At 43.9% G+C, this 71921-nt stretch overlaps 2 protein-coding genes across 4 annotated transcripts; one reads left to right on the forward strand and one right to left on the reverse strand.

The window, feature by feature from the left end:
* Window positions 1-775: 775 nt before the first annotated feature.
* Window positions 776-34240, forward strand: LOC130131817 (collagen alpha-2(V) chain-like). Its single transcript, XM_056301592.1, has 53 exons — window positions 776-910; window positions 1608-1624; window positions 1728-1760; window positions 1894-1926; window positions 3183-3236; window positions 4040-4132; window positions 4341-4392; window positions 5308-5382; window positions 6606-6659; window positions 7463-7516; window positions 7703-7756; window positions 9079-9132; window positions 9394-9447; window positions 10057-10101; window positions 10210-10263; window positions 10440-10484; window positions 10584-10637; window positions 11223-11321; window positions 12312-12356; window positions 13114-13212; window positions 13531-13584; window positions 13938-14045; window positions 14874-14927; window positions 15137-15235; window positions 15758-15811; window positions 16036-16134; window positions 16423-16476; window positions 16563-16616; window positions 16991-17044; window positions 17558-17611; window positions 17923-17967; window positions 18464-18562; window positions 19604-19711; window positions 20844-20897; window positions 21753-21806; window positions 22886-22939; window positions 23037-23090; window positions 23435-23542; window positions 23814-23867; window positions 24188-24241; window positions 24352-24513; window positions 25062-25169; window positions 26106-26213; window positions 28156-28209; window positions 28573-28680; window positions 28900-28953; window positions 29090-29197; window positions 29286-29339; window positions 30300-30407; window positions 31669-31999; window positions 32191-32381; window positions 33043-33279; window positions 34094-34240. Exons 1-53 carry the CDS (start codon window positions 776-778, stop codon window positions 34238-34240), a joined length of 4341 nt encoding a protein of 1446 aa, XP_056157567.1.
* A 13940-nt stretch (window positions 34241-48180) lies between these two features.
* LOC130131362 (calcitonin gene-related peptide type 1 receptor-like) lies at window positions 48181-70613 on the reverse strand. Of its 3 annotated transcripts, XM_056301027.1 has the most exons (13): window positions 70294-70613; window positions 64669-64761; window positions 63842-63998; window positions 61401-61517; window positions 61069-61181; window positions 60765-60856; window positions 59556-59682; window positions 58043-58196; window positions 57666-57726; window positions 56807-56873; window positions 55780-55998; window positions 52149-52190; window positions 48181-49590 (listed from the first exon to the last, which is right to left on the reverse strand). In XM_056301027.1, exons 2-13 carry the CDS (start codon window positions 64717-64719, stop codon window positions 49369-49371), a joined length of 1422 nt encoding a protein of 473 aa, XP_056157002.1. In that variant the 5' UTR covers window positions 64720-64761; window positions 70294-70613; the 3' UTR covers window positions 48181-49368. The 3 variants fall into 3 exon arrangements, with proteins under 3 accessions (XP_056157002.1, XP_056157003.1, XP_056157004.1); XM_056301028.1 differs by lacking the exons at window positions 64669-64761; window positions 70294-70613 and having other exon boundaries at window positions 61401-61575; window positions 63842-63948; XM_056301029.1 differs by lacking the exons at window positions 48181-49590; window positions 52149-52190 and having other exon boundaries at window positions 55864-56599.
* Window positions 70614-71921: the final 1308 nt, after the last annotated feature.

The following is a 71921-nucleotide window of genomic DNA, read 5'->3' on the forward strand; positions in this document are numbered from 1 at the left end:
AGCTAGAAAGAACGCACCAGAGGCCCCTTTTGTCAGGAAAAGCTTCCAACACTTTGCTGACAGGCCAGGAAGCGCGTGGAGCTGAGGAATCCACGATGACGACGTCTTTAGCAGCTAAACTCCTGTCCTTTGGTCCCACTTCTGTCTCTCTTGCAGCAACGGCGGGTACTGCTGGACCCGTCGCTTCCAAAACAGACCAGAGACGTGTTGGACTTTCTCCATCAGTGTTTCACATACATATCCAAAAGTCCAGGTGGCAAAGCCGGTTTCCCCTTTAATAGCAGGTGATTTGGCGAGAGAGGTTCCAAATCATCTGTGTCGTCAGCCAGCTTGGTGATTGGACGATCATTGAGAATGGCTTCTATTTAACAGTCCATCATCATCCAACATTTGCTGGTGCAAGACTGAATTGAAAACGCACTCTTCCATGTAGCCTGACAGTCAACAGATCGGAACAAATCAGTCAATACAAGGTTTATTGTTCATCCACTAAAGCAACCGTTCCATTATCCAAGCCGCTTATAAGCGGTTTATCCCAATGCTGGAGCCTATCCCAGCAGTCATTGGGCCACAGGCGGGGAGACACCCTGGACAGGCGGCCAGTCCATCACAGGGCCCACACATTCACGCCTAGGGACAATTTGGTACGGCACTAATGCATTGGAATCACGCCTTGATGTGTGCACATAGACTCAGATGGCCATCTAGAATGGTGGTAGCACTACACATACATTAAGTTGAACGTTGTTCCGTGATTCAAGCAGCGAGAAGCTCCATGGCGTCCTTCTCAACGTCGCTGCTCTTCGGCGTCTTATGCAGCAGAAGAGCAGGCGAGATGCATCTGGCAAAGCGCTCCAAACACTGGCTCCAGTCTGACTCCCTCGTCACCGTCGTAATCATCAAACGTGATGTAACTCATCTCCAAAACCTCAGTTTTTGAGTTTAATTGTAGAGGCTAAGCTGACGCTTTAAGCCACGGAGATGCTGCACCATGACTGACCTAATTGACGCGTTGATTACTCAGTCCATTTATTTTTCCTTTAACTGCTTAATGTCCATTAAACTCAAACATACTCACAAAATTAAACAGTAAGATGCAGAACCACGAGTAACTGCTGCAGCAACATGCTGCTTCAGTGCTCCGAAATGGTTTACTTTCCGAGCAGAACACCCAACCAGCAAAGATTGGTTCCTGTTTATAGAAGTGAGCACTAATTAGCTCCCACACATAGCAATGTGGTACAGCGAGCAAATCAACTAGAGGCTCTCGGTTCAAACATCCTTGTTGAAAAGTAACTCAAGTGTCCTTGAGCAAGGCAGTGAATCCTTTAAGGCTTACGCTGACCTCTGACCTCTGTATAGGGTAAACCATGTCTGTCCACTCTCCCTGTCTTTCTGCAACACCTTGGCGTCGCTCCTCAGGAATATACTGAGCTAACAAGACCGAGGCTGAAGCATATGTGACTCTTATTGACTTTTATGTGTTCAGTTGTAAAATCACCATCGAGAATATACTGATGAAAATACTCCCTGCTGTGAGTAAGCATACTATGTGAGGCAGAAATAAAACTGTAATTAATATTCTCCTTTTTTTCTTTTTCCTCAAGAATTTATGGGGTTTAAGGTAAGCTTTGAATAATTTTAACAGTGGCATTGAAACAATTACGATCACTGTCAGTATTTCTATTTCATGATATAAATACCTCGACTCTAATTTTGATTTTCAGGGAGAGAAAGGAGAACCCGGTGATATTCCATATGTAAGTGAAGTAAATCCGCTCAGCATTTCTCAGGCAACACATCAAAATCCAAATAAGTATGTCGAGTTGATTTCAACTTCTCCTTTTATTTTGACAAATGTGCTTTAACAACTGAACCTCATCTTTCTGACAGGTGGTGGGCCTCCCTGGACGTGCAGGACCCGAGGTGAGTTTACTGCACATTCAAAATGGCTGCTTCCCTCTTTTTTTTAATTAAGGATAAGCTCTAAGTAGATGGATAAAAGTTTAAAAAAAAGGTGACTAAAGAATAAACAGGATGGAAGAAAGAATGTTTTGTGGTTAATAATTTATTATTGTAATTCGTTTGAATTGAGGTGATTGTTGCCTCCCCTGTACACCACTAGAGGGCACCAACACACCACGGTCATATTTCTGAGGATGCGTTATTTAAAAGCATTTATACAGCATTTGTCACTGGCATATTTGTGAAAATGGACCATTACTAAATTAAAGCTTTTTGGGTGAAACATATTTGTCAATGCTGCACCAAGCGAAGTATTGACAAATGATTTTTACCCAAAAATAATTTATTTTAGTGATGGTCAATTTTTCACAAATGCTGCCAGTGATAAACGCTGCTCTGGTGCAGTGTTCCAATGGAAAATCGGAGAACTACAACTTACGACGGATTCTGTGCTGTATTCAGTGTAGGACTCCAACAGGTATACAACCGTGTTAGTGCATTAATGTAAGTAAGTCTGTCAACATCTTGTCTTTAAGGGAGATTATGAGGGAAAATAGCCTTTGCCATTCAACTAATTGCTTAAAGTACTTCTAAAGGAGAGTAACAGTGAAAGAAAAAAAGGGTCAGGGAATTTCAAATTAAGTCAAATTTAAGAGTCAGTTTGTTGTGTTTTAGTGTAGTCAAGATGTTATCGTTTGAATTTGTTGAGTAGACTGTTTTCACCTTTCTGGTCTCCCAGCCGGTGTAATCCAACAACTCTAAAAAATGTTTAAAACAAATCAGTGATGAGATTAATGAGAAAATGTTAATTTCTGTGTATGAGCCAAAGCAGAAATTAAGTATGGATAATTTGTTTGGATGAACTCCTGATGTGCGCACTTACCAAGACACCTTAAAGGAAGGTATTATATATCATATTATGTTGTTATCATAAAACTAATTAAAATAATTATGTAAATCATATCTGTGAGGGTAAAAAAAGCTAATGTTTTGCTAAATTTAAAGTTAATTTTTTGATGAATGTTTTGGTAAATTTATATTTTAGTGTAGTTCCCCAGTATTCAGTATTCAGGATGGATGACTCGGCTGTCCAGAAAAGTGAATTCGGTCCAATTTCCGGACAGGTTTTCTGTTGCAACCCAAAAAAAATCTCAGAAAAAAAGCAATCCCACTTGAAATTATGACTAATGATTGGTTTGTTTGTGTTTATAATCCAGGGCCCTCCAGGGGCACAGGGACCCAGAGGACTCCCTGGCTTCAAAGGCAGACGGGTACGTCTGAGCTGAGCCATCACTCATGTGCCAATCAGTCTCATTAACATGACACATGACAGCCACTTGCCAATCAGTCTCATTAACATGACACATGACAGTCATGAAAACAATGCAGTCTGGTACACATCCACAAGAGAACACACAAAGAAGATGAGTGGCAGTGCACAGATATCCTCATTTTGTTTCAAAGACCAGTCTGAGAAGACGGATGCAGACTAAACACATTCACAGATTAACTGCACAAGACAGGTTTAAATTTTTTATTTCATTCTCTTCAATAAATGTTCAAAAACACCAGCCGTAATTTTTGTAAAACTAAACAGACTGATACACATTTATAAACCCATCGGAGATTTCAGTTAAGAGGGTACCACATAAGGCCGAGTCCTTACTGCAGCGGTCTGGGTTCAAATCCGGCCTGGGACCTTTGCTGCATGTCATCCCCTTTCTCTCTTTCCTGCCTTTCCTTTCCCTACCATCACTATCAAATAAAGGAAAAAAATAATCTTAAAGAGGAATCTCTTTATTAACACTGTAATGGTGCTCTTTTTCATATTCATGCCATTTTTTTATTCACGCTATTAAGTACTTTTTTGTTTTTTAGCTTCCAACACCTTTATTATTTGTTAATCTAATAACCCAATTTTTCCTCCCCTGACCTTATCTTATGATTTGACTGTATTACACTGCATCCTATCTTACGGTAATTGACTTTACTAATTCCCATTTTGTTAACGGTGTGATATTGAAGGAGAACGTATTGTCCGTCTCTCATGATGTGGTTTTACACCAACCTTCAGGGTGCCCAGGGGCCTTCAGGATTTGACGGAGAGCCCGGAGTTCCTGGGAATCCCGGAGAACCAGGGCCCCCCGGCCATCCTTCCCACCCTGGGGTAAGTGAAGATGGCGGTGTATTAACGATGAAGGCAGATGTGCCAGGAACTGATCCACAGTCTAACACAGCACCACACACTTTGGGAATCCACACATTCATGATGCGCCCTGTGCGAGCTGGGATTAAAACATGAAGTTGTCTTCATATTCCTGCCGAAAAGGGAAAAATTGAGAGTTGACCCCTACATGTTTGCATGGACATGTAAGCAGAGGCTATCAGTCAGAACAGAGTCAAGATGAGGATGATGTGTCACAAAAGGTGACAAAGCAGTCATGAACACAAGGCAGACCAGAGCCTCCAGACTCTGTCTCCAGTAGGAGGCACGGTGGTGCAGTGGTTAGCGCTGTTGCCTCACAGCAAGAAGGTCCTAGGTTCGAACCCCGGGGTAGCCCAACCTTGGGGGTCATCCCAGATCGTCCTCTATGTAGAGTTTGAATGTTCTCCCTGTGTCTGTGGTGGGCTTTCTCCGGTTGCTCCGGTTTCCCCCACCATAAAAAAGACATGCATGTTAGGGTTAATACTCCTGTCTGTACCCCTGACTGAGGTGTGGTGAGACCAACTGGAGCTGGTTCCCGGGCGCTGCACGGCGACTGCCCACTGCTCCTAGCTACACAGCTAGGGTGGGTTAAATGCCGAACGTAATTTCCCTACAGGGATCAATAAAGTATCTCAAAATAATAATAATAATTAAAAAAAAATCAAAATCAGAGAGGCCAGGACCCATGAGAACAGAGAATGCAGTGCAGACATCATCAAGTCATCATTGTCATCATCGTCGTCGTCATTGCCTCTGACGAAGAAACCGAGGATTTAAAATAAAGTTATGCATGAACAAAGGCACATCCAGAATCCTACTTGCACACTTGTATGTCCACATTGAATAGACAGTTTGAAGTGAAACAGCACCCAGTGGGACAACTTGCTGACAGGATGCAGGTGGCATCAGGCTGGCGTTGCAGAAGTTACTATGTTGTCCAAAACAAAAGCAGCACAACTCACTGGAGAAAATTATGTCTTATTATTTCCACAGCATCATTGTAATTATTCATATTCTACTTTACTCCACCTTTGCTGCCAGAAAATTTTTATGGCAGAGACTGAATTAGCTCCCTTGTCTGATTTCTCACCTTTTATTTAGTTAACGTTCATTTTGAATCCCTTTCCTCTCTAAAGGGCCAGCTGGTGTCACAGATGGCTGCAGGGTTCAGTGAGAAGTCTGGACTGGCTGGAATGGTTTCTGGGACCAGGGTGAGGAAACAATAATATTCTGCAGTATCAAACTTGAAATGTGTTTAGGCCTGTACAACTTTAGGATACAAACTGTAATGTATGAATCAAAGTGAACTCTTCAAACATTCCAGGGTGAAGCAGGACCACGAGGAAGTCCAGGACAGGCCGGACCCCAAGTAAGTTCTGGTTTCTGCAATAAAGAGTCAAAGCCCCTGGTGTAAGGCACCATATGACCTTCAGATAATGCAGGGTATACTGGCTTTGGGTCACATAAATCACCAAACCTTGTCAGAACACCCGCCTCTCCATTCATCCACCACACACCTATTCTTACAAAGTAGTCCAAAGAAGAAAGATGAAGAATATTTATGTTTTTCTCTTTTAAAGGATAGCAGGCTTCATGTTGCTATAATCAGAATGGCTGTGTTTTATTGGCTTCGTAAGTTTGCACATGAAAAGAGTTTAGTTTGGTGGCTCAAAACTGATGTGACAGGGAAACAAAGCAGAACATCCAAGTTTAGATGATAAGCAAAAGTATTTAGGAAAGACAGAAACACAGGTTCATAATTATGAACCCTAAGTGTTTATACTCCTGTCAGTGCCCCTGAGCAAGGCAATGGGAAAAGAACTGGAGTTGGTCCTGGGGTGCAGCATGAAGACAGAGCCCACTGCTCCTAGCTACACAGATCACAGCTAGGATGGGTTAATTTGCAGTAACTGAATTTCCCCAAGGGGATTAATAAAGGAAACTTAGTAACGTAATTAATTTAATCAACAAAAAGAGGATTTCTGCTATTCACACAAAATGAGGACACCATCAACTGCAACGACTACATGTGGCTCAAATAGATCATATCATGTATCATATCATATGTCAAGCATATCATATATCATGTATCCTATGTCAAGCATATCATATCATGTATCATATCATATGTCAAGCATATCATATATCATGTATCATATATGTCAAGCATATCATATATCACGTATCAATCATTTGTCAAGCATATCATATATCACATATCAATCATTGTCTCAAATCATATATCACATCATCTCATATCATATGCTGTGATATGAGATGATGTGATAGGATTGATGTGTTATGTCATATCATATTTCTTCAACAGTATATGAATTTATAATACTTTCAAAAAATTTCCGATCCCCTCTGACCCCCTAAAATAAAGTGCAACCAAAATCACATTTTTAAATGTCACCTCCTTGTTGTCTTGTAGGGACCAAGTGGGGCTCAGGGAACTCCAGGAGAAGCAGGAGACCCAGGACCAATGGTAGGCCCCTGTGTGTTGGTGCATCTCATATTTTAGACGCTTAACCATCGCTCTTTTCCAGAAAGACTTGAGAGTAAACGTGGTTTTTACTGACTTGCTCAATGACTCTTTAACAAGATGCATGGATGGTGATGGATATGTTGAATTATGGGGAAGTTTGCAGGTTTGGAAGCGCCGGGCCGACCTGCAACCTTACAAATGCTTCGTTAAGATCTCTTGAATTACTCAACTCATTAAAAAGGGGGCGTCCGGGTGGCGTAGCAGTGTATTCCGTTGCCTACCAACACGGGGATCGCCGGTTTGAATCCCCATGTTACCTCCGTCTTGGTTGGGCATCCCTACAGACACAATTGGCCGTGTCTGCGAGTGGGAAGCCGGACGTGGATATGTGTCCTGGTCGCTGCACTAGCGCCTCCTCTGGTCGGTCGGGGCGCCTGTCTGGAGGGGGGGACCAGCGGGAGTAGCGTGATCCTCCCATGCGCTACGTCCCCCTGGTGAAACTCCTCACTGTCAGGTGAAACGAAGCAGCTGGTAACTCCACATGTATCGCGGGAGGCATGTGGTAGTCTGCAGAGGGGGTGGGGCAACAACCGGGATGGCTCGCAAGAGTGGGGTAATTTGCCAAATACAATTGAGGAGAAAAGGGGGGGGGGATCAAAAGAAAAAAGCTATATTTTCAAAAAGTACGTGTGGACTAGGCATGAGAAAAGCAAAAATAAACTTCACAATAAGTTATTGAAACGCCGTGTCCCTCTCACTTCTTGTGCATGTATCATTTTTTTCCATTTGATGTTTTTCTGCAGGGACCCTATGGCCACCGAGGACCTGATGGACCATCAGGAAAACCTGGAGCAGATGTAAGTCTGTAAAACTTACATCCATGTCAAATGATCTCCTTGCTACATTCTGTAATATTCTGCTTCTAATTAATGTCATCACTATTAATATTGAAGCATTGTTTGTAATAGTACTTCCATAACTACTAGTATTGACACTGTTACTTTTACAGGTACTATAATTGGGTTTTTTGTTTTTGTTTTCAGGGAGGGGCAGGTCCTCCCGGCGCAGATGGAGAAGCTGGTTTTCCAGGATCCGCGGTAAGCATTCACATGGCTATGTCTGACTCTGAATGCAAACATCACTTACACTGCATGACATGACATGACATGATAGTTCTTTACACTGCATGACATGACGTGATAGTTCTTTACACTGCATGACATGACATGACATGACATGACATGACATGACATGTCGTGACATGACATGACATGACATGACATGACAGTTCTTTACATTGCATGACATGACATGATAGTTCTGTACCAGAGTGGCGGAGAAAGGTGTGATGATACAATGAGCTTCTCTTCTTAAATACGAGTCAGGGGTCAGAGAAGTTCTCATCCAAGAATCACACATCATAGAGAGCTATGAGGAAAAGTCACCAGTTACATGTAGTTTATGCGTTATCACCAAGTTATGATTGCTTTTTTTTGTGTTTTTGTGGTTGATGAGCCTTTAATCCATAAACTCAAACAGCCAGTTTGAAATACTGAATAAAGAAGCTTGGAACTGAACTGATCCTGGGTTCGAGCCCTGGAGTACTCCAAATTTGGGGGTCATCCCAGGTCATCCTCTGTGTGGAGTTTGCATGTTCTCCCCATGTCTGTGTGGGTTTCCTCCGGGTGCTCCGGTTTCCTCCCACAGTCCAAAGACATGTAGGTCAGGCGAATCGGCCGTATTAAATAGTCCCTAGGTGTGAATATGTGTGAGTGTGTGTGTGTGTGTATGTGTGTGTGGGCATGTCGGCCCTGTGATGGCCTGGTGGCCTGTCCAGGGTGTCTCCCCGCCTGCCGCCCAATGACTGCTGAGTTAGGCTCTAGCAACCCCGTGACCCTGAGAGCAGGATAAACAGTTTGGATAATGGATAGATGGATGGATGGATGGTTTGGATAATGGGTGGATGGATGGATGGTTTGGATAATGGATGGATGGTTTGGATAATGGGTGGATGGATGGATGGTTTGGATAATGGATGGATGGTTTGGATAATGGATGGATGGCGAACTGAACTATGCACTTCTGGTCAATAGCTGATGTTCAGTTCAGTTTTGTTCAGCTCCATTTAGTAAAGTTCACCAAAGAAAGGTGATAAAACATGTGAAAGTAAGAAATATGACGAACCCCTCCAAATGACTGGCAAAGGTACGGCAGAATTTGAACTTGAGTCTTAAAGACAAGCAGCAGGGGAGCACATGAAGCAGACATGAAACTGTTATCAGGAGGAAACATGGTGGTTGTTTCTGCTCAGCCCTCATACGTTCTGCTGAGACTGTCTCATCAACACTTTATCCGTGCTGGAATGAAGATGTTTTGGGAGTTTGACTTAGTGTGTGAGTCTTATTTCTGTTTCTCTCAGGGTGCCAGAGGGTTCCCCGGTCTGCCTGGTCTGCCAGGAATGAAAGGACACAAGGTCAGTGTGCAAAACACTTCTTAATGATAGTCATTTGTTTGTATGTGTGTGTGTGTGTGTGTGTGTGTGTGTGAGAGAGAGAGAGAGAGAGAGAGAGAGAGAGAGAGAGAGAGAGAGAGAGAGAGAGAGAGAGAGAGAGAGAGAGAGAGAGAGAGAGAGAAAGAGTATATATATTTATAATTTTAATTCTTATCCTTTTTTTGTTAGTAATAGTTTTGTTTTGCAGAAAACACTGATTCTAAATTAAACTCTCAACAACAGGGCAATGCAGGTCTTCTTGGATCAAGAGGCGAGTCTGGAGCAGTCGGTTCAAAGGTATGAATGTGTCTCCTTCTCCACTGGTTTTCACTGCAGGGTATGTGGACCTCCAGGGATCTTTGACAAGGGTCTTGGACAAGGGTCCTTAGAGGGGAAATTAGTGGAGGTCAGTGCACTAAAAGACTGGATGACTGTTAATATCCTCTGTCTGTTGTTTCTCTCATCCCACCTGTGGTAAGGAAACTTCTGAACTGCTTTACTAAATGATATCTACAGCAAAACTATTGCCAGACAGCGTCCTACAGGTCTAATCCCAGGGACTAGAGGTTAAATGTGTATTTGGGAGTTCATAACAAGTTTTGGTTGCTCACTGGTGCCAGATTAAGTCATGAAACTGACCACTTGGAACTGATAGTGTCATATTCGAGTACAGAATTTTTAATTTCTCAAACCTTAAGGAATCTTTTTCCGTTGCATAGCTACCAGGAAGGAGCATCATTTTCCTTTGATTGTCTGAGAGACAGGACTTGACAAACCCGAATTGTCATTGTCTAGTTTTTTATATTCATTTTCCTGTGTGTGTGTGTGTGTGTGTGTGTGTGTGTGTGTGTGTGTGTGTGTGTGTGTGTGTGTGTGTGTGTGTGTGTGTGTGTGCTCATCTCACAGGGTACATCTGGTACCCCCGGCGGAATGGGACCTCCGGGTCCACCGGTAGGCAACTCCTCATCACAAATAACAAGATCACTCAAAATACATCACATATGTGGGTGAAGGTCAGGTGCACAGGTATTAACCCTGGCCATGCCTGCTGTGTTTTAGGGAACTGCTGGATTGCAAGGAGAGAGGGGCAGAATTGGTTCAACTGGCCCAGCGGTAAGAAAAGCGGCCATCTTTGTCCAAGAATAGTCAGCTGATGCTGCTGTCACATGACACATTGTTTGAAGGACGTCATCAGATCACAAGTAACCGAACAACTAAGTTAATGATGTTTGCTTCATCTCTGTCTCTTTTGCTCTGTCTCTATCTCCCCTTCTTTCTCTTTCCTCCAGGGGAAACGTGGGTCACCAGGTCATGTTGGTAAACCAGGGCCTCTGGTAAGATCTGTCATCCATATGATGATGTGAGTAGATAGGCTTTTAAAGAGGACACTGTCATGAAATAACCAGTCTCCAAACTTGAATTTCTAAATCCAGGGCCCGATGGGAATCACCGGTGTGCCGGGCTTCCCAGGAAACCCGGGAATGAAGGTGAGGTCAAAGGTTGTCTCTTTTCATGTGGTTCTGAATACCTCAGCTAAATGTCTAGCAATTTTTTTGGCTAAGACAACCATGGAAGTGAGCTTCTTTTTGGCTGTACTAATCTTGCTGTGAAATCTTGAATAGCTTAGAGGAATACGTGGTCCACGCTTATTGTAGGTGTTTCTGACAAGAGACCACTAAGGATACAGTGACAAGTCTTTTAGTTCTATTTTCACTGGTGGAACCTTTTCTGAAACTATACTATATAATACAACCTTATTGTTGTATTATTTTTCTGTTATTCATTTTTCCCTGTTGGGTTTTAATTCTGGTCGATGTGGCTGAAATATTGGGATCTGACATTCCAGCATCCTCTAGCTTATCCAAGGTGGGGGAACACCACCATCTTCTAGCTAAATGGTGGACCAAAAAAAAACAAAACAAAAAAACAAAAAACGTTTTATGGAGTTCATTCCCATTGTAAAATGAGTTTTTGGCTCCTGAAACAGTACAAGTGGCATGTAGCTTTGGAGGTTTTGTGGTCAGCAGAATCAGATGATTTTCTTCCTGATAGAAATCTGTGATTCCTCACAGGGGGAAGCAGGTCCGACAGGAGTGAGAGGGAGTGAAGGACCCCAAGGTTCAAGAGGAGATGCAGGCCACGTGGGACATCAGGGAGCCAGTGGAATACAGGTGTGAATGTATTTGTTTGCTTATTCATTCATTCGTTCGTTCATTTTATTGATGATTTACCGGGGGGCGTGCACAATGTAAAAAGACCACCACAGTTAGCTGGACGCTCATTTCATCCGCAGTGTCTGGGCAGGAAGTACAATTCACAAACCACAGGATGCAACACAACTCAGTAGACGATAAGTCCACCAGGATTTAAAAACAATAGGAATTGGCTGTATGTATGTTGTTGTGTTAACAGCAGTTATTGGCGTGTGAATGATTGTGTGCTTTTAAACCAGCGTTTCAAGTTTTCGGTTACCTTGAGTATAAATCCACGAATGAATCTGTTTATATGCACATTCATATTTCTTAGATTTGTTTAGTTCAACTTCACTTAAGGAGTTTATTTTTTTTGTTTCTTTTCCTTCTGCTTTGTTTATTTGCATATATATTAAACACAGAAAGTCAGAAAAAAATCTTGAAGTCGGGTGATTGCAAACACAGAAAGTCAAGATGAGATCAGTAATCTATGCAGAGATGCTACCTGAGAACTATTACCCTGTTATTATTCTTACTTGTGATTCACTTAAGTATGTAAGGGCCCAGACACACCAAACCCACTGGCGGCGACGAAGGTCGCCTGTTGCATCGCCTCACATCACCTGCTGACTGGGCCAAAAAGTAGCACTTAAACACGCCGCAAAGACTGCAGCCGACGGCCAGCTAGCATGTACATTCTGCACTGATCTGCTAAGCTGAACAGCCAATCAGAGCGATCTCTCTCACCGACGGGCTCCATCAATTCAACATGCTGAATTGACCGAAAAGTGCCGACGGGTCCAATGGGTCCGACTAGTGCCGACGGTGTGGGACACACCACAAAAACTAGGGTCACAGATGCTCACTGACAGCACGACATTGACCGACGGCCGACCGTCGGCCTGGTGTGTCAGGGCCCTAAGGACGGTGTGTGTAAGTGGATGTGTTTAAAGTGTTTGTGTTTCACAGGGAGCCCTGGGATCAGACGGAGCACCAGGAGCCAGAGGATCCTCAGTAAGTGGGCCTTCATGAGCCATTTACTGTCTTTTCATGTGAATTCTGATGACATAGTTCAGCGCGTTGGGAGGTTATGAGTTGATTTAACCCCGCAGCATTCCTATTTTCACATGTGCTTTCAGAAGCTTGTTTAAAATTCAGTTATAATTTCAATGGATATAAGTTAATAGAAAAAAATGAATTAAACAAGACATAAGAGTTGTGTAGCTTTTATTTAGAGTTATTTGAAAGACTGTGTGTTGACTGTAAGTTTGCAAATGGATCTTTTACTGAAATGTGAACTGATCGTCTTGTTTATCTGTCGGTACAGCTTTGAGTCTTGCTCTGAAGTCCGTGTGATTCAGTACATCTAAACATAGAGGATCTTTTTCAGTTGGAAGCTTAGATTTACTCGCTAGCCAAAAAAATACTGCGATTTAAATATTTTACTTTAAATCACTTCGGAATTGCAAGTATTACTTTTTACAACAACTATTTGATGAACATTGTTGTGTTTTTGAATGAAACTCCTCAGTTAATACGGCTGGTTGAGTTTACAGCGTTTATCCTTAAAATGACTGTGCAATATTCAGACGTGTGTGTTACGTTTTGAATGAGTTATGCTGCGTTGGAGACAGCTCGTGACAGCTTTGTGGTCACCTTATATTCTAACATGACACTAAAGTAGCACTCCAGTCAGATTTCAACAAATGAAAAGTAGGAAGTTTAGGTTTGGTTTTTGTTGTTGTTGACCAAGTCTTCTCCTCCTTCCCAGGGCTTAGCAGGTGTGCAGGGACCCGTTGGACTTTCAGGTCCGATCGGACCACCCGGTCCCCAGGGAACGACGGGACAGCCAGGGCCCAAGGGCCAGTTGGTACGCATTCTTATCTCATCTAGGTCACCCTGACAAGAGAAAAAGTCAGTTGCCATCCCTTCTAAATGGACACCTGTGTTCACATCCATTACTGAAACAGGAGGTTGAGCTGGAACTTCTCAGGTGGACCTTGTGCTGATTTACACAAACACAACAGTTCCATGACAGAAATGCAATAGAGAAGGTCCATTTCAATAACAGATTATTAGACATGATATGAGGTGCTGTACATCTGTGTTTCTGGGTTAACGGGGTTCATGATGATGATGATGATGATGATGATGGCAGTGGTGATGGTCATGTGATACCTTCTCACAGGGTGACGTTGGTGTACCCGGGTTCAAAGGAGAAGCTGGTATTAAGGGAGAACTGGTGAGATAAAATGGTCCTTGAATGAATAAATCCCTCACTGTAAAAAGACCTTAAAAAATGTTAATTTTGTCTTTAACGATTCTCTAATTGTGTTTTATCTGGAAGAAATGCAGAACACATACATTCAAACACATCTTGCTGTGTTCAACTCGTATTGGTGAAAATATCTTGATGTGTAATTATGTGTAATTGAACAAACATGAATATTTATTTACAGATTATTTTGTGTTGCACATGGGGTTGTGTACTGATAAATTGATTGATTAGATTGCATGATTGATTGATTGAGTAATTGGTGGATTAGTTGGTTAATTAATTGGTGGACTGATTGATGGATTGATTATTGATTCTAGGGTGAGCCCGGTGCCCAGGGTCCATTAGGTCCAATGGGAGAGGAGGGGAAAAGGGGACCGAGAGGTGATTCTGGATCCATCGGTGCCGCCGGATCTCCTGGTGAGGCGGTGAGTCCACTTCATAAGAGACCTCAAATCATCAAGTTAAACCATCTTAATGCACATCAAGCTCAGACTACCACGGATGGACCAGAGACCACACACTGACGTGGCTTCAGCTCAGTGGACATGGACACTGACTCAGTTCCCTCTGCTACGCCACGTAAAAAGAAATGGTTTTTCAGAAGGCCGGCATTCAGTCAGTCGGAATTCCCTTTTCAGTGGCAGTTCACACTTTCAATATTAAATATAGATATTGAATATACCTGAATAATCTCTTTATAGTTCTGTCTCAGTTTTAACTGATGCCAATATATACGTACACATCTCCGCATGTCAGCTTTTCCCAGCCTGCTGAAACACACACACACACACACACATTTACGTATATTTATGTATTATTTCATTATTATATATTACATATTTATTATCATACATAGTTTTACATCACATAAAAGGTGTAGGTGCTGTTGAGGTAGTTTTTATGACTCAGTGTATTGTCTCAGGCAAAGTGAATGTTGACCTGTCCTTTAAAGAGGGAGGTTTATGAACTCGGTCCAGTAAAATACATCCAAACTGTTTATGTGAAATTAAGGCGCATGATTAAACTCTTGTGAGTTTGACCTTTTAGAAATATCTTCGGGTCTGAGCTCAGTACTGTGCCTTGACGTATGATTAAAACAGGAGGTGTCCCCCCTGTGTATTTCTCTGTTTTATTGCTTTACATGTATTTACTGGCCGTTGTCGTGTACTGGACCCTAACTAGCAGTTTGATATGAAGTTAGAGTAAATCAAATGAAGTATTCAAGCAGTTTAATGGTGTTTATTAAATCTTAGGGTGCTCCAGGAAACCGAGGTTTCCCCGGTGCAGATGGTTTACCTGGTCCAAAGGTATGTTTACTTCTTATTAAGTACTTAAGATGGCCGAATATGACTGTTAGGTTTAATGCTGGTAGTGCTGGCGAGGAAGACACAGATGATAACGACAAAGTTGATGCCCTTCCCGATTGTTATTTTGTGTGTTAGAGTCTTCATCATTAACCATCGTGTTGGACATCTGTTTCTGTGAAGTACTGACCGTCTCTTGTCGGGGTGAACAGGGTTTACAGGGTGAAAGAGGGCTGTCTGGGTCGACCGGTGCCAAAGGCTTGGCTGGTGACCCTGGACGCAACGGAGAGCCCGGTTTACCAGGAGCCCGGGTGAGACAGCCACAACAACACATCCCCCTCTCTGTGTTTGTCCTTTTTAGTGTTTACATTAAAGAACAAGCGTGTAAATGTGTGTTTGTCATTTTCCCATCGTTACTCTGCATTTTGTGTAATTTGCATTATCACCGTCTTTACATGCAGCATTTTATTTTCATGCTTCTGCACTGTATCTCGCTAAAGACCTCCTGACACCTCTTAAGACGTCGATTTAATTAAAGCATCTATGGTAGCATTTTGCATCAGCTAAAAAAGTACACTTGAAATGTTCTGTTTTAAAACATCGAAAAATAAATTGCTAATTGAACTTAACCGATAGAGAAACTGCATTTGCATTTTCGTAGACAATGTGGTCAGTTAGAAAACCAGGGAGTAAGTTTTCACGGCCACTGATTGTGCGTCCGTGACATCACCGGTGGACACAATTTTGTCAGCGTTTCAGTGTCATGGCTGCTAGTGGAGCGTTATCCCCGCAACAGCAAATAGAGATCATGTGTTTTATCATGTTTTTCACAGGGTCTGACGGGTCTGATTGGCATGCAAGGGGCAGAGGGAAAACAAGGACCAATGGTAATCAGAAAGTTTTTACTTTCAAAATAAGAGTATCTTTTTGTTTTCCTCTGCTGAGGAAGTAGGACTTATTAGAACCCATTGTTCCTTTTGCATAGACACAGTATGCGTAGCGGGAAAACATGCTTATATTTAAATCGTGTTTTCTTTTTTGTTTTCTTTCTTTCATTTCTTGCTCTGTCTTCCTTTTTTCTTTCACTCTCTCTCCCTCTCGGCCTCTCTAGGGAGGGTCAGGTGAGGATGGGAAACCAGGCCCGGCGGGTTCTACTGGTACAAGAGGTCAAGCTGGACCGATGGGTTTACCTGGACCCAAAGGCTTTTCTGTGAGTGAGCTCCATCTCCTCATCACTGTCATCCCACTCACAGTACCAAGACAAGACAAGATGAAGTTGTTCTGTACTATTTCCCTACAGGGATTAATGAAGTTTATCTGGTCTTATCTGGACTCCATGTGTGTTTAATCTGCATAAAAAACTGTGAAACATGATACAAGCAATTGCACTGTATGTTTCCATGTAAAGTATTTATATGATACATGTATGTATAGATGCCAGCAAATGAATATAAAACAGGTAATTTGTGTTTCATGTTTTCTGTTTTCTGATTTTCAGGGTGATCCTGGAAAAGCTGGCGAGGTCGGGACCGCAGGGCCACCCGGGCCAAGGGTAAGTCATAATCACCGGGGATGCTTAGGGACTACATTTTACTCACCAAGCTACAAAAATATTTAAAATTCCATTCTGTCTTTCAGGGACTTAATGGAAAAGATGGAGAAGGCGGCCCTGCTGGTCCAACAGGCCCAGCTGTAAGAATCTATTTCTGCTACAAATGTGTCCAAATAATATACAGTACTAATATGTTAACAGGTTATTCTGTTAAAAGAATTAGGCTTTACTTTGCTCAGTTACTATTCTGTAAGAAGTGTGATAGAGTAGAATAGACTTTGATACTTAAAACTAATAATACATGGCGTATACTCTATAAATACTTAGATATCCCACCGGTGACATAGACATGACAACCCTATCTCATAATACTTCTGTTTATGCAGTTATGTTCTTCACTCGCATTGATTAGTATTAGTTGTGCTTCTCTCGATTAATTGGTGGATTGATATGGATTTTCTGATTTATTCATTGAACAGTCAACCCTATTGATATTGTTCTTATTTTCCTGCAGGGAACTGCAGGAAAGAGAGGAGAACAGGGACCTCAGGGGCTGAATGGTTTCCAGGTAAATTATTTCTGTGTATGGATGCAGTTCCTCTGTTATCCACAACGTGGAGGATGGCAGAAGCGGGGTGTGTTGGTGCTAGCCGAGATGTGATGGGATGAAAATGAATGATTAGGATTACTTTGCTGATTTGCTTCCACACAATTCATCTTACAGACGTCATAATGGCCGTCTGTATCTCAAAGTTTATCTAAGATTTCCAGTAGCCAGACAAGACTGTTTAAATACAGTTAAAATATTTTCCCTCCCAACAAGGGTATCCAAAGAGACCAGACAAACTTTCTAAGACTCACCAAAATAGTCGTTTTAGTTAATTAGCATATAAATTAGTTTGTTTTTGTGTTTATGATGGATATTATTAATGTGACAGTCTGTATTGTTATTCTATTTTTTTTGTTCAATGATGAATTAGGAAGCATTCATGAATAAGTGCACCCCTTTATTACACTCGATAAATGGTTGATGTATTTATTTCCTTTTATCATCAAATAAAACCTCTCTGGTGTGTTTCAGGGTTTACCTGGGCTGCCAGGCCCACCTGGAGAGTCCGGAAAACCCGGTGATGAGGTACGTCAAACCTTTTCTAGGTTTTCCAAAATGCTTCTCCCAACTCAGGGAAAATTATTCGTTCCCCTTACACAAGGGGCCAGGGAAAAAGTTTCACAACTACGTCATCATCAGTCCTTCAGTAATGAAATGCCAATTTATTTGGTGTTTAGGCGAAAAAAAGGACATTGATGTTATTTACTGTACGTCATTCTCCTTTATTTTGCAGTTAACCTCGGTTCTGTCACCCATTATTGTCAAAAATGTTACTGAACACCAGTCAGAAGCATTAAATGTTAATAGGAGTTCTGGTTTGGTTTTGATCTCCTCAGGGTTTGGCTGGAGAAGGAGGAGCCAACGGTCCAACGGGTCCAAGGGTAAAAAACCAGAAACCTCTTTTTGATAAATAAGATTTTAACTGAAATGTTTTTGGAATAGTAATCGTAATGTGTTTCTAAAAGATCTGCTTACTTTTCCCCCCCTAATATTTTGAAACCATATACTAGCATATGACGTACTAGCATACTGCCCAGCAGTGAGTATACTACTTACTCTAATAGTAACTAATCATATTTTTATCACAACAGTCTTTAGGCTGCAGTAGGCTGAAGTAGAATATCACTTTTCTGAATGACTGTTTGATTCAACTCATAAAACAAACAAACAAAAAAAGTGGGATGTTGCTGTAATTCAGTGATGAAGCCAGCCATGTGCCAGTTTAGAAGTACTGTACAGTTTGTTTTGAGATTTGCGCTGTTAAATATTGTCCAGGCACAGCTGGACAGTGGTTAAGGCATTTTGATGTAAAGCTAGTAATTTCTGCTTCAGTGGAAGATTTGAGGACCTGTTTGAGAACTGTTGCTGTTACTGTAGGGAGAGCGGGGAACTCCAGGAGAGAGAGGTGAAATGGGACCCAACGGACTTCAGGGGCCAAAGGGAAGTCCTGGGACACCGGGACCAGATGGTCCAAAGGTACGGCAGAAACTCTTGTAGCTAGCTGAAAGGACTTTCCACGACAAAAACAAAAGATTATAGGATTATGAAAATGTCTTAAAAATGTAAATATGGGGGTGTCCGGGTGGCGTGGTGATTTATTCCGTGGCCTACCAACACGGAGATCGGATCACTGGTTCGAATCCGCGTGTTGCCTCCGGCTTGGTCGGGTGTCCCCACAGACACAACTGGCCGTGTCTGCGGGTGGGAAGCCAGATGTGAGTATGTGTCCTGGTCACTGCACTAGCACCTCCTCTGGTCAGTCGGGGCACCTGTTGAGGGGGGAGGAGGAACTGGGGGGGGAATAGCGTGATCCTCCCACGTGCTATATACCCCTGGTGAAACTCCTCACTCAGGTGAAAAGAGGCGGCTGGTGACTCCACATGTATCGGAGGAGACTCGGTAGTCTGCAGCCTTCCCCAGATCAGCAGACGGGGTGGAGCAGAGACTGGGACGGCTCAGAAGAGTGGGATAATTGGCCAAGTACAACTGGGGAGAAAAGGGGAGGGGGTCCAAAAAAGAAACCACATTAGGTTCATATATGGTTCATAACCATAGAGATGTTGGAAAGTGACAAAAAAAAGCAAATATGAAAATGTATGCCGTGTACTAAAGTCATGGTCAGCTTAATAACCGATCAGAGATTTCATCCATCAAAGATAATGTGCACATCAGCTTCAATGAATATGTGTGAAACACAACACAACATATAAACACAGTTTTTACCTCTGTTTTATGGCATATCTCAATGCTAAGTCCTTTATAAATTGAAGACATTTTAACACGATTTCAAAGTCACATCAAGAGTCCATATTTTACAGCAGAGTCATTTTTCATTTGTTTTTTAAGTCATGGAAATCAAACAGTTCCTCTGTCTTCAGTTGGGTTCATGAAATTAAGTAAAGCAGTTACTCATTCAGTAAAGCAAACAGGGGAACAGATCTCATGCTCAGCTGGATACAGGAATGGTTTGCTGGAGTCTGTTCTGATCCAGATCTCCACGTGTTCTCTGTCCTGTAGGGTAAATCTGGTGCATCCGGTGGTGTTGGAGAGCCAGGCCCCCCGGGGCTGCAGGGCATGCCTGGAGAGAGGGGCATCCCCGGACCCTCAGGTCCAAAGGGAGATGCAGTAAGTTTCATATTTCACAGTACTACACCTACCATATACAACCTTCACCCTATCTGTAGTTCACTTCCTGCCGATAGGAGAGGGATCTCGGCACTGTGATGTCTGTGTGCCACTGAAATGGTAGAATCCATGTCTTCACCTTAAAAGTGACGTGGAACTGAAATCAAGAATTCCATTATTCTCACATTTTAGATGATGTGAAATTGAAATGATAATTTTGACCTTTAACAAGTTTACAACTGAGGAAAAGCTACGTTTGTATGTCATAATTGTAAATAATAAACATTTTAATCGGTGTGTCATTTGTTTTGATAGTGTGTGTTGTTGCTACCTCTCACCTGACTCATATTCATATTCAATCATATTCAGTTAAACAAAACCAGTGACTCGGAACTGGACGTAGTTTGAAAATATTATGTTCTTTTTCTGTTGCATACTCTTCCAATTAACAATTACTGCATTTACATGAATATCAATATCTCGATGTCTGAGACAGTTAAGTTATACAGTTGCTTCTTGTGAAATTAATGCAATGTGGGTCAAATGTGTGCAGTTTTACATACGCTGTACCGTGACTCGGTAGCTGTCCTGACTTGAAAAACGTATTACTGTGTTAGATACAGTGGTAGCTATCCTTTATGTACTGTGCTGCTGCACTTCCCAGTGATTTATACTCACTGTTTCAGAGTTGGTGATGTTTTGTAACCATGAGATGATTTCACACAAGCAAGAAGGTCCTAGGTTCGAACCCTGGGGTTGTCCAACCTTGGGGGTCATCCCGGGTCATCTTATGTGTGGAGTTTGCATGTTCTCCCTGTGTCTGCGTGGGTTTCCTCCGGGTGCGCCAGTTTCCTGCCACAGTCCAAACACATGTACTAGGTCAGGTGAATCGGCCATATTAAATTGTCCCTAGGTGTGTGTGTGTGTATGTGTGTGTGTGTGTGTGAGCCCTGTGATGGACTGGCGGCCTGTCCAGGATGTCTCCCCCTGCCTGCCACCCAATGACTGCTGGGATAGGCTCCAGTGTCCCTATGACCCTGAGTAGGATAAGCGGTTTGTATAATGGGTGGATGGATGGATGGATTTCAGATCGAGAGACCTGGATGAGAAAAGTTTTTTTTTTTTCACACAGGGTACCATCGGAGAGAACGGACTTGAGGGTAAAGCAGGATCTGATGGTGCACGGGTAAGTCATATCCACACACTGCTAGGAATCATACAGCGCTACTATAGGACTCATACAGTACTACTGTAGGACTCATACAGTACTACTTCATACAGTACTACTACAGGGCTCATACAGTACTACTATAGGAATCGTACCGTACTACTATAGGACTCATACAGTACTACTTCATACAGTACTACTACAGGACTCATACAGTACTACTATAGGGATCATACAGTACTACTATAGGAATCATACAGTACTACTATGGGAATGATACAGTACTACTATAGGAATCATACAGTACTACTTCATACAGTACTACTACAGGACTCATACAGTACTACTATAGGGATCATACAGTACTACTATAGGAATCATACAGTACTACTCTAGGAATCATACAGTACTACTATAGGAATCATACAGTACTACTATAGGGATCATACAGTACTACTATAGGAATCATACAGTACTACTCTAGGAATCATACAGTACTACTATAGGAATCATACAGTACTACTTCATACAGTACTACTACAGGACTCATACAGTACTACTATAGGGATCATACAGTACTACTATAGTGAGCATACAGTACTGCTACAGGAATCATACAGCACTACTGTAGGACTCATACAGTACTACTATAGGGATGGTTTGAAGACAATCGGTGGTAATTGCGAATGACGAGTTATTTTCTTTGTGATGAGCATCAACTATGTAAACGTACTGTAGACATACTGTCTTAAAAGTTGAATCTCATCCTTTCCTCTTAATTAAATTCTCTCTCTAGCTATATTCAGTGAATCACAATGCATGCTTTGTATATTCAGAATACATATCATATTTATTTTATGTTCTATTCAAAAGGGACTGCCTGGTCCTGTTGGACCAGTTGGATCCATCGGACCCAATGGTGAGAAGGTGAGGATGTCTAAACAGGAAGTAGTGGCTGGTTTATCATTAGTACATGCTTCTAAACTCACCGTGTGCCCTGCAGCAGTGCTTTAGATGGTGCTGCGTGTGTCTGAAGGACAAAACATGGGATGACTGGAGGTGCACAATTCTCCGATTTCAGATTAAAACCAACCCATATTATTTCATTGTAATGACCACGGATGTGTAGACTCGCTAGCCCTTGGCTAGCGGGTTGGACCCTTTAGTCGACTGGTTAACGTAGTCGCTCGTGGTGCGAAACATCATGATCGTTACAGTCCTAACCCGGACGCCATTACAATGCTTTTACTTGATCAACTTTTTCCCTTTGTGTCATCCTCCTGTTCCTTTAGATTAGGGGTGGCTAACCATGTGCCATGGAGAGCCATGTGTGTGCAGGTTTTCATTCCAGCTGGACTCCACACCAGGTGATTTCACTGAATAGCAACCTTAAGCCAAAAAAAATGTATCAGTGAAATCACCAGCTGTGGAGCCCGGCTGGAATGAAAACCTGCATACACATGGCTCTCCATGGCACATGGCTAGCCACCGCTGCTTTAGATGAACTCAAACACAGCAAACAATTATCTCCCACCTGTTAAATCACCTGAGAACACTTTATTATACATGCTCATATCCATAATATGTAAACACAGAGACACATTCACCCTCTTTCTTTCTTTCTCTCTGTCTGTCTCTGTCTGTCCGTCTCTCTCTCTCTCTGTCTCTGTCTCTCTCTGTCTCTCTCTCTCTCTCTCTCTCTTATCCCATTGGTAGTATGTTCTCTACTTTTGCTATTACCACTCTCCATTTGTCTCTTGCTCTCTCTTTCTCTCTCTCTCTCTCTCTCTCTCTCTCTCTCTCACTCACACACACACACACACACACACACACACACACACACACACACACCATTTCCGTCGATGTGTTGCCTTGGTTCTTTTTTTATTCACTGTATTTATATTACTTTGAAATATCTGGAGATGACTTTAATAGAAAATATTCAAATACATGAAGGAAGGAAGAAAGGGGAAATTTAAGGTGTGTGTGTATTTCCGTGATTTCAGGGTGAGTCCGGCCCACCGGGACCTCCAGGACGCAGAGGATCCAGAGCGATAGCCGTCAGTAGAGCTTTATTTATTCTACTTGTTGTTTTTGTGGAGTTGAGTAGAGCGATGGTTGAAACGGTTTATATTTCTGTCCTCTTTTTTCTAACAGGGTTCTCCAGGTGAGCCCGGTCCACCTGGTGCTGTCGGTTTCCCAGGACCTCCTGTAAGTCACAGCTGATATCATTATGTATTGATGTTCAACATACACAGGGAAATAAAATTTTCTCATTTCACAGATTTCATATTGATACGAAACCTAATATGACCAGGATGTTGGCTTTGGTCCAGCAGTACATTTTCCCAAACTTTTGTCCAAAGCTAAATATGTGAGATGCCAACAAAAAAGTAAAAGGGCTGATAACAGTATAGGAGATGGGGAAGTACATAGAATAAGAAATACATTTTCACATTACACAAACGTAAGAATACTCACAAGTATTGAATCAAAACGTAAAAAAAAAAAAATCAGCGGAATACCCCTGACCTTGTCTTTTGCTTCTTCCTTAGGGACCTGATGGTCAGTCAGGGGTCAAAGGTGAGGCGGGTGAACAGGGTCAGAAGGGAGAATCAGGAGCACCTGGACCACATGGAGTGGCTGGAATACCTGGCTCTCAGGTACCAAACCCATAACTTCATCTATTATTTTACCCTACCTATTTTATTTATTCATTTATGGGTTTGTTTATTCACTCATGCTAAGTAGGGGTTTATCATAATTTACTGAGAAATATTTGTAAAATATTAACTAGTACATGGGAAATTGTAACTAACTCAGACAATATTACTTGATCCTTGCTATGGACTAACTAACTGCCTGTGTGTGTGTGTGTGCACGCGTGTGCGTGCATGCGTGTGTGTGCGTGCACGTGCATGCATGTGTGTCCAGGGGCCTGTTGGTGTGACTGGACTGAAAGGTGGCAGAGGAACACAGGGGGCAACAGTAAGTTATAATCCTCATTTTAACGAGATCATTTTACATAATCTTCTGTTATATTTACAGCACATTTTTGTCTTTTCTTGTTCTTAGCTTGTAAATTTAGCAAATAAAAGAAAACGAGAATCTGAAACCACATTATTTATTACATTATTATTATTTCTGTTATTCTGATATACAGTTATGTTATGGACTGGGGATAAATAAAATTTGAATTTTAAAATTGTCACTAACCTCACCCTTCTGATTAAACCAGATAATATACATTCTGTTAATATGGTGTAAATCTGGTACTGACATTTCCTGAAACAATGTCTTCTAAATAGGGCTCATCCGGCTTCCCGGGTCTGCCTGGAGGAATCGGGCCCCCTGGCTCTACAGTAAGTACATCTTTTATATTTCAGGTTATTTTATCAAACATGTTTTTCAAAATGGCTGACACAAGCCACACAAAAGACTTTGAATTCAAGAACTAAATGTGGTTTCCCAGGGTTCTGTTGGAGCAGCCGGGTCAATTGGTTCCCCTGGAAAGCCTGGAGTTCCTGGTATTCTAGGGGAGAACGGCGCCACCGGCCGGCATGGAGAGAGGGGACCACCGGGGCCGCCAGGGACTCAAGGAGACAAAGGAGACTCTGGAGAGGACGGACCCGGGGTGAGTGCCTGATCCGGTTCTGTCTTTATAGTTCATCATCTGAAAGTATTAACAAATACAACAACTTCAGCTTATGTTCGTGTTTTATTGGGAGGCAGTTTAGATGGAGCCAAACAGTTCCTGTGAAATTCTGAATTCCTTGATTGAAATACTCTTTAAAAAAATGGAATTTACTGAAATTTGGACATAGTTTACTTCTTTTTTTCTTTTTTTTTGGTTCAGAAATGATGGTCTGAATGATCACATTGCCTGTCTTTATGCAGGAACAATACAAGTATAACAGCATTACAGTAAGAATTGAGAGAAATAAACAAAAAACACAAAAATATGAAAAGAAGCCAGAAATAAAACACACAAAGATAAAACATCATCGTAAGAGACATACAGAGCATCCAGTGTTACTCTGGTTTCTCCTTTAGTCTTATCTCTTCCTCTTTGACAGTTGAGGAAAAGGCTTTCTGCAGTCCTGTTACCTTACATGCACTTCTGGAATGTGGATGAATGAATTGTGAGTTCTTGGTTCATTTCTCGGTCTCTCTGTGCGGCAGGGACCTAACGGACCTCCTGGACCCGCCGGCACACCGGGACAGCGAGGTGTGGTGGGACAACCTGGGCTACGAGGAGAGAGAGGCATGCTGGGACTGCCGGGCCCTGCGGTGTGTATTCCAGCTGACTGTGTTGGCAACTTAGTGTCAAAATCTAACAAACAAAATCTTAATGAAAATCTCCATCAGATCTGTTGTAGTGAAAAGTAAGTCTTTGTGTCCTACATCATGTCAAGACCTGGTTCATATCAGCCAATTTTTTATTGATGAACATTTGATGAATAAATAGCAGAATTTTGCTGCTGTTTCCCATCTACTATCACTGTTGTTTTTTCATATATCAAAGAAAGGTTTTTATGTTCTCCTCTGTCCACCTGTCTCTGGTACAAAATAATCTTCTTCACTTAAATGGCTGAGATTTAATTAAAGTGGTATCATCTATACGCAATAATGGATAAACTTCCATTGCTTCCATAACTGCGTATAATTTGGCCAAGAGGTGAAATATAAAGAGAGAAAAGTAGAGGGCCAAGAACTGAGCCCTGAGGTACACCATATTTAACGCCGGATAATTTTGATGAAATATTACTATGGCATGTTCTCCCCGTATCTGCGTGGGTTTCCTCCAGGTGCTCTGGTTTCCTGCCACAGTCCAAAGACATGTAGGTCAGGTGAATCGGCCGTACTAAAATTGTCCCTAGATATGAATGTGTGTGTGTGTGTGGGCCCTGTGATGGCCTTGCGGCCTGTCTAGGGTGTCTCCCTGCAGTTTGAATATGGATGGATGAATGGATATCATCTGTAACAGTACTTCTCAAAATAGAGAGTTAAATTTACCGACACTGTTTATTGAAAGATATTCTTACTACAGTCCTTATCAGTAGTTTATCAGTTTCCTGTTGGGTAAATGTGGTTATTTTCACCATCTAAATGTTGTTGTTTTTTTCATTTGAAACAGGATTCTTACTAACAGGTTGCATTGGAAGGTACGTTGCTTTGAAGGTGTCTCACATATCTCAAATTTCCCGTCAATATTTTTTTTCCCAGGGTGCACCAGGTAAAGCAGGGGCCTCTGGGGTTCCAGGGTCCAAAGGACCCCCTGGTGGAGTTGGTTTACCAGGTGCCATTGGTCCAAGAGGAGATCCCGGTCCAGAGGTTTGTCTTCACAGCCCTCATTATTAAATTTAAATTTCACTTCTAACATTCAGCCAACTCTTATCCAAAGGGTTTTGTGTAAGTAAAATGAGTACAGCCGCAGAATAAATAAGTAAATTACCAACGGCACCAGCAAATGTTAACATGCATCAAATTTACCATTATTATTACTATTATTAAAAAGATTCTGTTTGCGTTTTATATACTCTCAAGAAAACTTGCTTTTTCAGTTCACTTGGCAGTTAATATTAAAAACTTGTAAAAATTCAAACTATTTACAATTTCATATCCCAGAGATTTTAACAAGCAAATTACCTCGAAAAGTTAGATTTCTCGAGTTGTAGGGCAGCTCAGTGTTTGGTTGGATTCACACATATTCTTCTTTTATCTCCTTATTAACACAGTGTGGTGCCCTAGGGTGACCACCATTGAAGCATCGCCCTCCTCCCACTTTACTTGTAAAAAAAGTGACTTTTACTATGCGTATCTGTTTCCTCTAGAATATTTTCAGCAGCGGTGCTGTTGTGTGATCATGTCCAAAAGATTGCAATGCCGGCCCGTATTCGCGTGCGTCAGAATAGCTTGAAATTTCCGCCTTTTCCCTAAATTTATGTGTACATATTTGACAGAGGGTTTGGAGATGTCCCCACCCCAAAATATTTTGTGTTTCAATTAAAAAAATGAATTTCACATCATTTTGGAGCATTATTATTACCATATCTGTGTACAAAATGTTGGAAAAGCTGGAGCAGATAATAGATAAACAACACCCAAAAAGCTTAAAGACAAAAGAAGTCCACTGGGGACCAACAACAACCATCAGAGCTAACAAAGTCATGGAGTTAATTTTGCTGCTCTCCACATTGATTTTACACTCGTTCACCAAAACAGCCTGGGTGCTGCGTCTTATAGTGGTAGAGAAAACCCTGTAACCCCCATGGCTTTTCCAGCAGCTGGGGAAACAACAGACGAGTCTTTTCTGGGTCTTGAGAAGCTGCAGCATTTATTAACTGACCCACTGCAGCCTAGACTGTCCATTACTGCCAGACTGACGACTTACTGCTGTTTCCTCTACTCTGCTCACTTTCACCATCGCTTTTCTGCCGCTCACGCTCTCGCACTCGCTCAACCACACACATTATGCCCCGCCCTATCCCTTAACATAGAAAATATGACAAATGGGCTGTCCGGGTAGCATAGCAGATATTCTGTTCTACCAACACAGGGATCGCCAGTTCGAATCTCCGTGTTACCGCTGCCTTGGTCGGGCTTCCCTACAGACACAATTGGCTGTGTCTGCAGGTGGGAAGCCGGATGTGGGTATGTGTCCTGATTGCTGCACTAGAGCCTCCTCTGGTCGGGCGGGGTGCCTGTTCAGGGGGGAGGGGGAACTGGGGGAAATAGCATGATCCTCCCACGCGCTACACCCCCCTGGTGAAACTCCTCACTGTCAGGTGAAAAGAAGCGGCTGGTGACTCCACATGTATGGGAGGAGACATGTGGTAGTCTGCAGCCCTCCCCGGATCAGCAGGGGGGGTGGAGCAGCGACCAGGATGGCTCGGAAGAGTGGGGTACTTGGCCAAGTACTTGGGGAGAAAAAGGGGGAAAAAGCCACCAAAAAAGAAAAAGAATGTGACAAACTATTTTAGAAGTCTATTTGTTGCCTTAATCATTTGCCCCCCCCCCCCCCCCCACCCGATGCTGTATATGGATCACCCTGTCCAGCTCTGGACTGCTCAGTGTCTCTCTGCTTTTAGTGTCTTTTGAAGAGAGGTTCATTTTTGTGAATCTAACTCATTGGCCTTCATCATGAAATTGTGGAAAAATAAGAGCTGAACCAACTAAACACAGACTCATGCTGTCCTCACTCAGTGTCTGTCCTCACTCAGTGTCTGTCCTCACTCAGTGTCTGTCCTCACTCAGTGTCTGTCTCCTCCTCCAGGGTCTAGCTGGAGCAGAGGGGTCTGCTGGCAAAGACGGTCTTGTAGGAACCCGGGTAAGACCACCTTCATGACAGTCATCACATACAATGTGTGTGTGTGTGTGTGTGTGTGTGTGTGTGTGTGTGTGTGTGTGTGTGTGTGTGTGTGTGTGTGTGTGTGTGTGTGTGTGTGTGTGTGTGTGTGTGTGGCTGTCACATTACTCTCATGGCTGATCAAGCTGAAAATCAGCTGATTCTGATCACCAACCGATCGATCGATGCGTCTCTAATCTTGACCACATATAAGTGTATGTTTGTTTTTGTGTGTATGTATTTGCATAAGCACAATTTTCTGGACAACACTGATGTGTATGCATGCTTTTACACAGTAACTCCTGATATGTGCATGTGTGTGTGTGTGTGTGTGTGTGTCTCTAGGGAAACAGAGGGGATTCTGGTCCAGAGGGTCTGGCTGGTGCTGCAGGGTCTCCTGGACCAGAAGGTTCAGTTGGCCTTACAGGTGGACTGGGTGCGAGAGGAGACAATGTAAGCTAATCTGAAGTGTAATGGTAATAGTTTTGTGTACTCGGCTGCACCACACGTGACCTGACTGAACTGACAAGTCATGTGCTGAGGAGATGCTCACAACAAAATGCTGCACAGTGACTGCAGGAAGATCCTGTCATGAAAACATGTAAAATATTTCAGCTTGCTTTGTTTCTGTTATTTCCTCATGTTCATGTGTGTGTGTTGTTTTGTGTTTAGGGGGCCAAGGGTCCTTCCGGACCGCAGGGTCAACCCGGAGTTCGAGGCAAAGTGGTGAGGAGGATATAATGAAGTGTTACACCTCGCCGGAGCTCAGAAGCATCATTTTTATAGACGACATCTTTGAACTAATTTCATTAACAATTAGCATGACGGCAATCTTTAATTATTCCCGGTGATCGAATTCTAGGGACCCCAGGGGCCACTTGGAGATAAAGGAGCCCAAGGAGACCAAGGAGAACGGGGTCAGAAAGGTCACAGAGGCTTCACTGGACTCCACGGACTACCGGGGACAACTGTAAGTAAAACCACAATTTATTTTGCTTTTTACCAAAAAGTTAATTAAAAGTTCTCAGACAACTAAAGCTGATGTTCTTCCTGTGTAGGGCACCACAGGAGAGATGGGAGCGCCGGGTATTGTTGGACCATCTGGGCAGAGAGTAAGTGGACATGAGGCAAAGAAATGCCAAGTTATGAGAGCTCTTATCATCATAAAGTTTATGATAAGGATGGATTTGCTTTCATGACAACACAGGTTTAGATAAAACCAGCGTCATGATGTGTCCTGTTGGTGAGTTCTGCTGCCACTCCTGACAGCAGAACTCCTAAAGGGAAAGTCCACCAATCCCCCCCCCCCCAACCTTCTCTCTGTCTATCTGTGACAGAGATAGCACACGAAAAGCACCTGCAGTGGTTCTGGATCATTCCTGCTTCTCTGGAGGACAGATTTCTCTCCAGCCTCCAAGTGACGTGTCATGACGTCAGTTGGCAGACAGGAAAAACTAAGTAGAGCCCAGCAGGGTTTCTAACACTCTAATCTACTGCAAAGATGGCGCTAAAAAAACCCCATCCTGGTTTTCTCAGCCAAGCCATGTTTCTGGTGGTGGAAATTATGTCCCACAACACCAGCCTGCAGCAATGCATTCTGGGACATGTAGGAGAGACTGGGAGCAGGACAACGCTGACGTCTCTGTCAGTACAGCACACTGAGGACTTTATTGCTTCAGTCCACCACATTACCCATCACTACTGACTGCATGTACCCTTTAAATAAAAAACCAAAGACATTTCTGCAGTAGCTTAAAGTAAAAGTCGAGTCAGTCAAGACACTACGGAATAAAGAGGGACGGGGGAAAAAAAACTCAGTATTTCTACTGTCACCCCAGAAAACATCTCCAGTGATATCAAAAAGTAATTCTTCAGTAAACCCTCCTGTACTTTTCTGTCGGCTGGTGTTGACGTCTTGGTGTTGTCTAAGGTGTACACACGAGAGGATCATTTAGCTTGCACCACATTAGTGATTCAAAACCGCTGATTTCAATTTCAGTCTTCCAGCTTTCCAAATGCTTGTTGAGAATTCAGTTGACATTCATTTTAATTGCTGTCTGCTAACTCTACAGGGCCCTCCAGGAGTGGTGGGACCGAGTGGGATGGAGGGGAATATTGGACACCTGGGACCGATGGGCCCACCGGGAAGTAGAGGAAGCAGCGGAGACATTGGACCAGAGGTGAGACCATTACACCAGCCACTGAATGCCATGAAGGCAGACGCGGTGAACTTTACTCTTAGAAAAGGTAAATGTGGGGCGTCCGGGGAGCGTAGCGGTCCATTCTGTTGCCTACCAACACGGGGATTGCTGGTTCAAATCCCCGTGTTACCTCCAGCTTGGTCGGGCATCCCTACAGAAACAATTAGCCGTGACTGTAGGTGGGATGCCAGATGTGGGTATGTGTCCTGGTCGCTGCACTAGCGCCTCCGCTGGTCGGTAGGGGCACCTGTTCAGGGGGGAGGGGGAACTGGGGGGAATAGCGTGATCCTCCCACGCGCTACACCCCCCTGGTGAAACTCCTCACTGTCAGGTGAAAAGAAGCAGCTGGTGACTCCACATGTATGGGAGGAGGCATGTGGTAGTCTGCAGCCCTCCCCGGATCAGCGGAGGGGGTGGAGCAGCGACCGGGACGGCTCGGCAGAGTGGGGTAATTGGCCGGATACAACTGGGGAGAAAAAGGGAGAACCCCCCCCCCAAAAAAAAAGAAAAAGCTAAATGTGATAACGCTACATTATACAGCTGTGTGTCACATTGCTATTCATATTTTCGCATACAATGCAGCCTATCGGCAAACCAGGAAGTGAGTTTTCACATCTGTGGATTATCCAGCAGTGATGCCACCAGCGGACAGGTTTAACAGCGTTTCAGAGACACAGAAGACTGCTCAGTGTTGCCGTCCCCACAGCAGACCTATAGAGATGATGTGTGGCTAACATTGCTTGAATACCTTCAGTCTCACAAGGAACTCTGATCTTCAGTTGACTCCAGAAAATCCACTTACGGGCAGGGATCCAAGGACTTGCTCAAGAGCACTTCAGCTTTCGGTGGTTTGAATCCGAGTGGGCCGAGTCAGAGCACATTCTGACCAATAGGCAGCAAAGACACGGCAAATACATATTCAAAAGATTGCTTTTTCTAATTTACTAAAATGATTTTATTCTTGGATTGTGTTCTCTCTCTGCCTCTCTCTGTCTGTGTGTATATATATATAATATAAATATTTGTTCTGTGTATGAAGAATTTCATTATTTTATATTTTATGGAGTGTTTTGCAATTCTATCTTTTAAGAGTGCTTTGTAAATGAAATGAGGTTTTACTTTAATACGCAACATAATAAGGGATAATGGAGATAATGAAAGATAATGGAGAGAGACAGGAAGCAGTTTGGCGAGCCGATCACATGTGAGCAGACGTCTGTTGTCCTCTTGTCTTTGCTAGGGTCCACCCGGGGAACCAGGCCCCCCGGGCCTTCCAGGACCTCCAGGGCCACCCACCGCAGCCATGGAGGATCTCTATGGCGTCCCCTTCGATTACGACGGCAAAGACATCTCTCCAGATGAGGCGGAGCCCCCACCTCCTCCCGAGTTCAACGATGACGAGGCCCGTCCCAACAACTCCTCAGACATCCTGCGCACCGACAGCGGCGTCCACGCCACGCTGAAGAGCCTGAGCGGACGCCTGCAAGACCTCCGCAACCCCGACGGCAGCCGGACCAACCCAGCCAGAACCTGCCAGGACATCCGGCAGTGTTACCCTCTGAAAAAGAGTGGTGGGTGCCTCATCTACCCTCTTTTTTGTTTGGACTTCAGTTCTTTCTGTTGCTTCCACTACATTTCAACAAGATACTGGCTGTTATACACCAGGAACATAACCAAGATATCTGTATTATGACATAACTTTTATTTTTTTCTGCTGGATAAAGATTTGTGTGTATTTTGTATTCATAATTTTTTGCCTCAGGCGAGTACTGGATCGATCCAAACCAGGGAAGTGTGAAGGATGCCGTCAGGGTCTTCTGTAACATGGAGACTGGTGAAACCTGCATCTCCGCTCATCCGGCCAACATCCCGCGCAAAACCTGGTGGACCAAAACCGCACCCAGCGCCAACAAACCCGTTTGGTTTGGAGCCGATATGAACAGGGGAACTAAAGTAAGCCGGCAATGGTTTATATGCAAAGAATCTTCAGTATGCGCCCGAGTGGCATGGCGGTCTATTCTGTTGGCTACCAACATAGAGATCGCCGGTTTGAATCTCCGTGTTACTTCCGGCTTGGTCGGGTGTCCCTACAGACACAATCGGCCGTGTCTGTGGGTGGGAAGCCGGATGTGGGTATATGTCCTGGTTGCTGCACTAGCGCCTCCTCTGGTCGGTCGGGGTGCCTTTTCAGGGGGGAGGGGGAACTGGGGGGGGGGGATACGTCCCCCTGGTGAAACTCCTCACTGTCAGGTGAAAAGAAGCGGCTGGTGACTCCACATGTATTGGAGGAGACATGTGGTAGTCTGCAGCCCTCCCCGGATCAGCAGAGGGGGTGGAGCAGCGACCGGGACGGCTCGGAAGAGGTGGGGGGTAATTGGATAGGTACAATTGGGGAGAAAAAGTGGGGGGGGGGGTCCAAATGGAAGTCAAATGGAAAATCTATAAAAAAAAATTATGTGTAAAACCAAAACAAACAAAAGCTTTTTGAGCAGTCTGTCTGTTAACTGTGTGGATTATTTACAATGTACTTTACCCAGACGCCATCATCTCGTCCCTCCCAGTCAGAAACATTTCTGTCGTTCACCAGTAAATACTTCTGCTCTTCCTGTTCCAGTTTGGATATGGAGACCAGGAGGAGCAGCCCAACGCGGTGGCGGTTCAGATGAAGCTCCTGCGGGTTCTGTCAAAGGAGGCGCACCAGAGCATCACCTACCACTGTCGCAACAGCGCCGCGTACAAAGACGAGACCGGCCTGAAGAACGCGCTGGTCCTGAAGGGCTCCAACGGGCAGGACATCCGAGCGCAGGGCAACAGCCGTCTCAAATACACCGTGGTGGAGGACAGCTGCTCGGTAAGACCCGGACTCACTGTCCGCGAGACAAACATATTGTGAGACGTTTAATGTTTTATTCATCACCTGTAGTTCAAAACGAGTGAAAGGAACATACGGAACATATTTCCATTACCAGTGATCACCAGTTTTCCCAAATCTCACTCTGGTCTATTGACCTGTGACCCTGGCTATGGTTGTCCATCAGCTTAAATCTGTCATTGAAACCATCTCTGTTTAATCATGCTACGCTATGCAAGTCTGGAGCAGTAGTAGTGCTTGTTTGCCGCAAGCAGCATTTCTGCAGGGACATATGCAGTAGAAACAAAGGCTTGATAATAAAACACCCATTTATTATCTACCACCACGTACTAACCTGTCGTCCACTACTGAAGACACCCGAGCGCTGGTCCTTCCTCAGTGCATAAGAGGCCTCACTGTTTGTCACTGACAAAACGGTGACACCAAACGTTGACTTGAAATGCGACAAGCCTGCAGAAGTTCTAGCAGTTAAACTTCTTGTTCCAATGACTTCCCGTTGGTTTCTGCATAAATTCATGCATTAACTCATACTGATAAATGACAAAAAATGAAAAAAAAAATGACAAAAAAAACCAGATGCTTTGGTGTCAAGCCTGAATGCCGCTGCAGAAGTTGCGCTCATAGCAAACAAGTGCCGCTACTGTGCCAAATGTACATGGTGTAGCTTTACCAGCTGTAAGCTAGTTTGGAGCAGCATGATGGCTGGCCATCATTTTGGTGTTCTTAATAATCGCTGCAGCTCAGGTTGTTTCTCTCCTGACTGAAATACATTGGTTTCTGTTTATTTGCTCAGAAATCAAATGGCGAATGGGGAAGGGCAGTGTTTGAGTACAGGACTCAGACGACGGCCAGGCTGCCCATCGTGGATTTGGCTACAATGGACGTTGGAAACTCGGACCAGGAGTTTGGTGTGGATATTGGACCAGTGTGCTTCTCCTAACGCCCCCGTTTTCCTCTTCCCCCATGAAAGATGGACAGAAGTGGCCCTTCTCAGACTGATAACATCATTGGGCAACATTATCAGGTCTATACAGTAGATTGGGGATTACTGACTCCACATTATCTTATGATTTAAAACTAAATTTCACTGAATGGAGTTCCAGTCCATGTAACATCCTGTGAAGGGCGCCATGTTGTGAATGATGTCATCTGGAAGCTGTTGGGAGATGGGACAGTGCTACCTCTGCCAGGTTCATTTAGTTTCAGAAACATCATAACAGACGTATTTGGTTCCAGTTAGATTGGTTGGAAGGAAGTAACAGAGAGTAGGAATATGACTGTGTCTCTGTTTATGATTGTAAGATATTTGTGCCGCCCATTCTCCACAAACGACCACGTCTCCCACAGAGTGAGTTTGTATTTCCATCTTCTTCATCCTCCCAGTCTGTATAAGAGCCACATAAGCAGCCTGACGCTGGAGTAGTTCATCCACCTTGTCTGAAAATCTGACAAATGCTCTGTGGGGTAGTGCATGTACGTCATCCAGAGTTCTGCAGGAGGTCGACCGGGGGGAGAGCTGGACAAAGTGAGAAGGTGAACCATCAAAAATAGCATTTTAGAATTAAACAACGGCCGACTCTTTCAAAAAATGGCTCGAGTCTCATCAGCAGTCGCATAAAATATGATGAGAGACATGTTCATACATTAGCTAGTGTCCATTAAAAAGATTCAAGCTTTTCTATTTTTGTTTCAGTTTTTTGTGGGTGCTGGCCTTGTTTTGTAGTGGTTGTCCTCGTTGGACAGGAGTTAATACGGCGACGGGTGTACTTTATGAATATTATATAGGTTAAAAAAACAGAATGATCAACATGCTTGAACCTAAATTATTAAGTGCTGTGCAAAAACTCATTTAATCTTTCCACAAAACACTTTTCTCTTAGATTTCCTTTTGAGACTTGTTAAAGCGTAAACTGTAAATGCAACACATAACTGTACATTGCCAATTATTTGTTGATGTGTTTCTGTTTGATTACTGATGTGAGAATAAACGGATGTCTTCCTTTTACACCGACTCTTAAGTCTGTTCCCAAGAAAACCTTCAGAGAAAGACGGCGCGCAACCCAGAATATCTGCTGACGCCACGTTCGGATGAAAAACCAACCCGTTTAGCCTCCAGAGAGAACGCAGGGGGGAATTACTGAGCCGTGAAGTTATTTTATTCTGTTATCTGACAGAAAGTGAATGGCAAAATCTTGCCTTGGAACAATCGCGTCATGTTTCTTCAACCCAAAAGGTAAACAGACGGAGAGTTTGAACACACAGACCAACTGGAAAAGTGTGTTTGGGGTCAGGGTCCCCTTTAAAGAGACTCCCATCATCTCCAGTGGACTGTTGTGGTTTAACTGGGAAACTCCCAGCTCTTACTGCGTTCACTTTTTAAAGGCGAAGCATTCACATTCACTTAAAAATGTGAATGCCAGTTAAGAGTCAATTGAAAAAAGCATTAATTATCAGCCGATCTGTGGATACGTTGCGCTGCACGTAATCACAAGTCATTAATTAAGTTTTTATTTCATAATTATTGGTTATGATAAGCAACATAGGTGAACGAGCTTTCGTATCTTGCAGTATGGTATTCTTACCTCTAGGGGGAGACAACATACTACACCATAGTCAAGTCCATTTTATTTGTATAGCCCAATATCACAAATTACTATACTATACCATACTATGCTATATACTGTGTGCTACTCTGTTTTTATCCAGAGTGCACTACTGCAGTACTCTACATAATGACAGCACTGACTTTTTGTCATCAGTTGACCAAATGAAAATGTAACCCCATCCTCTTTTCCTCGTACAAGACAATTCAACACAAGCACAAGTGAAGACGCACGATTGGTCTGCAGATGAAGAGAGGTGGTCGTTACAGTCTGAGAGAAGAAACAGACCCAAGCTGGCTGTTTTCCCTCGACTGTTTACTGTTGCACTTTAACTACATGAGGGTGTGTGAGCCAGTGAAAGAGAGAGAAAGCAAGAGGGGGCAGGGGGGGCAGAGAGAGAGAGAGAGAGAGAGGCCGAGAGGGGGGAGGAGAGAGAGGGGGGCAGAAAGAGAGAGAGAGACAGACAAGGGCAGATAGAGAGGCAGAGAGTGGGAGAGAGAGAAAGGGGGGCAGAGAGACAGAGATCGAGAGAGGGGGGCAGAGAGGGAGAAAGAGAGAGAGAAAGACAAGGGCAGATAGAGAGAGAGAGAGAGGGGCCATCCTTACAGGAAGAAAAAGAGGCAAAGTTCAGGCAGCACATGTTGGCCGGAGGACCCCTCCTCTCCTCCATCGCCGTGGTGAAAGACACGACACTCTCTCCGCTTCCTGCCATCAGGCTTAGAGCCACATCTGTTGAGGTGGTCATTTTTAGACGGAGCTGCTATTTTCATTTTGGTAGAGAGAGAGAACTGTGTGTGTATGTTGGGGGATTTTACAGAGCGAGCAAAAACAAACAGCACATGGCGATGGTGAAAACAGGTTTATTGTCCACGGGGTTGTTGATGTGGACCGTACACCCGTTTTAATGCTGTTCTCTTTGTTCGTTCTACCTCTTAGCCTACGAGGAAGGTTCTCTGAGCTTGTGTGCTCCGATATCCTCAGACACCTCCATTTCCAGACTTTCAAGGCCTGCAGCTGCACAGAACAACCACAGCCGGGCCATCTGTAGTTTAAATACCTTGCTCATGGGCACCCGGGTGTGGGTTTGGGCTCCACACAGATGGTTTCTCTGTCATACTTTAGGGGGAGCAGCTCTTGTGCAAATTGCAATGCAATGAAAGACAATTAAATTTCAAGACACGTGGACATAGAAGGGAGGGTAGAAATACTAAGAACAATGAACTGAAAAAAAACACCCATCATAAATTTGTAAAAAAAAAAAAAAGATAAATGAAGGCTCTGAGTGAAAGATTCACAGAATCAGGACTTTGCTGTTGGCTTCAATTAGCCTCCGGTCCGCTCATCTGAGAAGGGAAGCGGTCATTTCATGTTTCCTGAGGAAATAAAGAACCTTGTGGCTAAATTTTCTTATTAGGCGTGTGTGTGTGTGTGTGTGTGTGTGTGTGTGTGTTTTGGGGGGGGATTTGCATTGCAGGTTAGTGTCCATGCACACTTTAGCTTGACCCCATTGTGTGTTAATTGTCATACCTGCTTCATGTCCCCTGGACACAAAACCCCTCTACAGCAGGATCCGAGCAGGCCCGTCCCCTGGACACAAAACCCCTCTACAGCAGGACCCAGCAGGCCCGTCTCCTGGACACACAACCCCTCCAGCAGGACCCCAGCAGGCCCGCCCCCTGGACACAAAACTGGTGTTACGTGAGGAAGACGTGCAGGAGACGTCCCAGCTGCTCCCAGTCCAACATGCAAACAAAGCAAAGCTGGAAGATGTTCTGGCTGCAAGCTCTGTTCACACACAGAAAGACAAGATGAGCTGTGAGGAGACAGTAAGAAAGACATGGTGTGTGTGTGTGTGTGTGTGTGTGTGTGTGTGTGTGTGTGTGTGTGTGTGTGTGTGTGTGTGTGTGTGTGTGTGTGTGCGTTCTTGCCTCGAGGACCACACTTAAACAAAAGCACACAACTGTGTTTTCTCACTGGTACATCCCCAGCATGTTCATTTCTACAGATAGTGAACATTTCCGCTTTCGGTGTGGGAAAATGGCTGCGCGAATTCGCGTTTGCAGCGGCCTCACCCGGTACCGTCCATGCAGTGTCTTTGCCCACGTCTGCGTCTAATACCCGGATCAGACTACACGATATTCTTTGTCTTTAACGACGGCACCATGTCGTGGCCGCCAGACTGGCCACACTACAAGTACGATCCCGACCCGTCACCGCATGCTGCCGGTACACGTCATCTGCTGTCGTCACGACCGCACGCGAGCTCATAGGTCGTCGGGGAGGCGGGTCAAGAAGTGTCGATCACGGAAGAAGCGCCGTGTGACGCTGGCGGGCTTGTGCTCGGGAAAGAAAAAGAAAACAAAGAAAAAGCGACCGTGGACCCGTCCGTGGGTGTCCCGAAGAGGAAAACATGGGTTGTCTGTCCTTCAAAGAGAATCTGAGGTAACGAATGTGTCCGTGTCAAGAAAAGTAGCCTAATTAGCCTAGCTAACGTTAGCTTCGCGGTGTGTAAACAGAAGGTCCCCGGAATGATTGGGTTTTGGGAATTGAATAACGGCACTCTGGTAAAGGAAGATACGAAGACACGTTTTAACGCCAGAGAGCATTCGGTTATCCTATTGGTCAGCGTCAGGAACACGTCTTTGAGCGTCAGTCAGGGGTGTCAAACTAGTCGGGAAATGCCAAACAATTCTGACCCGTTAGAGTTGTGGAGTCGGGGTCGTGGGGCGTCTGACGCTGGTCTTGGATTATGTCACACAACAGAGCATTTGTCGTTCCCGACGTTCATATTCGGGCCCGACACTGAATGATGGTCGGCAGCGACGCAATCGGGCCAAAATCGGCCTGAATTCGTGTAGTTTTGTCTTCGTTTGGTGGCTGGGCAGGCTAAGCTAACTGCTAGCCCACGCAGGCAGACAGGCGGTTCGGCTAACACCGAGGGCGGTCCTGCAGCGGCCTCACCTGGCGTTCACTGTGGTTCTTTTTAATGTCGTCGTGTGGCGTGCAGGGAGGTGTGTCGAGCATGTCTGGCTGGGAGAGCTGGAGCTGGATCGGCTGGCTGGGAGAGCGCGGTCTGCTTCGCCCGGTGGGCCCGGGGACCACGGCCCCTGCCTGGAGCTGCGCCCGAGGAGGAAACGCCGATGGCGGTCTGACAGGACGCGGAAGTGGGGCAGGCTAAGCTAACTGCTAACCCATTCCGATAGTTTGGATATATGTGCTAGTTTGGATGTGTGTTTTAGTTTGTGTATGTGTGTTCTTGTAGTTTTTTGGATATTTTTGTCTTTGTGTTGTACTGCTGTGGGCTGGGGGAAACGGCATTTCGTTTCATCATGATCATGAAATGAAATGACAGCGTTCCTGATCCTGATATACGTAAATATGTGACGTCATGGTATCTCTGCTTATAATAAACACCATATTTCTGCCTCAGCAGCTCTGAAACAGCCCCCTGTTTCATCTCAAGGCTCAAATCAGCACCTTCTCCATTGAACAGGCGCTGCCTAGCCTGGGACATTTGTTGTGCTGCAGTTTGATGTTTTTGGTTTATTTTATTTTTTGCTGTTGACGTCAGTAAGATATAAGTCACTTAATCTTCTGGACTGGGGATGAAATGAAATGATGCTACCGGTGGGAAAAGACCCCAAACTCAAACACACTCATTTAAACACACACACAATCATAAAAACACATCTGAGTTTTCACGTGTGATGCTCTGACTGTCACACACCTAATTATGAGAATACATATGAACCCCGCGCGCACACACACTGACATACACACACATATCATATATGAACCCCTGCCCACACACACACACACACACAGCCGCCCCTGCCTCGTAGTTTGGGGTCGTGATGGAGCGCGGGAGGAAACAGGCCGCTCTAACATCCACCTTTTCCCAGATCCTGGGCGGAGCTTCTGTTCGGTGGAAGGCAGAGAGAACAATGGCCGGAAATGAGGAGAGGAGCGAGCCACTTCCTGTTGGCTGGGTCGTCGTGGCGAAGACGAGATGGCGGACACGCCCAGCAGTCAAGTGGACACTGGCTCGGTGTGAGAGGAACCAGGCCCTTCACAAACCACACAACCATCTCATTGTTTTATGCGTTTTATGAAGCGTTTTGATCCAAACTGACACGTCCGGCGTTTGTGAAAAACTGACATCTGTTTTTACAAAATGAATGATGGGACAAACTTTAAACATACGATAGATAGGCTAGCTTTAGAGGATGCCAGCTGGCCAGTGGTTATGGATTACAACGAATACCTGCTCCGCCATTATCGACATTATCATTATGAAGCCCTGACAGACGAGCATGCCGGTATTTTCTCCACATCAAGTGTGTTTTGTGAGATGTGCTGTGGGTGACCGGACCGAGCCGGAGCACCGAGCAGTGACGTCATCCTGCGGTGGGAGTCGCCGGGCTAATTTATGACCCCGTGTCGGCAAGGCGGGGCTGTCTGAACGAACCGGCGAGCGGCAGCTTTCCTGCGGTCCCACCCAGACCTGGGTCACATCCACACGGCCGGGCCACATTGCCCTAACCCCTCTCCGGCCTCCACACCCCGAGAGCTGAGAGCCGAGAGCCGGCCAGCAGCTCATTCCTTTGTTGTCTCTGGAGAGCAGACATCCCCGTGCTGGGCCGGCCACACCATGCTGTATTTACCAGATGTGGTTTAATGGCGCTTTAACTGTGTGTGTGTGTGTGTTTGTGTGTGTGTGTGTGTGTGTGTGTTTAACAGAATGTGTACGTGTTTCCCAGTGTGCGTGTGCACCCGTGTGTGTGGATGTGTGTTGGTGTGCGTGTCTGAATAGCTTTGCACATGTGTTTGTGTTGTGTGATACAAAAGGAGGGGGGGTTGTGGGAAGTTAACACAACACTTAACAGAAGGCAGTTCTTCACCTGAATGACTGGAAAACACTCCAGTCCTGAGGTCTTCACACTTTCCTCCTGTCCGTCAAAGAACTGATTTTAAAACTCTGCTCCTGGTTTATAAAGCACTGAATGGTTTAGGGCCAAATACTATAATGAATTTGGGGAGCAGCTGGGAACCGCCGCAGCCAGGACGTGAACCCGGGTGTCCTGCACCACGGGCGACTACGTTAACCAGTTGATTAAAGGGTCTGACCCATTAGCCAAGGGCTAGCGAGTCTCGTCATCCGTGGTTGTTACATTACATTTCTGATCTTCTACACTATGGACCATCCAGACCTCTCAGATGGTCTGCGACAGGTCTGCTTTCTGTCCCAAGTCCATGCTAAACATGGAGAGACAGCTTTCAGTTTTTATGCACCACATATCTGCAGTGGTGGAATGTAACTAAGTACGTTTATTGAAGTACTGCACTTAAGTACGATTTTGAGGTACTTGTACTTGAGTATTTCCATTTTATCCTACTTTATACTTTGCATTACATTACATTTCAGAAAGGAAATATTGTACTTCATAGTATTCCACTACATTTATTTGACAGCCTTAGTTACTAGTTACTTTGCAGATTTAGATTATTAATTATTATAAATTATGATATATTTTTAAAGGCTAAGCTACCCAGCAGTATATAAAGTAATTAAAATTAGCTCCACCTTTACCAGCTGCAACATTAACGTGATGAACAAGTTATCCATCCATCATCCAAACTGCTTATCCTGCTCTCAGGGTGGCGGGGATGCTGGAGCCTATCCCAGCAGTCACTGGGTGGCAGGCGGGGAGACACCCTGGACAGGCCACCAGGCCATCACAGGGCTGCATCAATAAAGTCCAATAATATTCTGAAATTGGACATTCTGCACAATGAGTACTTTTACTTTTGCTACCTCAAGTATATTTTCATGCTAATACTTTTGTACTTTTACTTAGGTAATATTTTGAATGCGGGACTTGTACTTGTAATCAAGTATTTTTACACTGTGGCATTGCTACTTGAGTAAAAGTAGCAATCCCTCTGGTGTTGTATGTAAAGCAGTTTGAATGGCTGCTGCTGGACATTGGTGTGGCTTCTTCCTCCTCCCGCATGTATATCCAGATCATGAAAGACAAACAGTGAAAGTGAATGAGAATCCTTTTCGTTCCTGCGTATTTGCTGCTCAGGTGCTTTTGAGCAAGGCACCCAACCATCACTTAATAACCATCAGATTCAACCTTCCTGGGTGAAATAAAAAAAACAAAACAATTTAAATCTGCATCTTCAAAACATGAGATTACTCAATTCCCGTCATCTTTGCAGATGACACATGTAATCCCATCACTGCCCTGCCTTCATTATCTGCGGTTCCTCCATCCGGCCCACCGGAAGGAGGAACCGCAGGAGGAACGCGCCTCTCGTTACTCCTCAGATAATTGAGGAATTCGCCGCTTGACAGAAATGCCACAGACGACTCTGCCAGCAAGATAATCGCCGGCCGTGACGTCACCGCCATGACAGGAAGCGTTTAAAGAAAATGTTTGTGGCGTGGAGCCGAGATGCTTTCTTCAGACAAACATATCTGTGGATGAAGCCAGTGCGCCATCATTCTCGTTTTTGGATGAGGTTTTAAAAATGTGGGAATACACACACACACGCACGCACGCACACACACACAGAGGATCATATAGTTGACCCATGAGATTGATTTGGCATTCTTCATAGTAAGAACTGCCAGTATAAAGGGATCACAACAACCACAAACACATTCACACCAGTCAGAATGCCGGAATTGCTCTTCAGCACTCATCGTAAAATCAATATTGATCTGTTAAAATGAGCCTCACACCTCCGCTGTCCCAGAAATGCATCCTCTCTCATGCCTCTCCCATTTGCATCAACCACTCTCCTTTGTTCTTTCTTTGCTTCTTTGTTTTCCAAGTATTTATCTTTTCTGTGGTCATTCTAGTGTAACGGGGATGTGGTCAGGGCCCTGCAGCTTTGACCTTAGACCTCCTTACTATTGTAACGATCATGGATGAATAGACTCGCTGGCCCTTTGCTAACGGGTCGGACCCTTTAGTTGGCTGGTTAGCGTGGTCGTCTGTGGTGCGAGTGACCCAGGTTCGCGTCTCGACTGCAGCGGTTCCTGGCTGCCCCCCGAAGTCACTACACTGCCTGAGTGATTCAGGATTTGAAAAGCTTCTGTCCCAGTCTCTGGGCGGTGATACTGTACGCTGTGGCTTCGTGGATCACACCGTGTCTGTCCTGTTTATTTAATCATGACTAAACTTTGACTATTACTAACCTTTCACAAATGTCTGAGTATTAACTACCCTCAAATTTCCACTTCATTTTGCGGTTAAACCAGTATGAAGGCAGGTTGCTGATCATCATCATCACTCAGCCGGTGTCCCCATTAACAGCAAGCTGTCCTTGAGCAAGGCACTGACTTGTTGCACCCGAGTGTGAGTAAACTACAGGTATGGGGCTTGCAGAAGGCAAGCCAGTAAACAAGTGTTAGTCATGAGACCTGCAGGAAGTGTTTGCTACCAGCGTGCCACAGCAGACGGATCAAGAGTTCAATGGCGATGTATTCTTGGAAACAGGAAGCCGGCCTTCAGCTCGACCACCGGCTCTATTTCCACTGGGCCAAATGAAGGAAGACGGATTGCTTGATGCTATTCTCTGTTGGGGATGGCTGGGGGAAAAAAAACCCAAAAACCAAGCTACATGGCCACTGACGCCGTGTTGGTGTTACTGTAAGAGTCCAGGGCATTTGGCTCATGTGACCAGTTGGTTTGTTTTGCTGAAATTGAAACGATGTGGCGGTATACTGATCACTGTAATGCTAATGCTAACGCTAATTCATCCTCCTGACACTTAGTCCAAGTTTGAACCATGTATAGCTCATATGTTGCAATAAAACCTTGTTTTGGGGTAAAACTTTGAATTCCTGACTATGAAATCCCTGCAACAAGCGTGTGAACATTAGTTTGCATTTTTAGTTGTCAAGAACAGTGACCAGACATTAAAAAACACTAAACGCGTGTTATGATCTGCAACTGAGAAAATTTATCTACATGGAAATAAAATGTACAGCAAAGTTTTGAATTTTGTTTCCAAATAAAAAAGGGACAACTTCTGACAAAGTGAAAATAAAATTACAACATATTGTGGGGAAAGCCCGCAGTGTCCGTTTTGACAAAATAACAATATTCTTATAGGTTCTTCATAAATGTTAGATATCAAATGATGAACTTTAGTTTTCCCCCTCAGGAAATATATCAATTAAAAATGACAAACTTGATTTTTGCGCCACTGTGTTTTTATTCTTCTAAAAGAAGAGACAACGCAGATACCTCATACTCCAGGCAAATACTTCTTTCCTTCATTGCAGAGAAAAACACTGAAAGATCAGACAAGATTGGCCCCTAAATACTCTCAACATTTAAAAATAATAATAATGTTTGAACGCTAGAGATAAAGAAGATGGAGGCTTTATAAAAACAGAATGAGACACTAAAGGCCGACGTGTGTTTACAGACCTCTAACATGTGATGTACATTTCACACCCATATTTTAACCCTGATCCATTCCAACGTTACGTTCATAGGACTTAATAATTATTGATAAGCAATAACCTTATAATTATGTATATTGCCAACATGGACTCTTTGCTTTGGAGGACGCATCTTTTGATTAGCGGATTTCAGTCGGTAACTCGGGTGTTGGGAAGTTTTACTCAGAAGCCGTAAGCAATTTACTGGCTTAGCATAGCCTACCGGTAGTAGCCTGGTGACGCAACATCCGCACCAACGTCGTTGGCAAAATAATCTTAAAAAATTCAATTACGTGTCGAAGTTAATAATATATCTTAATGTTTCATTTATACTTATATTACTCGATATATTTCAAAAGAAAAACGATTGGCAAACAGCGTTAAAAAAACCTATTCGTGATTTTTACCATGGGGGAAAACGGATGCGGAAGTAGTCACTGGCGGTCTGGAACAAGCCCAACGTCAATATGGACTACTGAGCCAGTACCTGACAGGTGTGGAAAAGATGCTAACACTGCCGTTAACCTGCAGTTTTACAAAGGCTATTTGATGTTTACCCTGTTTTTCTGTTAAATTCAAGGTTAAGACAGCAGGAGCACATGTTGTCCGGCTGGATGCTGATACGAACACACGTTGGCTTCAACAGTAGCAGAAATATACAGGTATGTTGCGAAAATGAAATTAGTATCAGAACCTTTTTCCAACAACACAAACACCATGGGTTCGACAAAGTTATACACAGCTTAATTTGGCTTTACACGAGGGTGTGAAGCGTCTTCGCCAGTGAGTGTGTTGGTCTATCTGGGAATTTCTCTTCTGCCGCATTTAGGAAAACCCAGCGCTCAGTCTGGACGTCATCACTGTCAGCAGGTATTTTCAAATGAAGAGGAAGACGTGCTTGTTTCAAGGACTGAAGGAAAACGCCACCCACTTCCTGTCTCTCCTTCAAATTTCCTTGAGGTAATTTCTCGAAAAGCTGCAGACAATGATGATGAGGTTTTCCTTTATCAGGGGCCTCCTCTAACTGGAACCATTATAGAAATTTATGAGCACTACTGGAAAGGTGAGCCAGACAAATGGAAAGCTCACAGAAATACAAGTTGTATTTTGGTATTGCTTTGGTCATTGCTTTTTTTTAAGGCTCATGTTAATAGTTTCAGTCAATAAAATCTTTAGCCTAAAAAAAAATACATTGTCCATGGTGGCCAGTTGCCTGTTCAACAGAACGCATGTTAAACTCTGTGATTAAAAAAAAAGAAGAAAACTATTAATAAATCGTGTGTACTGCTTGATTATATGATATATTCACATATACAACATGTTGTATAAGTATTGTATTAAATCCTACTGTAATATAATACTCATACTTTGTATTCATTATAAGTTAAAATGTAAAAAAAAGTCTAGTCATTTGCAAAAATATCATTTAACAAGAGCGAAAAAAGTTTGATGCACACCTCAGCTGATGTATCCGTTAGTGTGTGTTGTGTGAATGTACAAGAAACTGAACCTCATTTAAAACTTCCCAGGATAAGGGACAAGCTAACTGACTAACAGGCAAATGTAAATTAAATAATTAATGCGAATTATCACTTAGTATTGTAATAAGATACATGACAGCCAATCAACAAAGTGGTTGTGGAGCGCTAAAGCCAGCAGCACTCCACTTCTGCTTTGGACATCTGACCTTTAGCCTCTAGCTGAATGTGTAGGAGATTTCTACTCCTTTTATTAGATGCTAGCATGAGAACAAATGCTACTGGGTGTTTTCTGAGGGGTACATGTATGGCAAAACTGGAAATTAGGAGTAGTGAAAATAAATGTGGATGCATCAGCTGCAGAATCACACTTTAACACCAAAAAATACACAATCATCCAAAATCTCTAAATACAGTAATGCTCATATTGTGTCTTGATATATGTCATAATCATTCAGAACATACCATCATAAATATTTACATACACATGCACTTTCCATCATCCATTTTTGCAGCTTCTCCCTGTCACAGACAACTCTCCAGCATTTTGGAATAAATGGACATAGTAAAGAAAAACTAAACTTAGTGGACATCAGTGTGCTGTCCAGGATCACTTCATGTTTTTTACATTATCCTATTTGGGAACCTCATTTTCTAAAGTATATAAAATGAGAATTTACAAATGAAAATATATTCAAGGCAGACTTGACCCAAAGTTAAAACAGCGCACCCTTCGCCTTCCTTAGAACAAAAGGAAATGGCATTGGACAACTTTATTTATTTTTTATTTTTTTAAATGTAGGGCCAAGACCCTAACTGGGACCACCCATGCTAAAAATGTTGTACAGTGTGTACCTGTGGTACTTCTAAGTACTTTTTAATAGGATGGCCAGGGGTGAAAGATGATATATTGTGTTGCACCCATGTACTATACTGTAGACAGGAAATGATCTGTTCCGTAGGTTATGGTTGGTACAATCCGAGCCAGCCTCTGAGACCAGGGCAGAAGTAAACTGAAACATGGATAACCAGTTATCATTTATCTCTGAAGTATGTACCATGCTGATGATAAAGCCCAGTGCAGATCAAATTACTTTTACCAGAGGTACAAGTACAATAGACAGTGAAATCTGACTAATAAGAGACTTTACTGTCAACCTACACTACCGTTCAAAAGTTTGGGATCACCCAAACAATTTTGTGTTTTCCATGAAAAGTCACACTTATTCACCACCATATGTTGTGAAATGAATAGAAAATAGAGTCAAGACATTGACAAGGTTAGAAATAATGATTTGTATTTGAAATAAGATTTTTTTTACATCAAACTTTGCTTTCGTCAAAGAATCCTCCATTTGCAGCAATTACAGCATTGCAGACCTTTGGCATTCTAGCTGTTAATTTGTTGAGGTAATCTGGAGAAATTGCACCCCACGCTTCCAGAAGCAGCTCCCACAAGTTGGATTGGTTGGATGGGCACTTCTTTGAGCAGATTGAGTTTCTGGAGCATCACATTTGTGGGGTCAATTAAACGCTCAAAATGGCCAGAAAAAGAGAACTTTCATCTGAAACTCGACAGTCTATTCTTGTTCTTAGAAATGAAGGCTATTCCATGCGAGAAATTGCTAAGAAATTGAAGATTTCCTACACCGGTGTGTACTACTCCCTTCAGAGGACAGCACAAACAGGCTCTAACCAGAGTAGAAAAAGAAGTGGGAGGCCGCGTTGCACAACTGAGCAAGAAGATAAGTACATTAGAGTCTCTAGTTTGAGAAACAGACGCCTCACAGGTCCCCAACTGGCATCTTCATTAAATAGTACCTGTTAGAGCCTGTTTGTGCTGTCCTCTGAAGGGAGTAGTACACACCGGTGTAGGAAATCTTCAATTTCTTAGCAATTTCTCGCATGGAATAGCCTTCATTTCTAAGAACAAGAATAGACTGTCGAGTTTCAGATGAAAGTTCTCTTTTTCTGGCCATTTTGAGCGTTTAATTGACCCCACAAATGTGATGCTCCAGAAACTCAATCTGCTCAAAGAAGTGCCCATCCAACCAATCCAACTTGTGGGAGCTGCTTCTGGAAGCGTGGGGTGCAATTTCTCCAGATTACCTCAACAAATTAACAGCTAGAATGCCAAAGGTCTGCAATGCTGTAATTGCTGCAAATGGAGGATTCTTTGACGAAAGCAAAGTTTGATGTAAAAAAAATCTTATTTCAAATACAAATCATTATTTCTAACCTTGTCAATGTCTTGACTCTATTTTCTATTCATTTCACAACATATGGTGGTGAATAAGTGTGACTTTTCATGGAAAACACAAAATTGTTTGGGTGATCCCAAACTTTTGAACGGTAGTGTATATGAATTCATTCTTTTTAAATGTCACTAATTCATGTTTCATGGCGTATCGGCAGTCTGCTCACACTGAGATGGTGAGGTGATTGTATTGTTGTGTTCTCTTTCCAGGTGGACTTTTTGTGTTTCCTCAAACGAAGAGCTATACCTCATTCATTGTGGGCGATAAAATAGATTTATCCCTCATGTGTCACTGATTTGTGGTTTTACAGGTTGGCCTGTAATACTTCATACTATTCATAATACTAATTCCATCCAAAAAGAAGTTAAATTTGTCAAACACAGCGGTCATACTGGTGGTTCCTTCCATGCATCATACCATGGAGAGTATTCTGTATGATGATGTTGTGCCAGATACACATTACAGCCCGGTACCGTCCAGACTGACAGAGTATCAACCATACCAGATAGGACGGTTCTTCAGTGTGTCGTAGATTTGATATGCTTTTCAAACTTTTTAAGGCTAACAAGACATGTAGTGTTTGAGTAGCACTCTTCAAACTATTCTACATGCATAAGTATAAAAAACTAAAACTGTCGAGATGACTGCTAGCTAGCTTCTTTTTATCACAAGTGTTGGTGTGAAGTTAAAGCACAACGTTCTACAGTATGACTGTAGTAGAAATGTGACTAGTGGGATTCTTGGTTAAAACTATCCCTCATGTAATGAGCACCTTTTAGAAATCTGCCTTCAAGAGTCATTATCTCTCTTTGTGCAAGACAACAACTGTCCAATAACCCATGACAAATATCCTTGTGCAGGAGCAGATCAGAACACCAAGGTCAGTCTTGACTCTTGGACTTCAGCACTTCCTCTTCTGTGTTGGGGGCTTTCTGTCAAGTTTAATCCACACGATAAAACACATGAGAATTCCTTGGGTTAATAATACAACAGTGAATACTGATTTTATACTATATAAGAAGAAAGGTGAGTTTGGCCACAAACTTCTCCATCAAAAATTCCTTTTTGAACATCCGTTAATGAGTTTACCGGTTTGAAGATGGAAAAACACAAAAAAGAAAAAAAGTTGTATGATCATCTGCCATGGAAAGTCTCCAGGAAAATGTATAGATGATATTTTATTTACTTCTCTTTGCAGCTTGTTTAAGAAACACAAGTATGAGATATTTCTTGGAGGAAGGGGCTTGAGTTCAGTGTCGCCCACCTCAGGCGAACGGGTTGTCTGAGCGGAGGATGGTGGTCTGGATGTCATGGTAGCCCTTCCCGTTCATGTGTTCAGTGGTGTGGCTGTCGATGCTGTAGCAGCGGTGGACCTCTGTCAGTGATGACGCCACGTAAGACGCCGAACGGAAGATGTCTGCATTGGCAAAGGTTCCTCCAAACTGCATCCGCTGCTGGTTCCAATGTCTACGCAGAACGCTCTGGACCTGCCAAGAGGAGATCGAAGGAGGACATGAGACCAGGAGAAGCCTTCTCAAGAGTAAACAAACGCTCATTTTTATTCTGTCTGTGTCCACTGACATGTATACAGGATATAAAGGGGTGTAGATGTAGAGGACAGTGATGGAGGTGTCCCTGTATAAAGGATATAAAGGGGTGTAGATATAGAAGACAGTGATGGAGGTGTCCATGTTTACAGGATATAAAGGGGTGTGGATGTAGAAGACAGTGATGGAGGTGTCCATGTATAAAGGGATGTAGATGTAGAGGATAGTGATTGAGGTGTCCATGTATACAGGATACAAAGGGGTGTAGATGTAGAAGACAGTGATGGAGGTGTCCGTGTATACAGGATACAAATGGGTGTAGATGTAGAAGACAGTGATGGAGGTGTCCATGTATACAGGATACAAAGGGGTGTAGATTTAGAAGACAGCGATGGAGGTGTCCATGTATACAGGATACAAAGGGGTGTAGATATAGAAGACAGCGATGGAGGTGTCCATGTATACAGGATACAAAGGGGTGTAGATGTAGAAGACAGTGATGAAAGTGTCCATGTATACAGGATACAAAGGGGTGTAGATGTAGAAGACAGCGATGGAGGTGTCCATGTGTAAAGTGGTGTAGATATGGAGGACAGCGATGGAGGTTTCCATGTATACAGGATATAAAGGGATGTAGCTGTAGAAGACAGTGATGGAGGTGTCCTTGTATACAGGATATAAAGGGGTGTGGATGTAGAAGACAGTGATGGAGGTGTCCATGTATAAAGGGGTGTAGATGTAGAGGATAGTGATTGAGGTGTCCATGTATACAGGATACAAAGGGGTGTAGATGTAGAAGACAGTGATGGAGGTGTCCATGTATACAGGATACAAAGGGGTGTAGATTTAGAAGACAGAGATGGAGGTGTCCATGTATACAGGATACAAAGGGGTGTAGATGTAGAAGACAGCGATGGATGTGTCCATGTATACAGGATACCAAGGGGTGTAGATGTAGAAGACAGTGATGAAAGTGTCCATGTATACAGGATACAAAGGGGTGTAGATGTAGAAGACAGCGATGGAGGTGTCCATGTGTAAAGTGGTGTAGATATGGAGGACAGTGATGGAGGTGTCCATGTATAAAGGATATAAAGGGGTGTAGGTGTAGAGGACAGTGATGGAGGTGTGGGTTAGACTGAAGGGATCAGTGTTGTAGTGGAACATCTCATCTCAGTGTCTGTCAAATCTATCCAGAGTAGTTTCTAATGCTGGTGTGTCGTCCCTCTACTCGCTTCATATTTTATTGGTCTAATGGGTGGACACCACGAGTGTCACCTGTGTCACATGGGTCCCACCATTTTTGATGCCCCCATATGATGTAGATGATTCGGAGGCAGGTTGATGGTAATGCAGACGTATGAAAAGCCTCGTTCTGATTCTGATTTTCTTCCTCAAAGCGGTCGTATGATGCTTTGAGGGATGCTCTAATCAGTTCTTCCATCCGCATGTAAAAAAGGGTTTACTGCACCTTTAAATGGTGATGTAGTCGTCACATGGATTCATGTGAGCACCGCCATGTTTCCTACTGAGACACCTTTGAGATAAAACACGGCTCTCCTACATGTTCCAATATCCTGCTTAAGATTATTTTTCGAGGTCTTTTTTAATGATTATTTTTCACCTCGGTTTTCATTGGACCAACGAGTTTCGATGTAAAATGACTTTGTGATGAGCAACTCACACTGACTCCAGTGCTTTGTATCGACCATTTCTACAAGCCAAGATGATTTAAAATGGAGACAATGAAAATTTGTACTCGGAAGGTTACAGGCATTACTTTTTCACACCAATTGTACTTGGCCAATTACCCCACTCTTCCGAGCCATCCCGGTCTCTGCTCCACCCCCTCTGCTGATCCGGGGAGGGCTGCAGACTACCACATGCCTCCTCCAATACATGTGGAGTCACCAGCCACTTCTTTTCACCTGACAGTGAGGAGTTTCACCAGGGGGACGTAGCGCGTGGGAGGATCACGCTCTTCCCCCCAGTTCCCACTCCCCCTTGAACAGGCGCCCCGACCAACCAGAGGAGGCGCTAGTACAGTGACCAGGACACATACCCACATCCGGCTTCCCACCCACAGACACAGCCAATTGTGTCCGTAGGGGCGCCCGACCAAGCCGGAAGTAACACGGGGATTCAAACCGGCGATCCCCGTGTTGGTAGGCAATGGAATAGACCACTACGATACCTGGACACCCCACAATCATTACTTTTGGCAATGTGAATTCTGATAAAAGGCCTGAAGTATTAGAAGAGTCTATAGGAGCAGCAGGGTAGTGGTCAGGTAATACCAGCTGGTTTAATTTGGTGTAATTATGGTGAACTGTCTACCAAGATGTTTAAATCCACTCTATAATGACCAAAAATGTAAAAACAGGTTATGTTAGACGGAGGTTACAGAAAATGCTGTATTTTAAAACCATACCATCTGTACAAGACGCAACCTTAGTGGTGTTGTGGATAAACCAACATAAATCAAAATGGACGCTCACCTCCCCGTTGAAGAAGCAGAATATTGTGGCGACCAGGAGGCCCTGTTAAGAGAAGAGAGCTTCATGACAAAGAACAGTAAAAATGCTTTGACCTCATTAATTTATGAAAGTGGATTGCGAAGAATACAAACAACTTAATCCATTCTTTTTGTCTATTCCATGATGTAGCGATGATGAACAGTTATTGTCGATTGTTTATGGGTCGTCTATTATTTATAACCAGTTATCCATCCATCCATTATCCAAACCGCTTATCCTGCTCTCAGGGTCGCGGGGATGCTGGAGCCTATCCCAGCAGTCATTGGGCTGCAGGTGGGGAGACACCCTGGACAGGCTGCCAGGCCATCACAGGGCCGACACACACGCACACACACACACATACACACAGTCATACCTAGGGACAATTTAGTACGGCCGATTCACCTGACCTACATGTCTTTGGACTGTGGGAGGGAACCAGAGCCCCCGGAGGAAACCCACACAGACACGGGGAGAACGTGCAGTCACATATATCCAACATATTAAAAAAAAAAATTCACTGTCCAAGAGAGCAAACGCCAGGATGACTGTCAGAACTTCTGGTTTGCATGGGCTAGCAGTTAGCTTAGCCTGCCCTGCTTCCACGTCCTGTCAGACTGCCCTCAGTGTTTCCTCCTTGGGCGCAGCCCCAGGCAGCAGCAGACCAGGCTCCCCCAGCCGATCCAACGCCAGCTCGCCCAGCCAGACACCTTCGACACACCTCCCCACACTATGACACTAAAAACACAGTCAACGCTAGGTGAGGCCGCCGCCAGACCACCCTAGGTGTTATCAGAACTGCCGGTCTGCATGGGCTAGCAGTTAGCTTAGCCTGCCCCGCTTCAGTGTCCTGTCAGACCACCCTCGGTGTTTTCACCTTGGGTGCAGCTCCAGACAGGCCATGGTCTCTGGGCCACAGGATGGAGCAGACCGAGCTCTCCCTGCCGATCCAGCGCCAGCTCTCCCAGCCATCAAATGAAAACACAAACTTGGATGCAGACGTGGACAAAGACATTGCGTGGACGGTACTGGGTGCGGCCACCACAAACGTAAGTTCGCGCCGCCATCTTCCCACACCGGTACTTGGTGAGGCCACTGCAAATGTGAATTTGCGCAACCATCTTCCCACACCGGAAGTGGTGATGAAGATGAAGTAGTGCCACTGGCTGGAGGGCATGGAGCACCCCTTTATTGTCTGGACTGACCACAAGAACCTGGCCTATATTCAGACGGCCAAATGCCTGAACTCCAGGTGGGCCCTATTCTTTGGCCGGTTTAATTTTATTGTAACGTATCGTCCAGGGTCAAAAAATGTCAAGCCCAATGCTCTCTCCCGGCGGTTTGTTATGGACGACACCTATCACCAACCTGAACCCATCCTGCCCCCCTTCGTGCACCATGGCTGTTGTTTCTTGGGAACTCGAGTCCCGTATCCGTCAAGCCTAGGAGACCCAGCCATATCCCGGCAGCGGACCTCCCAACACCCCGTTCGTCCCCGATGCTGTCTGCTCTGATGTTCTCCAGTGGGGCCACTCCAGCAAGCTGGCCTGCCATCCTGGAATCCATTGAACCCCCTCTTTCCTTCAGCAGGGATTCTGGTGGCCCTCTGTGGAAAAGGACACAGAGGGCTTTGTTGCAGCATGCTCTCTGTGTCCGGGATAAATTCTCCACCAAACCCCTCTCCGGGCTATTACATCCCTTGCCTGTACCTAGTCGCACATTGCCCTGGACTTTGTCACTGGGCTGCCACCATCTCATGGCCACACAGTCATCCTCACCTTAGTTGACCGTTTATCCAAGTTAGTGTATTTCGTCCCTCTGCCAAGGTTCCCTTCCTCCAGGGAGACTGCTGTTCTCCTGGTTCAAAATGTCTTCCGCCTGCATGGTACCATGGTGGACATGGTTTCAAACAGAGGCCCCCAATTCATATCCCAGGTGTGGTCATTCTGCTCTGCCCTGGGTGCCAGCATGAGTGTGTCCTCCAGATACCACCCCAGTCCAACGGCCAGACTGAGCATGTCAACCGGGAGCTACAGGCCACCCTGCGTTGTATAGCCGCCTCCAACCCATCGTCCTGGAGCCAGCACCGGCCTTGGGTTGAGTATGCCCACAACGCCCACCTCAGGGGATGTTCCCCTTCGAGTGCACCTTGGGCTACCAACCTCCCCTGTTCCCTGCACAGGAGGTAGAAGTCACGGTGCCATCGGTGCAGACCCAGCTACAACACTGCTGGCACGTCTGGAACCAGGCCCGTGCTGCCCTGCGCTGCACTTCCACCTGGCCCCAGGTTAACCATCACTGCACTCCAGCTCCTGCCTATGTCCCTGGTCAAGAGGTGTGGCTTTCCACCAAGGACCTGCTGCTGAAAGTGGAATCCAAGAAGCTTGCTCCCCGCTTCATAGGTCATTTGCTGGTGGGCAAGGTTATTAACCCAGTGGCAGTACAGCTCAAGCTCCCGGCCTCCCTTTGGGTGCACCCCATGTTCCATGTCAAACTTCTGAAGCCCGTCCTCTCCAGTCCCTTGCCCCCCCCCCAGCAGTGGCTCCTCCACCTCCATGTATGGTAGGTGGTGGCCCAGTATATACCTAATGGCGGCTTCTGGATGTACTCTGTCGGGGCCACGGTCTGTAGTACCTGGTGGATTGGGAGGGGTACAGTCCTGAGGAACGTGTCTGGGTCCCTCGCCGTCACAGCCTGGACCCCCCTGCTCATCTGAGCTTTCCATGAGCTCCATCCTGACAAGCCTGTTGGGGGGGGGGTACTATCACAGCCTACCCCGTGCCCTCTCAGGACTCATCCTCTTCGTCCCAGTCCCCTGATTGTCTCCCTTATCTTGGCCACTCCCCCTGCCCTAGTTTCTCTCTCCTGTTTGTGTGTGTGTGCTTCAGGATTGGAGGCAGGTGTGCGGCAGGCAGAGTAGAGGTCCACCACCTACATCTCATCTACTGTTATCAACCCTACTCCTTATATACCCAGCCTTGCCAGGTCATAGTGCCTGCTCATCCTGCCTACCCGGCCCAGCCCCTGCCTCTGGTCGTTGGTCTGTCTCCATGGAACTCTGCTTGTCTTCCTGGTTTGGTCAAGGTCCCCCCTCCCATGTGCGCTCTTACCCTGGACCCAGTGTTCTGTGTCTGCTCCTCGCTCTACTGGCTCCTCGTCTTACCTGGCATTAAAAGACTTGTTTTACCGAAACCCTGCCTTGAGTCTGTCTGTGTCGGCATATTGGGTTCAACATTGCAGCCCTGGTTAGCGTTACCAAAGAAAAGTGCTCCATGGCTAGACAGGAACTTTTCTTTCTCCCTGGCAGATACATATGAGATTTATTTGTTGAAGGTGTTATCAGTCCTCTAGGGTTGGATGATAGGATCAATACTATTCTGTCCAGCTTATCACAGGATTCAAACATACTAAGGTTAGCTTTACAGTATATGCCTGTATAAGTCAATCCTTGTATATATCTGAAGTTTGTAGTGTTATTCTATGTTAAGTACACTGAGAGAGCCATGAAACGGCAGTAAAATTCCATGTATATGCAAACCTACATGCCCAATAAACATGATTCTGATTATATGGTGTCATCTAGTGTGATTTTATTATTTTCAGGGTCTGTTACCTGGTAGTGCATGAGGATGGTCATGACATACTGGAAGATCTCAAAGGCCAGGTGGCCCTGTGGTTTGTACGGGATCAGGACGAACTGGATGCCGAGGAGCGGGACCAAGATAAGCGTGGCTCTCACCGCCTTCATGTAGAGACTGGACTCGGCCTGGTGAGTCACCTTCAGCTTGGTGATGAGCACACGAACAATGTTCAGCAGGAAGAAAAGGTTAACCTGGAAGTGAAAAAAGGATAATTATGATTTCCTCAGTGGATCTTTTGACATGACATCAGATGAGACCTCGAGGACGACAATACATTCATTGAGGAACAACAGGTATAATGTGAAACAATAGGAATAAGATTAATTTTACTGCTGTTAAAGGAAAACACATTTCCAAATTTTTATTTTTTTTGTGAAATAATGCTTGTCATTTAATACTGTAGATTTGAGGTCATGCTAAGTTTCTTTAAGATTGTAATGGTCCAGGGTCTGCGGTGGTGTAGCGGTCTAAGCATCGGCTTTGTGTTGATGCAGTGGCCCACTGGGGACCGGGGTTCGCACTCCGGTCTCGTCAGATCCGACTATGGCCGGACTCGATGAAGCAGCAATAATTGGCAACGCTGTCTTCGGGATGGGGGGGCGAAGTCGGCTTGTGTTCGTCACATGAATGCGTCTCTGTGTGTGTCGGAAAAAGCAGTGCTTCGGCCTGGAGTCGCCTTGTCACGAAAGTGGGGAGGCGTCTCCTTTGAGACTGCCGGCTGGAGAGATGCAGTTGGCGAACGCATACAGTATGAGGGTGGGTGTTTGAACTAAAATAGGGATCGATTGGCCACTAAATTGGGAGAAAATCAGAAATAAATTTAAAAATAAGAATGTAGTGGTCCAAGGATCATGAGACCGAAGCATTGACTGACATTTTTTAAATTTAAGTAAAAAAGAAAAAAAATCATGTCAGTAAATACACTGAAGACAGTCTGACCCATCCTGGTGATTTTAGTAAAATGTTCGCCTGTATTTCCCAGAATGCATCAGCGCTTACCAGCAGCGCGGCACAGATGGGGCTGTGGATGATGTAGAGCAGGGAGGTGTCTGAGCTGATCCAGCAGCTGTGAAGAGACAGGAAACCAAAGTCTGACTGACATGAACAAAGACAAAATATACAGTAGTTGTTGGTTGATTGACTGATGAATCCATTCTAGGGTCACAGGGGCCACTACCTATCCCTTCTGCCACGAGAAGGTGCACACAGTCTCATGTAATGGTGAGAGTCTCAGATCAACGTTACATTCATATCTGCTGACTTTAGACGGGAACATACAGACTCCATGTAGGACGTCACCAGTTTGTGGTGTAGGAAAAGTGCTCGTCACTCAGCCAGCATGTCGCCATGTTAGTCTCCATACTGTCTGGGTTGTATCATTTAAATGTTGTTTTTTTGGGGGGGGGTCCCCCTTTTTCTCCCCAATTGTACCTGGCCAATTACCTTATTTTCCAAGCCGTCTCTGCACCACCCCCTCTGCCGATCCAGGGAGGGCTGCAGACTACCACATGCCTCCTCCGATACAGACATGGCCAATTGTGTCTGTGGGGATGCCTGACCAAGCCGGAGGTAACACGGGGATTCGAACCGGTGATCCCCGTGTTAGTAGGCAACGGAATAGACCACTACGCTACCTGGGCACCCTGTATCATTTAAATGCGAGACAACATAAACTAAATTAGCAATAAATTAGCTAGTTATCTTCTCTACTTGTATCTAAGTTATCTTTTTTCACACTTTCAGACGCTGTCATGGAGGTGCACTTTGTTGCTTATTAATGTACAAAACAAATCAGTAAAGAGATGGCGTTGGTGCTGGAGCTAGTTGTCTACACACTAAGTTGTTTCACCCGACTTACTTGTCGTTGTAGTAGCAGTGACGAGCTACTGCGTGTATCAGCGCCGGCACCAACGGAAAACCTGTGGATCATAATGTGACACAATAATGGAAAAAGCACTGCAGGTGTAGAAAAACACTAGAAAACATAAAAATGGAAAACATTCCTGTTGGATTAAACTGTTTGCCTGGACCTGGTCTAGTCATCAGATCAGTGATAGTTACATAATTATCTGCTATGTTAAACGTGAACGTGTGGTACTATCTTTGCTGTGGTTTTATTCGGGGGTCGGGGTCAGTGAACAGAGACTCAAAGTAGTACAAGGTAATCTGATTGAAAGCATTTAGCCATGTGTGATGTGTTGCATAGGTGAGCAGTTTTAGCAGATTCAGTCTTACCCCATCCTAGTAAATAGTACCACATCAGGTGCTGTTTCTCAGCAAACACGGCAACCACGATGAGCGTGTGCAGATAGATTCCCTCACATAACATCCAGAAGTAGTTACAGCTCAACAGATAAAGGTGGATGAACATGATCACCTTACAGCTCACCTAGATAGGGGGGTAAAAAACAACACACCATTCAACATCACACAACCCAAGAAAAAAATGGAAACCCCTGTGTGGTAAGTAGGACAGCTGTGTAATAGGCAGGTGTTTTTTACAGTTATACACCAAACTTTTGCTGTTGCTAACTGGCACATCTCCATTAACAGGAAATAACAATAAGAAAAAGGAAGTCGGCGTATTGTTTGGCTGGATTGATAATCTGCATCCCCTCGTTTCTGGATTGATGAGGATCTCTGACCTGAGTTTTGGTGATGTTAGATTTGACTTAAACAGCCATATTTCCATTTGAATATTGAACAAATATTAAGCAAACTTTTGGGGTGGGACAGGACTACATCATCGAAACTAGAGGAATGCACTCAGTGCAGATCTCTGCTAAGTGTGCGTTTCTCCCCTTCTCTGGTGTTCGGACGTGGTGAAAGACCCTTTTTTTGCCTTCTGGGAGAAGGGACATACACGCACACAGACAGAAAAACCAGTGTTTTTCCTGCCATTATAAGACTTGCACAGCGCCCATGTCAATTGAACGATAAATATGGAGAAAAAAAAGTTAATATGCAGCACTCAAGCTAAAAAGTCTAGCTGATAAAACGTTTTGCCTGTCAGTCTGTGGATGTGCAGCCTCCTAGGTGGACCCTCGCATGAAAGGGACCAGGTCTGACATGAAGTGATTAATCAGATCAGCCTATCATAATTTCAAAGCCCTTATCATTTTTTTATTCATATTTATATTTGTATTTATCATATCAGGGAATAAACAGCTGCTTGCCATTGAAGGAAACTGAAAACTGTTTCCACATGTCTTTAACATATAACCCTCAACAGTATCTACAATTTATGTGTTTTTGTGGTATTTACAGTGACTATAGAGTTTTCATGCTTTTCTTAGTGGCAACTTTAAAGGCCCTATCTGTGATGTATTAGACAATACAAAACTGAGGTGCATTTACATGCTTAACTCAAGAGTTTGAGTTACAGATGCAAAATAAGCATTTTGTGTCCCCTCAACTGACAGTCATTGAAAATATGGGTCTGTTTTACTGCAGACTTCGCAGTGATATGAACACACATTTTACAGGTTCAGAAAACATTAGAAACTCAAATGTAGTTGTTCAGAGTTCGTCCTTGTATTACGAAACCTGTCAACGGATTTGGGAGTGACGGCAGCTTCCTGTCCTGTGGATTTTACTTTGGTAACGTGGCGACCCTTTTGCTTATATTTGGATTACGAATTGTTCCACTAAAACCATCCAGAAAAGGCGTCTTGACGGAAAGGCAGTTCTTGTTGAGTAAACAGAGGGAGACATTGACTGATGACAGGAATCCTGTGTTTGTACTCACAGAGTTGCTGTGCATGGGCTCCTGGTTGTTGGCGACCGTCGTCAGCCAGATGATGGTGATGACCGAGTTCAGCACGAAGGAGAAAAAGAGGTTCTTGTGGAGCGTTATTCTCTGGCAGCTCAGACTTCTGCACACCATGTGGAGAAATTCATGTTAAAGGTGAGATGTTTGTTTTTCCAGTACCTTATTTATTTATTTATCTTTTACAGGTATCTATATCCATCCATCCATTATCCAAACCACTTCTCCTGCACTCAGGGTCGCGGGAGGTATCTATATCAAGTTACACAGTTTAAATCTGATTTCAGTCAGTTGTTTTTCTACTCCGGAGTGAAACAGGTTGTTTTCAGTTGAGCATATTTGAAGCACTTTTTTTGGGGGGGGGGATCCCCCCCTAATTGTACTTGGCCAATTATCCCACTGTTCCGAGCCATCTCGATCTCTGCTGCACCCCCTCTGCTGATCCGGGGAGGGCTGCAGACTACCATATGCCTCCTCCCATACATGTGGAGTCACCAGCAGCTTCTTTTCACCTGACAGTGAGGGGTTTCACCAGGGGGACGTAGCACGTGGGAGGATCACGCTATTCCCCCCAGTTCCCCCTCCCCCCTGAACAGGCGCCCCAACCGACCAGAGGAGGCGCTAGTGCAACGACCAGGACACATACCCACTTCCGGTTTCCCACCCGTAGACGCGGCCAATTGTGTCTGTCAGGACGCCCGACCAAGCCAGAGGTAACACAGGGATTCGAACCAACAATCCTCATGTTGGTAGGCAACGAAATAGACTGACATGCTACCCAGATGCCCCTCGAAGCACATTTTTACACAAGTAGAACTAATACCACGTTCTACCAGAATAACACAGTAAATATCATGTAGTACTGCTGTAACCACGACCAAAACTGCTCTGACTAGGGCTCGTTTAAACTACAGGTACATGTGTGAAGCGATGTATGATTTTTTTTTTTTTTTTACTATTTAAAGCCTGTTTCTATCATGGCACTACAAAAACCAGTAGAATATCTACAGTATTAGTAGCACTACTCTTTACCCTGACCACTAAAAACATAAACAGTATGAACATAAACTGACATTTCCACGTACACAAACTGCTTAACGCATGTGTCAGATAATCTGAACTTCCCATGCGTTTGGGTCACCCAGAACCACCTCACACCGACGGTGTGTGTTTGCAGTTCGAACTTACTTGAAATGGAAGAATATTCCCAGGGATATGAACAACGACGTCAGCGACAAGCCATGTCCGATCAGCACCAGATAGAAGAGATTCATCGCTGTCTGCAGAGAGAGTAGACGGATCACTGCCTGTCGCACCAGGATCGAACAGCCGGAGCTCTGTGTTGTACTATAGTACAGTGTAGTACCGTGCTGTACTACAGTACAGTGTAGGACCGTGTTGTACTACAGTACAGTGTAGTACAGTATTGTGCTACAGTACAGTGCTACAGCAACCACAGCTGTCATGGTTTTATTCTGACCACACAACATACCATTCTGCTTTGCACGATGTGTACTGTGCACTTTGTGTAGTTTGTCCACGTCCTGTTGCTTTGCGGGTGCCGACCCCAGTGTCCGCTCTCTGTGCATATTTTTGATGCCATTTCTGTTGCATTAAAATTGACCAGGGGATACAAAAGAAAGCAAAATATATTATAGAAATATTAGTTTTCATTTGTGTGAGATTTTTGGTGTATCTTTACTGACTTTGGACTTGCATACTCAGATACGGCAGTCCCTCAGTGAGGACACACTTGTTGTCTGGATGATGCTAGAAAACTCAAGTTAAAGGCCGACTTTTTTCTTTACAGGAAGTAAAATTGACCTTTGGTGTCAAAGTTTTGGAAGTAGTCAGGACAGTGTTGCTCTGTGGTGAAGCCCGCCTCGGTCTCTTCCCAACATAACCAGCCGTCCCACGTCCTGTTGCACATTGGCCCCGGCCCTAGTCCACAGCAATGAAGACAGAGGGCAAAACATCATGGGTAAAATCATTCTGTACCCTGACAAACACACACACACACACAAATAAGTCACTTTTTACTGGCCAAGTATGATCATTTGACTAGTGACACACAACATGTATGTAGACAGCAAGATAAGAGAGAGAGAAATTAAGAAAGAGCTAAGTTAAACCTCACTCTACAGAATACATCAAAGAAAAATGGGAAAAAGAAGGTAACTTTACAATATCAAATGACGATTGGCTTGATGTATGTAAATTCCATTGGAAATGCACCAACTCCCACATATGGCGGGAGTTTGGGTGGAAGTGTTTTATTCGATTTTTTATTACACCAAAACAGAAAGCACATATTGATGGGGGGGACACCAAATGTTGGAGACAGTGTGGACTTCAGGAAGCCAACCACTGGCACATATTCTGGGAGTGCCCAATGATAAGACCTTTCTGGGCAGAGCTTCACAAAGCATTGAAATGCATACTTAATAATGATTTGCCCTTGCAATTTTCCACAATATTCTTAGGAAATGCCGATTTCCAGGCAGGACAGCCGGATGAATATTTATTTGGTATTTTGACATGTGCTGGTAAAAAAGCACTCGCAAGACATTGGTTACGTCCTGAACCCCCCACAATACAGGACCGGATAGATATAGTAAATAACATGTTATGTTATGGAAAAGATTACTTTTTCCCTCCGTCTTCAGAAAAAGAAGTTTGTTAAATTCTGGACCAAGTGGGTCAAATATGTGAGGCCCTTAAGGCCAGATTTTGTGGCGATATTGAATTAATTAGATTTTAATACACCCGCTATCTCTACTCTCACACTCCTTTTCCCTACCATGCATTGGGAACCTTCACACTCTCCCTACCACAAACTGGGAATCCTCATATCACCTCTCTCCTGTATAGTCTTATGTACACACGTTACCTCTCCCAAATTGTATAAAGTTCTTAAAGTTTGCCTTTTTTTAATGTGTATGTATATGTATATATATATATATGTGTGTGTGTGTGTGTGTGTGTGTGTATATATATATTAAATATAGTTTTTTGTTTGTTTGTTTGTTTTTGGTGGGGTTTTTTTTTACTTTCTCTTGTAAGTTTAAAAAAAAAAACCTGAACGGCAGAAGAAAATGAAACTGTTATTGTTTTGATATACATTTTGTAATATATACTGCTGTGAAAAATAAAGAATTAAAAACAAAAAAGAAAGAGCTAAGTTGGGGCGTCTGGCTGGCATAGCGGTCTATTCCGTCGCCTACCAACATGGGGATTGCTGGTTCGAATCCCCATGTTACCGCCGACTTGGTCGGGCCGTGTCTGCAGAAGCCGGATGTGGGTATGTGCCCTGGTCGCTGCACTAGCGCCTCCTCTGGTTGCTCGGGGTGCCTGTTTGGGGGGGAGGGGGAAACTGGGGGGATTGGTGTGATCCTCCCACGCACTATGTCCCCCTGGTGAAACTCCTCACTGTCAGGTGAAAAGAAGCGGCTGGTGACTCCACATGTATGGGAGGAGGCATGTGGTAGTCTGCAGCCCTCCCCGGATCAGCAGAGGGGGTGGAGCAGAGACCGGGATGGCTCGGAAGAGTGGGGTAATTGGCCAAGTACAATTGGGGAGAAAAAGGGGGACCCCCCCCAAAAAAACCCCATAATAGTATGAATAAATAAAAGCTTAAATAAATAAATAAAAACTCAATATAATAGTTATTAAAAGTACTAATAAGAGTATGAGTGCAGAGTCAAGGTTGAGCAGTATTCACGGTTCAGTAAAACACACATACATTGGCTGTACATCATGATATTGTAAGTGTTTTATTAAACCACATGTATTTTGTGTTCTGGTTTATATTCTCAGGCTACTGGCAGGGCTTTTGAGAATGTCTGCACACAGCTCAGTAACACCAGAGGGTCCTGATCCGGTTTCCATCACCAGTAAAAGTCTGGTGTGGTGTTTGTGGTGTGGAAATAGCTAAATACTGTCCGGCTAAGACAGCCTTAAAAGACTGGAAGAGCACATCTATTACAGGCTCACGTCTTGTGTCAGGTAAGTTAAAAACGAGTATTCTGTATAGTGCCAAGTAAGTTAAAAATGAGTATTGTGTGTTGGTTCAACAAAAAGCCATATGATTTGTCATTTGTGTCATAGGATCTTCACTGTACATCACTTTAACATGGAAGTGTGGTAGAAATAGTCAAATGGACTATGTGTATAGACAAAAATGTGAAGAACACTACAGTACTGGTCATATTTGCTGGGTTAGATATCACTCTCGTGTGAGACAATCATGTGAACTGTTTGTGTACCTGTTTTGCGGTGATGGGAGCCCTTCAGGATCCTCTGGAAACATTCGTACTGCGCTGTTACAATCTTGTTGCGTGTGACTCCAATTTCTCCCTGATGACTCTCAGAGTGGTGCTCTTGTTGGGAGTCGTTGACTTCGGGGCTGGCCATCACGAGCAGCTGGGACGTACACACACACACACACAGATAAGTACATGCACAAGGAGACACACACATAGCAAACACACAATTTCACATGCAAACACAAAAAAACACATGCATACATGCTCCAAGACACATGCATGAACACATAAATGCAGCCACACAAATACATACAAACACAAATACACCCACGTACACATATGTATACACCACATGTGCACACATCAAAGCACACATGAAACAACATGAGGCTCATATGTTATTATTCGAGCACTTATGATAACACCATGACTGAGAGAAGGCACATCTGCCTTTGTGTGTCTGCTTGTGTTGGACCAGTATGAGTGTTGTATCAGAAAGATCAGTGCAAGCAGCACAACTGGTGAAATGAAGGTTCATCTGGTGAACAGGAAGAAATTAGACTGATGGGAGACATTTTGTTTTGTTTCCAAAACAAAAAACCAAAAACAACTCGTACAGGGAACATCTTCTATGTGCTGGTAGAAGACAGGTGAATATGTGCTTGTAGAAGATTGGTGAGTAGCTTTAATTAGCTGCTTAATAAATACAAAGTAGAACTTTGTATTTATGTTTACATGTCTAAACTGAGGAGTAAAGCTGCTCAGTCACCATGTGAGAGTTTCATCCGGTGGCTAATGCTAGCTGTAACAACACAAGACATGGTTACCTTACTGAGAGAGCAAAACACCACCAGAGACAACAAGCCGCTCGCCTCCATCCTGCTTCTCTTCTCTTCTCTTTCTTGTTGTCTGTGGTTGACCTGAGGACAGTTGTTAGTTAGGAGACGTTCATTAACACAGTTATCCACAAACACCACCAGAGACAACAAGCCGCTTGCCTCCATACTGCTTTTCTCTTTTTTTTAAATTTTATTTATGATTTTTCCCTTTTTCTCCCAATTTAGTGGCCAATCGCTCCCTATTCTAGTTCAAACACCCACCCTCGTACTGCATGCATTCACCAACTGCATCTCTCCAGCCGGCAGTCTCGAAAGAGACGCCTCGTCACAGAAGTGGCGAGGCGAATCCAGGCCGAACCACTGCTTTTTCCGACACACCCAGAGACGCATTCATGTGACGAACACAAGCCGTCTCCGCCCCCCTCTTGAACACAGCGCTGCCAATTATTGCTGCTTCATCGAGTCTGGCCATAGTCGGATCTGACGAGACCGGGGCACGAACCCCGGTCCCCAGTGGGCAACTGCATCGACACAAAGCCGATGCTTAGACAGCTACACCATCGCGGATCCCATCCTGCTTCTCTTCCCTTGTGTGTGGTTGGTCTGAGGACAGTTGTTAGTACAAACAATTTCTAACTAGTATATGTCCAACTTGTCAGGTGCTCATTGGCACATGCTGATGTGTTTGTTCTGTTTCTGTCTCACGTCTGATGTGGACAGACACCCTGGGATAAAGTACACACACACACACACACACAGCTTTACTATGAGGATATCTAAACCTGAATATGATGGAAAAGTAAAACTGTCAACACTCCCTGCAATGTCTGATATGCTCAAACACATTCGTAAGCATATTTGTCTGTCTCTCTCTCTGTCGGTCTGTCTCTGTCTGTCTGTCTGTATGTCTGTCTGCCTCTCTGTGTTTGTCTCTTTGTCTGTCTGTCTGTCTGTCTCTTTGTCTGTCTATCGGTCTCTGTCTGTGTGTCTGTCTCTCTGTGTGTATGTCTCTGTCTGTCTGTTTGTGTGTATGTCTCTGTCTTGGTCTGTCTGTCTGTCTGTGTGCCTGCCTGTCTGTCTATCTGTTTCTGTGTCTGTCTCTATCTTTCTCTGTCTTTCTCTGTCTGTCTGTCTGTCAGTCTGTCTCTTTATCTGTCTCTGTGTCTCTGTCTCTCTACGAATCTGTCTGTCTGTGTCTGTCTGTCTGTCTGTCTTGCAGACCTCTGCTAGTAAAGTAATTTTTTGGCATTGCAATAAATGACCTCATCTCAGTCCATCCAAATAGTTCTGACAGGTCAACACAAGGGAGAGAAAATGCAAAATGACTGCAGACAGTCTTTTTTTTTCTTCATGTTTGACAAAAACGAAAAGCAAAGTAACTGAACTTTGCTAGTTAACCTAAATGTGCACGTCCACATACTCAACACTTGATGTAAAGAAGATCACAGTCTTGATGCTGCTCAGTAATCCAGGTGAGGGAACCACAGGAAGGTGAATCAGGTCATCTGGACACAGCGTTTACTGAGAGAAACACTTCATCATCATCATTTAAGTGACCTCTTCAGTCTCAGCTGACTGCAGGTGTCCCCACCCTTATAACATCCCCACCCTTTTCTGTCGTGATGCCACTGTGTTGTTTATAAGGGTGGGACACCTGCAGTCAGCTGAGACTGAAGAGGTCACTGAGATGATGATGAAGTGTTTCTCTCAGTAAACGCTGTGTGCAGACGAATTGATTCACCTCTCTGTACTACCACCGTTAACCTTCTCCTCCATTAGAGGCGTGAGATAATGGCACAGAAGCAAAATGTCAAGTAATGTGTTACTGTCACGTTATTTCTGGATCTCACGGTGAGAATTTATACATGGATTAGTTTAGTCTCTAAATAGACATAAACTGACAGCAAATTCACATTTTCCCCCTGGCAAGCCAAAACGTAATTTAAATTTTTAATTGACCCCCCCCCCTTTTCTCCCCAACTGTATCCGGCCAATTACCCACTCTTCCGAGCAGTGCCAGTCTCTGCTCCACCCCCTCTGCTGATCCGGGGAGGGCTGCAGACTACCACATGCCTCCTCCCATACATGTGGAGTCACCAGCCGCTTCTTTTCCCCTGGCAGTGAAGAGTTTCACCAGGGGGACGTAGCGGATGGGAAGATCACGCTATTCCCCCCAGTTCCCCCTTCCCCCACACAGGCACCCCAGCCAACCAGAGAAGGTGCTAGTGCAGTGACCAGGACACATACCCACATCCGGCTTACAGACACGGCCAATTGTGTCTGCAGGGATGCCCGACCAAGCCAGAGGTAATACAGGGATTTGAACCGACGATTCCTGTGGTGGCAGGCAACGGAATAGACTGCTACGCCACCTGGACACCCTTTAACTGATGTTTTGATAATCTGAATCTTGAGTCTTGTAGGAGTGGTTGGATGGTGTTGAGGTGTGTGTCACGTTTTGACCCGTGAGATCAGGTGACACGTCAATAGGCCGATTGAGATCACATGGTTTCTACCTCAAATCTAACTGCGAAAAAAAGGCACAATTATTCTAACGAAGCCTAATAAAACATCAGAGCAGGTTAGTAATATCAAGTTAATGTCCGCTGGAGGAGAAGCACACACACACACACACACACACACACACACACACACACACACAAACATGTAAATATGAAGAATAAGATTTCTGCTTCACGCCTGTTGAACTGGATGGCAGATTTGGCCTTAAGCTTCCTCTGTTCTCACAGCTTCCTTCCTGTGGGGCTGTTATGCATGTTAAGCAAGTTTAGCCCTGCTGTGGAGAAAGGCTATCTGTCAATGTGGCCGTTTGTCCAGGGAGAGCGTTCCTACAGCAGATACGGCATGAACACACGCATCCACCTACAGGCGTGTTCAGTAGCAGAGAGAAGTTCAGGATGACCCTCCGTATATACATGTGTGACACTAACCCTGGACAGGCTGTTACTGTATGACTGCATCTTTACACCACACTCACATCCTGGCTTAGCTACACTTCCACATGTACGACGTCTCTCCATTTTTCTTCCATGGAGAAGTGCACTTCGGCTTATTGCTGCATGCATAGAAAAAAGCTGATGATAGAAGTTATGTTTTTTAACCTGCTAGTATCTCATAAAACCACACCTGAGATTATCACCACGAGTCGTACAAGGTCCTAAACACCTCTGATGGGGGGGGGGCATCACAGCATTTATGGAAACAAAGGCTGTTCTGATGTTATTTTAGGTGACAGACACTTTAACTGTCCAGCCCATAATGCCGAACATGTCACACAGTTTGTACATCACAGACATTCTTAAACACCTTGCAGCCATCTCCAGTTCACTATATCACACTTCTCCTGTTGTCTTCTGACCAACACTAGGCAAGAGGCTGGCAGAAACACGCTGTAGTCATTTGGAGATAAAACACATTTTTCAGCTGCTGATCACAGGAAGGATGATGGAAGGTTAAATAAATTTTTCGGTGGCTCACAGATCACATAACAGACGGACTCATTGAACCCCTAAAGTTTCCTGTCTCATACATGAAGGTAATGGGTTTGACCTCAGCTCTGTGTCATGGTACATGCTGCAGCACAGCAGGCTAACGCTATAGTAACGCTATAGTAGCGCTATAGCAGCGCTATAGTAATGCTATAGCAACGCTATAGTAATGCTATAGTGACGCTATAGTAACACTATAGTAACACTACCGTAATGCTATAGCAATGCTATAGTAACACTATAGTAACACTATAGTAACGTTATAGTACCACTATAGTACTGCTATACTAATGCTATAGTAACGCTATAGTACAGCTATAGTAACGCTATAGTGATGCTGTAGTAACGCTATAGTAATGCTATAGTAATGCTGTAGTAACGCTATAGCAATGCTATAGTACTGCTATACTAGTCCCATGCTGCTGATATCAGAAATACACTAGTAATACTATGAAGGAACATGTTTTCTGGTAAGAAAATAAGATTATTATTTTTTTGTTGTAACCCAATTTCACAGATGAGATGTCAGCAGTTACACGGCAAGCCATAACACGTGAATTAGTGGCTAAGCTAGTTAATTATAGTTAATCTGTGGACCAAAGACATGTGCAGTGACATTTTCAGTGCACAATAAAAAGCTTTTCCAACACTGAAATCCTCAGCATTTGTCTTGGCATGTGTCCAATACAATCAATATCCCTCTCTGTCTCTCTCTCTGTCTCTCGCTCTCTCGCTCCCTCTCTGTCTTTCGCTCTCGCTCTCTCACTCTCTTTGTCTCTGTCTATCTGTCTTGTCTGTCTCTGTCTGTCTGTCTCTGTTTCTCACTGTCTTTCCGTCTCTTTCTGTCTCTTTCTGTCTCTCTGTCCCTTTGTTACTCTGTCTCTGTCTGTCATTCTCTCTCTGTCCCTTTGTCACTCGGTCTGTCTTTCTCTGTCTGTCTGTCTCTGTCTCTTTGTCTCTCTGTCTGTCTTACTCGCTCTGTCTATGTCTATGTCTCTGGGTGTGTGTGTGTGTGTCTGTCTCCGTCTCGCTCTCTCTCATGTCTCTCTCTCTGTCTGTCTCTATATCTCTTTCTCTCTCTTTGTCTCTGTCTCTCTCTGTCTGTCTATCTCTCTCGTCTCTCTCTTAAAGTGGTTGCCAATCAGCGTGGAAGAACAGAACATATGAAAACAGGAAACAGTTTAATTGCGGTAAACAAACCAACACAATAGTGATTAGACGCCCTGCAGACACGCAGTCTGTGTCAGCGAAGCTGCTCTCAATGCCTAAATGAGCAAATATAAAGACAAAAACCTCTTTTAATGAACTGACAGCGCAAATCAAAACAAGTTGTAAGCTTTTAAAGGATTAGTAGATCGTTTCATTTCTTGCTTGACACAACACATTTGCAGCCCTCCGTAATCGTTTTGAATGACGTATGATATTGTATCTCTAAAATGAATAGCCTATGTGCCGTTACAGAAGAAAACTTAATTATGGCTCTTTTAGCTAAAATTCTAGGTCCTCGGTGAGATGCAACACAACACAAATTAACAAAAATACACAAATTTTGAGTGTAAAAAAATAATTAAAATTTAACATCTGCAAAATAAAGTACGTCTATACTGATGTTTTGTCATTTTGTCAGCCAAAAACCTGCAACCTTACTTGTTTTAGTTATTTTGTTATCCTAATATGTAGTGAAATTTAATTTATACAATAATGATATGAGAAGAAAATGAGGCAACGCAATGTCCCCTCATCGGTTTATTTGGGTTTACACAAAATTTAGAAACCGATGTCCCACCCACAATCTCAACATGTCAAGACATTCACAGTATCTCAACACATTTAACTGTTCTCATCTGCTTGCAAATGATGCCGTAACGCAGCGGAGGACCAATTTACTCATAAATCCTTACTGCAGCGACACAGGCACACACAGCGGTATTTGTCTTTATGAACATAAAGATTTATTTATTGGTGTGTGTATTATCTGTGCTGCAGAATAAAGTCGCTGTAGAGGTGTGTGTGTGCATGAAAGAGAATTTGAAGAGGACTCGTTGGCTTTTAACACAGAATGATAGCCTTATTATTAAAGTTAAATGGTGTCGAGGGGACTTACCTCAACTAGGAACAGTCTCCGTGTCTCTGTGTGAAACTTAAATAGCAGTCCTGGACCAGTCCTGAACTGTGTGTGTGAAGCCTTCCTGAGCCTCACAGGAAAAGGAGAGTCTACACCGATGGAGGTGGTGGAGCTTCAGTGACATCACGCCATTTGCCGTCAGGGTATTGCTACACTGACTGTCCATAGATGCCATGAGAGGTTTATTTAAAGGTGATAAAGCCCACTAAATCTGTGAAACTGCCTTAAAAACAGTTTCAAGTAAGTTATCGGGGCAAGAGTGCTGCGCCTTGTGTAAATCCTACAGACAGACTACACACTGTCTGTAGACTCAAGAACTGCCTATGAGCCTTTATCTATAAGAGATCTATTGTAATAAACGACAGCCTTGTGGACAAAGCGTGATGGAAATCAACCAGCCTCCGGTCTCTGTTGCCTTGGTAACAGCACCCTCTGCTGGTGAAAATCTTCCCGACAACAGATCTCCATGGCAACAGCGTTCTTTACCAGGTCTTTCCACCTGCCGGCCCGCTGTTGCTACTCCCCTCAGTCAACCGTAGAAGAGGTTTAAATAACGACATAAGAGAATTGAATAACGACATAAGAGATTTCAATAACGACATAAGAGGTTTGAATAACGACATAAGAGTTTTGAATAACGAAATGAGGTTTTAAGAAGTTTGAATAACGACATAAGAGGTTTAAATAACGACAAAAGAGGTTTAAATAACGACACAAGGTTTGAATGACGACATAAAAGTTTAAATAACGACATAAGAGGTTTGAATGACGACATAAGAGGTTTAAATAATTACATAAACGGAAGCCTAACATGTTGAACTTGTTAAACTGGATCAATATGTAGTCAACACCAGCTTTACTCTGTAGCATGTTTTGGGCTTGCTTGGAAAGGTCACTTTTAAGTATGTAGCTGATGCTAACTAGAAGTTAGCTAGCTATGCTAGTCTTCCTATACAGCAAAAGTAACTTTCAGTATTTTTTAATAGTGTGTGACCAAACATGTCTCTGTGACAACTCACAGTGACAAGCAAACTCAATTAGAAAGGTCTTCAAAGGTCTGTATTTTGTCGAGTGGCAGAGTTGATCTTTCATTTGGTAATTAGCTTTTTTCAAATACAGCCTTTATTACTTTTTTTAATTTTATTACAGACACCAATATTTATAGAGACCCTTCAGCCATCTTCTGTATTAAGGTCTGCATTCAGGAAACCAGAACAGATGTTAGTCAACGTATTTCTTAACTGATTATTAAAACTTTCCAAAAGACGTGCTTGGTGAAAGCCATAATTGAATTAAATTTTTATGCCCCAGATAAATATTGTACATACTAATTAAGGATTCCTACACGTCTTGAAAGGTTGGAAATTTGATGAGTTTATTAATCATGGGAAATGATAAAACTGATCAGATGTCCAGGCCCTAGCATCCCACGACCCTATTAAGGATAAGCTGCTTGGATAACAGATGGATGATCAGATGTCCTGGAAATATGATGGTGGTCATGGAAAATTGTCTCACTATGTTATAAAATTGTATTTTTACTTTCTGGGATTGTATATTTTCAATGTAATTTTCTTACCTGAGATGTCATAGTTTTCTCCTTATGT

Source organism: Lampris incognitus, chromosome 21 (genome assembly GCF_029633865.1).
Source record: "Lampris incognitus isolate fLamInc1 chromosome 21, fLamInc1.hap2, whole genome shotgun sequence".
Classification (NCBI taxonomy): domain Eukaryota; kingdom Metazoa; phylum Chordata; class Actinopteri; order Lampriformes; family Lampridae; genus Lampris; species Lampris incognitus.

Bases quoted from the DNA above. Each gene is read 5' to 3' on its own strand.
- LOC130131817 (XM_056301592.1), top strand. From the start codon at position 776: ATGGCGTCCTTCTCAACGTCGCTGCTCTTCGGCGTCTTATGCAGCAGA. The intron at 10,485-10,583 runs GTAAGATCTGTC...TTCTAAATCCAG, and splicing joins TTGGTAAACCAGGGCCTCTG to GGCCCGATGGGAATCACCGG. The intron at 23,091-23,434 runs GTAAGTCACAGC...CTTCTTCCTTAG, and splicing joins TCGGTTTCCCAGGACCTCCT to GGACCTGATGGTCAGTCAGG.
- LOC130131362 (XM_056301027.1), bottom strand. From the start codon at position 64,719: ATGGAGGCGAGCGGCTTGTTGTCTCTGGTGGTGTTTTGCTCTCTCAGT. The intron at 59,683-60,764 runs GTAAGTTCGAAC...CATGGTGTGCAG, and splicing joins GGAATATTCTTCCATTTCAA to AAGTCTGAGCTGCCAGAGAA. The intron at 55,999-56,806 runs GTAAGCGCTGAT...TTTCACTTCCAG, and splicing joins CCATCTGTGCCGCGCTGCTG to GTTAACCTTTTCTTCCTGCT.